Below are 72089 nucleotides of genomic sequence, written 5' to 3' on the forward strand. Positions count from 1 at the left end.
TGTGGGATCAGTATCTCTGCAGGGCCACTGAGAGCCCAGACCAGCAGAACTGCAGGCAAGTGGCTAACAGAAAGATCAACTGATAGCCCAAAAGTGTGCCAGAACCATACATGTCTGCACTGTTTGTGTATTGCAGGGGGGTTGGACTAGAGGACCCCCAGGGTCTCTTCCAACTCTATAGTTCTATGATTCTATGCTTGTGTCCTCACTGTGCTTTGCTAATGTAAGAAGCTTTGGCTTTCTGTTTCCTTACCACAATCCCTGTTGCATTTGGCTTGATGGCCATGGCAATTTGACTTTTGTGCGTCCCTGGCAGTCTGCATGCAAGGTAGCACCAGTGCGGGCTTAGTGTGTTTCTGAGAAACAGACACATACATCTGTAGAAGAGCCTGAGTTATGAAAGATAGCTGGGAAATCTGCAATGAGACCTCCTTAGAGTTAGAACGCCACAAGTTAAGGTACAGATATAGATATGAACAGATGAATCAATCAGGTGCTCAGCAAAATGGAAGCATTTCATTACAAACTGTATCTTTTTATCATTTAGAGCAGTGCTTCCCAAACTTGGGTCTCTAGCTGCTTTTGGACTATAACTCCCATCACCCCTGGCTAGTAAGACTAGTGGCCAGGGGCGATGGGAACTGTAGTCCAAAAAACAGCTGGAGACCCAAGTTTGGGAAACACTGGTTTAGAGATTTAAGAGATCACACATCCATAATAATAATCACCCATTGCCTGAATGTGACAGGATTCCTGATCCCAGTTGGATCTCCTAGAATCCCAGGCTCCTTTTTATCTCCTAATCACTGCAGGATAAACTTATACAAGGAGAAGAGTTTGGATTTGATATCCCGCTTTATCACTACCTGAAGGAGTCTCAAAGCGGCTAACATTCTCCTTTCCCTTCCTCCCCCACAACAAAGACTCTGTGAGGTGAGTGGGGCTGAGAGACTTCAAAGAAGTGTGACTAGCCCAAGGTCAGCCAGCAGCTGCATGTGGAAGAGCGGAGACGCGAACCCGGTTCACCAGATTACGAGTCTACCGCTGTTAACCACTACACCACACTGGCATTTTGAAGTACCCTCAAACGCAGGCAATAGCTTCCTTCTCTTGTGCTATTTGGCTGTGCTGCACATCCACAAACGTCTTAACACCAGACGCCCTCTAGTGTCCTCTTTTTCCAGCCTCTATTTTGACCAAACAGATAGCTAAATCATAGCAACTGAGCATAGACAAATATTCTATTCAACACAACTGCTGGAGGCAGCACCCCTCCTCGCAAAAGTGATACACAACAGCAATACAACATTGTTTTACCTGACAGTAAAACATTCACAATGCAATCTTCAGCCAGTATTCTTATTTACCTGGCTTCTGATATGCATACCCTAATTAAGACACATGTGTATGATCACACACTCATCAAGTCCTTATGTTGTCCCTGTACTTTATAATATTTAGCATTTTTTTCTTCATAATAGGATACCAACAAATACCATTTTGCATAGCATTAACAGGTTGGATTCTTGACGACTGGTCCAATATACAAAGTGTGCAACCAAATCTTAGACAAGAAAATTACGGTATGTCTTCACTGAAGCAGACATGATTTTGACAGAGCTAGGGTTTTATTTTAGTAATACTTTTCATCTTTTTATTTAACTAAACAGTCCATTACAAGGTGTAACATGCTTTCAGGGGCTTAAAGATGCAGGCATGTTTAAATGATGTATTTTGGTAGTAAAATAATTTCAGATAGAGAACATTTGCATACATTTTCATTGCATGGAGAGAACTTGGACTCTGAGTGGGAGATTGTACATGAAATTAAAAAGCAACAAGCAGTTTTGTAATTCTGGAGCTCAGATGTAGAAACCTATCACATGTATAACATCACAGGTAAGACTGTGAATGTAAACCAAGCCATGGAGGATTTCAGTCTCATTTTAACCAATCTGGATTATCTATTTATAGTTGAACTACTACCGCTATGGGAAAAAATAGTGGCAGACGATGTAAAATATGGCCCAGCCACAGTTAAGCACCACTGATTTTAATGCGAGTGAATTAAGCGCCTGATTGCCTCTTTCACTGAAACAAAGATTTAAAATTGCTTCATGTAAACTGGATTGTGTTCTGCATGTATTAGTGTGGCCAAATGTTTACACACACACACACACACACACACACACACACACACACACACACACATGGACTGCTCTGAAAACCCCAAAATGGGAGAGAAGAGGAAGCTTTCACAGAAGCCTGTGCCATTTTCTGTTCTCTGTATGCTGGTCATTGCAACTATTTCATTTTCTTGCCCATTTAGACAACATTCTAGACATACCCTACAGGTGATTTAATATTGCGCCTCCTGCAACCCGTTGATGCTTGAGCAGGGGTCCCCAAACTAAGGCCTGCAGGCCGGATAAGGCCCGGGGGACTTGTATATCCTGCTGCCGCCGCCCGCTCTTACTGGCGCTGTGCTGCCCACTTCTGCGGAGGCCCGTGCACATGCGCACAAGCTATTTCTGGTGCTCCTTCAACCCGGAAGTGCGCTGGAAATAGCGTGTGCGCACGCATATGGACGCGCGCTCCCTCGCCCTCCGCGTGATCGGCGCTGGAGACACCGGCCTGAGACACGATAAGTTTGCTGACCTTTGTGCTTGAGGATTAGAGCACAAGAACACATCTCCTGAATATAAGCAACTACAGAAGAGGAATTATCCAGATGAGCTCATGAACATTTAATGAGTAGCATCTTACTCTCTCCCCAAAGAGGCTAAAAAAAACCAGTGTCCTAGCACAGTATTTCTTCTTCAGACCAATAATGAGGAGGGATCACAGGCAAAGCAAAATGCAGACTGCCTAGCCCTAGGCCAATTGTTCCTATTTTAAGAATCATAGAATCGTAGCGTTGGAAGGAGCCACGAGGGTCGTCTGGCCCAACCCTCTGCATTGCAGGAACCTTTTCCCCAACGCGGAGCTCAAACCCATGACCCTGAGAGTCTCATGCTCTACCGACTGAGCTATCAGCCTGAGGAACAATGTTTCAGAAACCATATACAGAAATGGTTCCTTAATGTAAATTGTGGTTGGAGTCACCTAACGCACTCTAACATTAGCACATATCGGGAGTGCTTCAAATAACAAACCGTCTTCTAAATTCCGAAACTGTCTTTATCCAGGCTTATCATCATTTCCACCAGAGCCTTTGTTATTTATCTCAAATGAACCAATTAAAACAACCGGATTATGAGTATTGGGACAGCTGGGTCATAATTTACAGGGCCTATGAAACGGCCAAAAACCACTGACAGTAAGAATATAGTAGCAAAGCATTTATACCCCCCCCCCACTTCAGTGAGTGGTAACCACTCTCTTGGGAGTTAATCTCACCAGTAAACCAACACAAGGGTGAATGGAAGCCTCTTAGCTGTGCAAACTAATGCTGACAATGCTAATCTCTCATCACCCATGGTATGTAGTTGGCCTTGGGTCACGCCAAGGCTCTCCAAATCCCAGCAGTTGTTTCTATGCTCAGAATAGCGTCATGTAAAAATATTCTACATTATGTTACCATTGTAGCGTTAATACCAACGATGCTCTAACTGCTGTCAAAAATGATCAGAACTATGCAACTCCTTTAACATTTCCCCTAACAAATCTCCCTTCTGTGCTCATCAGTCTCACTCCCTACCATCAGCCCAAAGCAGGTAATATGGCAGACAGGGAATTTCTAAAATGCTACTTGTCAAGTTGGAAGAGAGGCTACGAGAACGCAGACAAGGCACAGATCTCTGTGCCGCTGCTTCATTGTGTGTTTGTGTGTGTGTATCTGTGTGTGGAGTGAGAAGGCAGTGCACGGACCCTGGCAGTGGAAGTGACTAAAGCAGCCTTCACCAACCTGGTGCTCTCCACTTTCGGCTAGGGCTGATACAAGTTGTGGTCCAAAGCTGGAGGAGGGCACCGAGTCGGTGAGGGCTGGACCAAAAGTATATCTGCACCAGTTGTTGTTTTTCTGTACAAAGAGTTGCTGCAATCTGCACCTGATTCTGTTTGCTGTCCCTGATTGCCTAGGATAATTCCCCAATTCTTGCTTCCTCCCCCCTGCTTTCATATGGAAGTCAGTACCACATTTTTTAAAAAAACCACTAACTCCCATACAATTACAATTGTCCTACCCCAGAGCTTCTCCCTCTGACTCATTCTTCAACCCAGAGGTTTTCAACCTGTTTGGGTCCACGGCTCCCTTGACCAACTGCATTCTTTCTGCGGCACCCCCGTGGGGCTCAGGAGCCCAGTTGTGTCACCCCTTGCCTGCAGAGCCGGCAGCCCCTCACCGCTTTTCAAACACCCTCCCTTGTGCAGTGTTCCTCAGCCTCCTCACCACTCCTCTATCCTTGGGAGTCCGCCAGGCAGTTACAGCTGCCCCCCCCCCCAGTCTCTGAGCTGCCCCTCCCACGCCAAAGAGAGGTGCCTCCTCACACTGTCCCACAGGAGTCTGGGAAGCACACCTTGGTCAGCCTTGGACCTTGTATCCAGGTCTGCTGCAACAAACAGTTGTGCAAGCCTTTGGGAGGCAGAGACGTGATAGGGCATCAAAGGAAGGGGGGAAGGGAAGAGGGACAGTGGCCAGTGTTGCCCGTGGCACCCCCGCCATCATTCAAGGCACCCCAGGGTGCCATGGCACACTGGTTGAAAACCACTGCTCCAACCTATCATCTTTCTATTTTTGCATATGTGCCGCTTCTTATTCTACTGTTGTGCATTTGTCATAAGACAACTCACTAAATCCTTCAGCTATCTTCCCTCCCACCCCCCCTTTCCTTTTGTCTGGAGACAGCCGGGCTGAGTTCTCTCAATAGCTCCAACTGCTTTACAATCCCATGGAGATGCCACAAAGCACGGAACCTCTATCCCTAGTTCTTTTGTGTGACAACACATCAAGGTATCTGGGGTTTTCTTTGTTTTTCATTGAGCAGTAGCGGGGTGGAGGGAATGAGCTTTGAGTCCTGGATATAAGAATCGCGCATGTATGGGAACAATGCTAAAAGATTATTCCCGGGACCTTTCCACTGAGCGAAAAGAGAGGAGGAGAAAAAGACACAGTGAAAGAAGCTGGTGCAGATATACCCTAAGAGAGACTGCTTTAACAACATGCTACATTACCACTGAAAACGTACGGTTTAAAAAATAAAATCATATATTTATATAAATGAAAAGCTAGCAGCTAGCAGCATCAGTTCCAGAGATACTTTAGCACCAAGACCAATAGGAAGGGTCAGGAGGAAAATGGAAGGGTGTGTGTGGAGAAAGGGGATATGGAAAAGTTCAGTGTAACTGACGTCATCGCTGTATTTCCAAAACAATGCCGGCTGGCATAAGGTTAGTCCCTCTGGAAACATGCCATCCTAGTAGTTCCGGGCAGAAAAATCATTTCATTCCTGTGATTGTCCATTATTGTTGTGGTGCTGCCCTCTGCAATATTAGCAGGGCAAGGCACAGTCAGCAGTGGAGGTTTTTGTGCTCATTTTGGCTTATTTAACCTGAAGCGTTGGGGTAGTAAAAAATAAAAAATAATCTCCACAGATGTGTTTATTTGAGCTGCAAATATGTTGCCATACCATGCACCCCTTTCAAAGAAGCAGTTCACAGGAATAAGCACAGCATTCCGTTTTTTCTTTTGCCAGATGACTGAACTTCAAACCTTTACTCAACGGAGGATATGTGAACCCCTAAGAGGACCTTGTCATGTGACGACAATCAACGACGGATCTTGCATTGATATCCCCTGCCACGGAAACGTGGCAGGCATTTCTTTCACTTGTTATAAAAAACCCAAACAAAGACACAACCCATTTATGATGATAAAGAACGAGTATAAATAACATAAAATTAGCATACATATTTTAAGCCCTGGAGTCTCTGCCCTGTTACGGGGCTTTGACTCGTTGGCTCTCTAGCTTCCACAGCAGCCCGGGTTTTCAGTAAAGAGTTTTATTTAATTTTTTCTCATTGTCTACTATATAAAAATATAAATGCAAAAAACACCCCGCCCCACCCCAATAGTTCCCCGTCTTCTGCATTATGCTATTTTCATCTGAACATGCTATCAATATTGTAAGATACATGAATCGTTAGTAGAATTTTCACAGGAGTAGCAGAAAAAAGGTTCGCCTTACACTGAAAACGTCCACCGGTGGTTAAGACCAAGGAAGAGGCATCATGGGCCAATTGACAGAAACAACAGAAAATGAACCAGGTCATCAGAAGAAGCTGCAAGAATCCACTCTAGCCTACGTAAAAATTGGGAAGCTGGGAAAGAAATACCAAGATGTAGGCACTGGGCTCAAAAATCCCAAGCATCATTAGTAGAGGACTGAAATGGCTCAGTTGCTAACTAACAAAGAAAAAGAGAGAGGAGAGACAGAGAAAGAGAGAAGACATACATACAGAAGCATAAATGAGAAGTAGGGTGACCTTGGCCTGCCACGTCTAGCTTATAACATCGATTCGGTTTGAAAATATAGACTATGGCCCCAGCACATGATTCTGAAGAATGAAATGTTGCCACCTACATTGCAGCTGCCACGGTTGAAGATGTCAGTAAATGTTAAGTCTTGTCTCATTCATAAAAATTCCTCTTAGCTTCCATCAGATAAGTTTTAAATTTTCAGTGTTGGGCTTTACATACATACATATATATAATATATATATATATATATATATTTCATATACTATATCAAAGCTTAGAGTATTGATTTTTTTTTTCTTTAAAAAAGGGATTCAACAGCTTTCTAAACGAGAGGCATTCCTTGCTAAATATCAGGGTAAAACTCCGACCCATGGTCCATGCTCTGCAGCACTGGCTTCTGATCCAGGGAGGACATCCTGCTCAGCATTTCTGCAGACAGTGCGTAACTATTGCTAGATTTCTCCTCAAACCAACTATCTAGTGCCCTCTTGGCTTCGAAGTTGGCAATAGGTGGTCCATTAACAGCAATTGTCAAAAGGTCACTGAGCTGCTCCAGGGTGAGCCGAGAGCGATTGTTTTTGCGCACCCTTTGCAGGGCATTGCGCCCCTTTTCGCAGCAGGCTGTGGAGGTGGGAAGAACTTTGAGGATCTGGATGATTTTATTTAAAAGAGGAAACCTCTGCCTGTATTTACAAATGTGGCCGATTAAATCTTTGAAACCATTTTTGGTATAATAATCCACCTTGAGTTCCCGCCATTCCATGAGCAAGCTCCCCCTGGGGTCCATGCCTTCTCTGCTCACTTCCGTGGAAAAGGTTGGCACGGCTTCGAGGTGCTCGAAAATCTGCACCATGTCTTCCCTGCCATAGCTCATAAGCTCCTCTGCGCTCCTCGGCCAAGCTGTGAGGTCAAACACTTGGCAGGCTTTCACAAATGCCCGGCTGCGAGGCTCAAACCTTTGAGCTAGAATCACCTGGGTCTTCTGGCATATCTTTTCTCGAATGGACTGGAATTTGGCTTCCGCCACCCGTAGGTTTTTCACAGCGACGCCATTGAAGCTTTCTCGAAAGCTCTCCTCAAACTCCTGGAGATACTCGCCGGGAGAATCGGAGAGCCTGCTGATCTCTTGGATGGCTTCCTCGATTTTGTCATCCACCTGCGACACAAGGAGGTATTCGCCTTGGAAGACAAAGGCAAGGCGCGAAAGCACGGCAATGACGTCCAGCAGGAAGTAAATCAGCTTAATTGACTGGTAGTCCATGAGGAACTGCAGGAGAGCCAAGGCGATGGCAGATGCATCTGCTCTTTGTGTTTGGCCGCTGACATCTTTGAGATGGGCCACCACTTCCAAGTAATCTTTGATCAGAGCGTTGAGGACATTCTGCTCCCCGATGATCCACTTCACTGCTCGGATGTCTCCCAAAAACTCGGTTTCTTCACAGAGAGTAGCAGCAGTGACCCTCAGCTCACACATCAGCCTGGGAGAGTAACGGTAAAAGCTGAGTAACTGCTTCAGATTGTTCTCTAGCTCCTCCAGGCAAGGAAGCTCTTTCCCACTAATCGCATCCAATATCTCCAAGTGCGGCTTGTGTACCATAAGGGGCAGACAGAGCAGCCAAGGCAGAGTCTTCCTGATTGTCATGTACATGTTAGCTCTAAGGCTGGCAGTGATGTTAGCACCATCGACTCCCAAACCAACACTCGGCTTTTCATCCTGCAGCCGGATTCCCAGGGCGGAGAAAGCCCTATCTAAAGCTTGGATGTAACTATCGGTTGCAGAAAAGCCCAGCTCCTGGAGAGAGAGGAATTCAGTGGCCGGAGGCCCATCGCTGCTGATATACTGCACATAAACCGCAACTGTGTCGGCAAGCAAATCGTCGCTCTGCCCGTCCAAAATGATGCTGAGGAAGGGAGACTGCCTGACCCGTTCGACGAGATCTTCCCTAAGAGCTCGCGCAATGTGATGGATCAAGATTTGACAGTCTCCCTCGTTCATATACTGATCCACCACTTTGAGCTCGCACTTTCTCAGTAGTTCCGCAAGAGGCCTGAAGTCACAATAGGGCCGGCCTTCCATCGCTAAATGGTAGGCCGTGTTGAAGAGCAGAGTCATATTTCGGCACATCTCTTCCGTCTTCTCTGGGTGCATCCTGAGCCTGTAAAGTTGCAGGCACTTCTTGTGGAGGTTGCTCTGGCTGTGAAGTTTGATTGTGTGTATCTTGAACTGCTTGGAGCCGATGATGAAAGCCGAAGTCCGAGAGGATTGCACCGTGTACTGGCGGCAGACGTGGCACCACATTTCGTTGAGCGTCGGGGAGTACCTCAGAAACCAAAACTTCTTGAGCCACTCTTGCTTGAAGCGTCGAATCCTCCTGGTGACGGCGGACAATTTTGAAGGCTCGTCTGTGGCTGTTATCATGTCATTGGAGACAGATTCGTCTGCTGAATCCACCTCTTGGTCGTCGTCCTCCATGATGGTGGGAACAGACATGATGCTTTCGGAAGCTGTGAAAGAAAAGAAATGAGGAAAAAATGGAGAAGGTTTAAGGTAGGGTTGTAAGAAACAACACAAAACTGTTAGACAACTATCCCACATGCCCAACCCCCCCTGGCTATTCATGCCATTTGCAGCAAAAAATTCAACATGTTACTAGAGTAAATTTTGGTTTATAAACATTCCGAGACCCCCTCATTATCTAAAATCATAATTTCCAAGAGTCCATGCAAGCCTGGGTAGCAAACGCCACTCTGATATTCTGACTACTTTCATATTCACAAAAGAGCATCAATGACAGAGCATGTTCCGAAATGAAATCAAAAGAGCTTCATAAAGAAATTCACACTTGCATTCAACCAACAAAAGTAGCAAAATCCTTTAGATAAGAGAAAAGGGGAAAATATTAATTACATACTTCACACACATGCCACAAGCCAGTATATTTCATATTCAACATAAGAGAGTCAATTGCAATTTCTAGGTAAGATTCAAAAACAACAATATGCTGTTCTTTCTCCTGCAAGGGAATGCATCAATAATACAGCAAACAAATTCGCTGCAATTTTTTTTTATTGAAGGTGCCTGATTACAGTGAAAAGAAACATCATGTTTCATCATTACAGTCACAATCCCAAGACCACTTGCTCAGAGGACTACGTTCCTGCTTCATGAAACCCACCGAGACCTCAGGTGCTTCTCAGAACACTCAATGCTGGAACATATTTAGTCATGAATGTCAAACAAAATGGCACTCCTTATACAGTGTTTGAGGAACACTTTTCTTGTGTGCAACTTACCTGAGGGGTATGAAAATGCTTGGTACTCAGGTACCTGAGGAGGTAGTAGAGGTGCCTCAGCTAACTTGCCAGATCTTAGCATGTTTAGTTCAGCCTGCAACTCGCGAATCTTCTTCTTCAACCGTACACAGTTGGGACACAATGAAGTTGTTGGGATCTCAAGGGCATCATCCTGAGTCGATGCCAGAGACAGATCGGTGGGGCTGTTCACTTTAAATGACAAGGCCTCTTCCCCTTCGTCTTCCAGCAGGCCAATGTCTTTGGAGCTGCGGGGGACTTTCCACTCACCCTCATTCCTGCCTCTACTGTGATTTGGAGAGCTGTGGTGAATACCAGGCCCACAACCTTCTGAGGCATCTCGCGCTTGAAATCTGGAGGACTTTCTAGTGGAAGGGGCAGAATTCTTTATCACCTTGTGCTCTTCCATCTTTGTTGGCTCTAGAGAAGCCTCTAGAACATCTTTGAAGATGAGATCTATTTTCTTCTTCTTTGTTTGGGGTTGAGACACACCTTCTTCAAAGCTGCGCTTGTAGGAACTCTTCCCTTGCTTTGACGTGGTGAGCTCGAGGGGGTAGCTCATATCGTCTTGGTTTTCTAGATTTCTTTCTGACCTTTCCCTTAGTAATTTCTTATCTCCTGGAAAGAAAAAATCAGGAGTTGGAATTATCAGTGGGAATTCCGCAACATTCCTCACCCCAAAGCAAAAGCAAACTGGAAGCACACAAATCTTCGTTTTTCACATGTTTGCATTACCAATAAGGAAACTTATTGGAATGAAGGTCTCAGGAAACCTAAGACTGGAGATTTGTTTAAAAGGGAAAACAGTCTCTAGGAGGCAGCCATACAGAAGTAGGCCTCAGATGGTTTTAAGAGAAGACAAACTATAGGAAGGTGGTCTAAAATAACAGGCAGCTAACTTGTGCTGGAATGAGACAATAATGTTCAAAGTGCTGGTTTGTTGAAAAGATAACTTTGACTTGGTAAAATGTATCCAGAAAATAATACATGAAGGGTGTGATGCAGAGATTTCCATGTGAAACCTGTAGGCTCGAAGGACCATTTTTCTATTCCAGTGACAGGAAGCGTGAGAACACAAGGAAATCACTATCTCATTTCCCATATCACTTACTAGCAAAAAGAGGTAGGACTTTTTGAGTGGCCTCCAAGGTTGGGGCCTACAAGATTGCTAAATGTATGGCCCCTAGCCAAAGTTCACCAAAATAAAGCGGAGAGATTGTGCATATTAGCAGTATCTTAAAACAAAGGGAGTAGCCATATATCCTTACCTGGAAATTCAGAAGATGATGGGTTTGGTTCAATTTCCATCTTTCTTCTTATCTTGCAAATAACTCCAAGCATCAAGACACATGGTTGCTTCCCAAACAAGGTGCTGTTTTATGCTGCTATGTATATATATTTCATTTTGAAACACGTGTGTGTGCTTTTGTAAGAGCTATATAGGAATTTCAAACGCTGGCATCAAAGTCCTGAACAACTGCAAGTCTAAAGCTGCCATGAAGGTGAGTACAATTCCAGAAAGCGTGATGGTGCAGGGGCACCTCATTATCAGCATTTATCTGTTGACGCCGCAAGTCTTAGGGTCTGGTTATAGAGATGGAGAAGCCAGGCAAGACTGAGCCCATGCCACAGCCTAATTAGTTTTTAAGGGTATGACAACTGGCTGGGGGTCCAGATTAGACACAGCAGATTCCCCCCCCCCTCCAAATTACACTGTATTCTTGGACAAGAGTAGATCACAACTGGGCTTCTATTTCCATCCTACATATGGACAACAGTGCATGTAATCTCTTGATAGTATGTAATTTGGTATTAAGTACAGAATCAATCAACCTGGGGGACCCATCTTCATTGTAAACACAAAACATGTTACTAACACTCATGGGAGGAAAAATTAAATTAAAAATGTGTTTGGGCACTACTTGATGGAATCTCAGAAGGTGGGCCAAGGGTAGGTGGGTGCTGGCAGGCAAAGCTTTGGTGCCAGGCTTAGGGAGGTAGTACAAGGGGGCTATGGTTTGGGTTCAGACCTGCTATTCTGTGAATGGAAGAGCTCCTTTTGCTTACAAAAGTAAGTTGGATCCAGTGCATGCTGCAGCTGTGCACAAACTGGATACTCCAATAGACCAGAGTGGGTGGGTGGGCAGAGAGAGGTAATTTCCACTGGTTTCCTCTTCTCCTGCATTCCCCCTCCTATGATGTTTCAGAGGGTGTCCCAACCATCCAGAGCAGATAGGGGTGGGTGGGTAAGGCACGCAACACTACAAGGGGAAGAGAGAATCAGCAAAATTCACACCCCTCTTCTTCTGCCTAGAGGAGCATCCAGTTTGTGGAGTTTGTGGAATTCTGCTGTGCACAACTCTGGATTCCAACCCCTATGACTAACTACACGAGACAAACGGATTATGGGAAATGACTAAATATGTGCAAATGTGCTTAATTTGCACGCCTTATAGAAAGGTTGCTATTTTAGTCATTTGGTGGTTTGTCAATTAAGTAATTGACTCTGTATACATTTGCATATGAATAAAGCAGTGCTTCTGAAGAAAAGTATCCCCTCTCTGTTTTTAAGTTATGCAAGGACCTTCTGCAGCAACCATCATTACGGTCATTTGCAATAGAGAAGAGGGGATGCCTTTTATACAGCAATGTCTGCATCCATAGATTATTTAAAGGCCTTGAATTAAAGTTACTTAATTTTTTAAAAAGTGCTGCCCAATTAAGTGGGGATACCTTTTTAACCAATGAAGAGTATGTACTAGATTAAATGCAACCAATAAAATGCACCACAATTGCAAGAACTCTTCCATGGTGAAGGATTCCCAACTACCCCAACATGTGCATTGCATCACTATGAGGAATTAAACCCCATATTGGGATTAATCTCCAGTCAGGGTAAGATTTTAGTCACAAGTTGCCTATTTTTGTGAGGAAGGCAGCAAGTTTAGATCCAAATTTAAGAATTCTTGGGTGTCCACCAGCTGGACTTTATCAAAATTTGAAGCCACTTTCTTAAATCAAAATGCCGAGGAACTTTTAAGAAAAGTGCTCATTAGACGGAGATGCATAAATTCTGCATGTTGTTCTAGTGTTAAAATTTTTTTTAAAGCCAAATGCTGAATTTGGCTTCCAGCTATTCTTCCTATGTGTAGAATTACATAATATATTGCGCTGTCATTAACCAAATGAATGTCAACCGTTTCCGGAACACGGGTGTTTGAATGACAGAACACTCAAGAGGTGACTGCATAGGATTTCCTGCTGCGGTTTGTGGTGATGAAACGGACACTGACAAGGTATTCTTTACTTTTTAAAACACACACACACACACACACACACAATTTCTAGCTTGTCTTTGCACATAAAGCCCAACCCGAGTTGTAGACAGAGCTCTGTGCAACAGACACCCTTGTGCCAGACTGCACCTTTCCACCCAGCATCTGTGCCCTGCACTTGCGATTTAGCAGCAGAGTCCGTTCTCATGCAGACATGGCCCATAGGATATACAGAGCTGCCTAATTCTGAGAAACACCATTCGCCTGCCTAGTTCAGTAATGACTTGCTCCCCGAGATTTCAGGCAATTCCCCCCCCCCCCACACACCTGAGATCCTTTTATTGGAATGGTCAGAAAGAACTCTCCTTTACCTTTGCTGTGTTTACTTGTACCCCCCCCCCCAGAACTGGGCATGGCTAAGAACTTGGGAAAGTTCTTTTATTGAAACCAAAGAAGATAGGACTGGAGCTGCGCAAGACCAGGGCAGAGGAGTGTGGGCCCTTCTACTCTGCGGAGTCCTGATCAAGAGACTTCCAACTGAATGATGCCCTCACACATGCTTTCAAACGTCGTCTCATACTGTGGGGCCATGACACCTGTTACACTTTGCACCGATACACACAAAATATTTTACACCCCACGAAGGGCTGCGGAGGCAGCAGGAGGAAAAAGGGACCACCACAACTTAACTTTCTCCCTCCTTCCCAGTCTTCTCTCCCACCCTCTTTCATCAGTCCTGGAGACTGTTGAGAAGCACCTTCATGGAAGCTGGCTCTCACTTTAGGAAGGAACCCACAGTTCCCATCCAGCAAATGCCTGTCAGAACACATGTAAGAAAAGGGGGAGATTCCTCTACTATTGGTAGAAATTACCCCCACAAAGAACCTGTCCTCAAATTACCTTAACAGCTAATGGACACTGCCACCAATCTATCTCCACACCTGGGGCTGTGTCGCAGTTCACTTGTCAACCCCCTGCTGCCATTGCTGTCTCTCCATCCCCAATTTACTCAAACTTCTGCCATTGTTTTAAACCACCACTCTTCCCCTCTCAGTGTCTCTCTCTTCTCACTTCCAATCCATGGTCATTGCTGTTGTGCAACCTGCCTTCACTTTTGCTCCCCCACCCCACCCTGACTTCCAGGATTGTGATGTGGCTCAACAAATCCTCCAACAAGGACTCCATGATGACATCCTTACATTTTTATTATATAAAAAGATGTATCTCTGATGTGTATAAATGCCTGCTGCTTTTTGACACCAGCGTAATATTGTGAAGTGCCCCTAGGTATTTTGCAACGGGAAGAGGACCCTACAAAGTAAACCACAAGCCAGAAAACCTAGTCCAGCAAAGGGCATTTATTTCAACCTAATACTTCTTACTCACAGGCAGGCATAAAATCAGCTGGCACACACACAGAGAGAGCCCCAACAGTGCTATTTGATGGATTTCATTTCAACCCAGGCATTCTGCGCCTTTCAGTCATTTTGTGATATGGAATGTTTTGTTTGCTGGTTTTAACCCCCCCGTCCCCACAAAAGAGATGTTTGTAGCTGCTTCAGGAGCCATCTTTGTCAGAGAAGAATGCTAGAACAAACTCAGAGACAGAAAAGGGAAGGGAAAGGCACCCACCTCTTGTGAGGTTTCTGTTGATGGTCTCCTGAGACATGCTGTGCAATCGCTTCATATAATCCTCGCTGTACCAGACCCTTAGCCTCTCCCCTGGCCGGATGTCTCGACAGGTCCGGAAGTAAATCCTCTCGCTGTGCTGGAACGCCATGAGGTTCTGTTCTCTCTCCTCCCGGGATATGGCCACATACCTGAGGACAAGGACAGGGGCAGTTTTTGACTCACAAGCAGGCTTAGAGAGAAATGAAACATAAGGAAGCCACAGTGCAGCAGGAGTGACCTTCAAAAGGGAGACACAGGCAGAGGAGTAGTGGAAGGCATGAATAATGATATGCAACAAGCTACAAGGAAATAACATGCACACATTGAAGGAATATCAAACAGCTTCTTGAATCTGGTATATACGGTAGTTGTTGACTCTGTCTAGGAAGACCAATGTTGTCAGCACAGGCTTTTAACCCATTTAAAACAGCCCACCTGACGTGGCTGCACTGAAATTCCCTGCGCGGCCAACATGGCCAATGGTCAGGGATAAAGGGAGTTGAATTCCAACATCTGGAGAGCCACGGGTTCCTCTTCAATGTCTGAAAAGCACATGCCTGCTTGTAAAATGTTTACAATGGCCTTAGATGCTGGGCCCTTGGACCTCACTACTTCTCTTTATTCCTCAAGCTTCACTCCCACTCTGGTAGCCAATAGCCAATTCTTGTAATGGGCCTATATACAGAACAAACTGCTGCAAAGAAGCCATTTTGAGCACCCTCCATGTAGCAGCTGCACAGAGAGAAGCATTTCAGCATCTGAAAACTTTGCACCAGCATCACCTCCCCCTGCCAGTTTGTCTCAGCGATTGATTGATATCATTGACAAATTGCTTCCCACAAGGCATTCCAAAGCAATACAACAATAAGAAACATCAACAATAAAAAAGATAGAAAAACAATGTCAAATCCAATTCCGTATCTCTTTCTGTTTGGAAACGAAGGACTTCCAAATGGAAAGGGACAATGGTGGTAGTCAGATTTCTTACTGTCAAGACTTACAAGGGATAAGGCTGCTGTCAGGCAACCACACAATTGCCACTGTCATGAGCGCAAAAAAAAGGGCAAACACCAAAAACTGGCTCTCACGAATGAGAAAACAATTACATCTACCATCACCATGCCACTAAGTTACAGCTCAAGGGTAATACCAAAATCCACGTCAGGGGTTTTATTTGTCAGTGAAAATATTACAAAACAGCATGCAGGCTTTCCAGTACTCTTTATCCGGCAAACGCAGAAAGTTCTTATTATATAGCACTTATATAAGTTGTGTTCCAAAGTTATTGGGTGGAATTCAAAGCACTGCCAATGAGATCATGCCACCGGTGTGATCATCTCTGCTTGGCCTGATGGAACAATTTATCCTTTCCTTTCCCTGCATGCTGTTCCGGGATTTCTCCAGACCCCCCAAAGGCAATTTCATCTAGAGTCAGGCAAAGGGGTAGTTCTTATTAACCCTGTGAAGTTTATCTCACAGTCTTGCTTTCCCATGTTTTAATGAATTTATGGCTTGTATATTCTACAAGGAGCTCAAGAAGGCATACACAGTTCCTTCCTATTTATGCTCACAACTATACTGAGGTTGTTCAGGCGGACAGATAGTGACGGGCCCAGTTTCACTCAGTTAGCTACGTGGTAGAGTAGGGATTTTAACTCAAGCGTCCTCCACCCAAGCCCACCACTTTAACCACTGGATGCCATGTTACAGATGAAGCAGCTGAGAGACAGTGGCTTGCCTAAAGAAACCTTAAGAGCCCATGGGGGAGATGATCTGAATCAAGAACGAACTTGCTTGTATCTCTTAGCCATCTTGACACATTAGCTTTATCAAGTTAGTCACACTAATCCTCGGTGTGCACATTTTGATAATTTGCATGCATAAAAGTAAGCAAGGTGAGGGGCAGAGACAATATGCAAACATACATTACTAAAACCTAGGCTTGGTACCGAGTGAGAGAGAGAGGTTGCTGGAGCAAGAGTATTTTTCCAGCGATTGTATGGGAGCCATGTTTCAAATTTAATTGAGAGTTACTGATGATTGTGCACAAACTCTGCTTAGTGGATTGCATCTATACTGCGGAGCTGGCAATGTTTGAATAAGAGAGAGGGCAGAGGTCATGCCGCATTACTTCTGCTAGCACAAGAGCTACTCCTGGGAATACTCCCTTTTAACAGCAGAAACAGCTTCTGCTCTTCCCCCGCAAGGTGATTTATCACATACCACACCAGCTACTTCCATTGATATCCTTCTAATATGTGTCCAATGACCATACTTGGCTGTCATGCTCATATTGCACTACACTACACTTTTGCGAAATAATTAATCAGTGTCAGAAAAGAGACAGGTGGACACTAGACTCCAAACCTTCGTTTACTGCGTAGCAGATAAGTGACAGAACAAAAGCTGTTTAGAACTTGGCGTATTTAACACTGATCCAGACCCCTCAGATACGAGTGAGCTGCCCTTCCCCTCTCTGCCTCAGTTTTAGATTTCTGCTAGCTGACTGACAACTCAATTTATTACTCACATGCTACCGTATGAGTGTGCAGACAACTTCTTTCGCAATTCAATATACAGAGGGGGCTGCTTCCATCTATATTTTCGAGTGACTGGGGAGAAGACACATGCACAAAGCCAAGGGACCTGGACACCGCAGGGCTGAGATGGGGAAGCTGCAGCCCTCCAACTCTTCTTGGACTACAAATCCCCATCACCTCTGACCATCAGCCAAGGTGGAGGGGGATGATGAGGAGCCCAATGTCATCTGAAGAGCTGCAAATTCCCCATCACTGCTGTAGGGTAAATCAAGAAGAACAGAGCAGCTTCTGACTTTGTAACTAAGCTTCCCCCACCTCAGCCTCATTGCTCAGATTTGCTAAGCCAAGAGGAAGACAGAGAGGGGAAAGATAGGCGCCATTCCAGCTAAGCAGCAACTCTCAAGATTCACTCCTTTCCCCAGTTGCACTAAGTTTTCATGGGTTTTCTGAAATCAGATACACTCCTCAGACATTTGGAGACAGGAGTTGCTCTGACCAGGGTTTTTTCTTTTTCTTTCCTGGTGGTGGTTGCTATTTTCTTTTTAAAGAAAGAAAAGCTCAGAATCAGTCCTAAATTAAACAATTCCATTCAGTTAAATGAACATCTACTTCTTTTCCAGATGCACTGGGAAAGCTAAAAAGCACTGGCCAAGGGTCTCCCTGTCCCAAAGCAATTGTGGGAGTAGTCTGTTTGAAAGAACGAGTCACCTTTTTATGTATGCATATGTGCTTTTATACAGGCTGTGACAAGCAATCCCAAAACCTAATTAGAGATTCAGAAGATGTCTCTGAAAAAGCTGTAAGAAACCTTCATGCATGGATGCTCAACTCTTAGATATACCTAAATGGACAGCTCAGATCTCCAACCTATCTTTGCGAGATCCTCATGGAATCCTTAATGCTGTTTCAGGTAAGCTGTATGGTGCTAGAAGTTGTAGTAATCTCATCAGTTTTGTAAACCACTTTTGAGGTTTTCTACAAATCAAGCAGTATATAATTTTTTATGAAATAACTAAAATAATAAACGAGGCAGATGAAATCTGGAACATTACTATTTGTGAGGTCCCTTTTTTATAACAATGCAAATGGGCGGATTTGTAGCTTTTTCTGTATATTTTTAGGTACATGAACAAACTTTCACACTAGGAACATTTCCAAACCATTCACCTTTCTTTTGCTCCATCTTGATGAGCAAATGCTTTTTGTCCTCAAATTGTCCGTAAAATACAGCAAACAAAAAAAGCAAAAAACCCACCCAATCTGACAAATGTGTCCTGATAGAAAAGTGCTATTTGTGCACCATGCAGAGATATGTAAGCTGTAAACTATCCTTGAAATGTCCTAGAAATGGAACACAGGCTCCAGAACACAACTTGAAAGCACCCCTGTAGAGAAGGAAAGACGCTACCCAACAAAGAGTTTGAGTTTTAAGTATTATATATTTATTGTTAACAAAAATACTCATAAATTTCCATCATATATAAGAAATATTAGGGCAAGCACAGCATTTCAGTCAAACAAGGGGCACTTTAAAACATGCCAGGTATACACAATCACATACAACATCCCCTTGTGGGGATGATCACAAAGAAAGCATTTCAGAGAATGAAGAATTCATCCCTTGTTGCTAATTCCCCATGGAAAATAAATAAATCATGGGGCATACCTTCATTTGCCCAGATATGTTTCTCTATATATTAACATCCCATATTCCTCAAGCTTAGCTTTACGGCTTCTTATCCTGTTCTAAAAGAAAGCATGTGGCGTGTACATTTCTCCCAGGTGCCAGAAATCCAGAGGCCACAAGCACCTGAGCTTCTCAGGAAAGGTCAGTGGCAGCTGAGAATGCCAATTTGTTTTTTGTCTCTAAGAACTGACAGCTGAATTAACAACACATCACAAAAGTTTGAAACAGGAAAGCAAAGCAACCTTATTCATCCTAATGGCTTGGAGACAAGCACATGAGACACCAGGAGTTTTGTAACAGACGGCATTCCTATTATTAAGAGAGCCATCAATGGACATGTTACAGGTAGGTAGCCATGTTGGTCTGCCATAGTCAAAACAAAATAAAAAATAAAAAAATCCTTCCAGTAGCACCTTAGAGACCAACTAAGTTTGTTCTTGGCATGAGCTTTCGTGTGCATGTATCTGAGGAAGTGTGCATGCACACGAAAGCTCATACCAAGAACAAACTTAGTTGGTCTCTAAGGTGCTACTGGAAGGATTTTTTTTATTTTTTATTTTGTTTTATCAATGGACATGGTCCTTTATAGGGTTAAGAGGAGCAAAAGAAAGAGGTCTCTACTCCAAGGAGCTTACAATCTAGACTTGCTTTGGAGGAGAGCAAAACCCATCCACGTTGGTGGTGGAAAGCTCTGAGGACCAGGCACTGCCAGACCCTGCACCATTATTTCATTCACATTAACTTGCAACAAACTGGTGCTATGCCTGCCTCAAAAGTATACAAATGCTGAACTTTGTTAATTCACGAAAAAAAGTGATCCACATTTAATGCCAAATGGATTTTAAATTCCCTGCAAATAGGTGGCAACACTGCAGATGAGTGACGTTTCATCTGAAATAGGCTTTCAAAAACCAGTCTGATCATATTTTCATCATTTTTATTTATTGAATTTATATGAAGCCTTTCTATCAAGGCATCCAAGGAGGTTTGTGGGTTAAGATATTAATACAAAGCAAAATAATCTCAGGTCTACTTCAGGAGCTGGTGGAATTAACACCCTGGCCTGGCCTTCTCCTCTTCTGCCTCCTCTCAGGGAACACTGGTCTTAAGTAGCCTCAGGAAAAGTAGAGGTGGGGTTGCCCCAACACACTTTAACCTTCACAGCACAATCCTATGTGTGTTTACACAGAAGGAAGTCTTCTTGAGTTCATTAGGGTTCCCTTCCCCGGTAAGTGTGCACCCTAAATTTACCCTCACTGCCAGAAGGGCCTTGTGGAAGGTAGCCTACTGCAGCTATAACTGTAAGGTGATTGTGTCTCAACTCTTGACATCCGTAGGGTGCAGAAGAGCAGTTGCAGGTATGAAAAGTGTACAGTGCACATGCAATTTTAGCTTATGTACTATAAGCAGGTGTGAGAATACGATCAAAACATCCAGTTCCAGAACCATAGCAGAGTTCTAACAGGCCAGGCTAGACTACATTTAGAACTAAGTAGACAGTAATCTTGATTCAAATAGGCAGTAGCTTACATCTCCTATTTTCCCTATTCCTGGATTCAAAAGAATTATATGAAAGTTTAAACTGGGCAAGCAACTATGCACATGCCATTCGCACCCATCCTGTGCGTACCAGGCGCATCTCCTTCTGCATCTTTCCTGTGTTTGGTAGGAAGACTTGGGAGCATTTGGCTGGACACACTTGCATACCTCCTTAAGATCGGAAACCATTCGATGTGGGAAGTCTGGGGGACGGGTGGGAGTGGGTAACACCTGCTGCACCAGTTTAAGCCCTTACATGTTCTTTTGAATGCATGCACAGCGCTCCTGTTAAGCAGTAAGCTGGTATAAAGAGAACACGCACCAGCAAGCCTGTGATAAGACACGGAGGTTAAAAAGACGGCATTGTGTTTGCAAACAAAAGAGCAATTCTGAAGATGTCAGGAGAATTACATTGGTGTCAAAGCCAGCATTTGAGCATGTGCCAGTTAGTTGCTTCTGAAAAAGCCATCCCTCAACTCAAATTGTTAAATTTGTGAGCTTGTTTTTTTTTTAAGGTACAGCTTGGTATACAGTAAGTCCACAACTTGCGCACATTTAACTTGTGTCCGTTCAGCTTTGACATATATGGGTGGAAAGCAGGATGGGCATCCAGGAGAAAAAAGCTTTGGCAATTCTACCCATCATTGCACCCAGTGTTTTGCCTATATGCAATTTTAGCTTTAGGTGCGATCCCCATTTAAGATGAGGGATTACTGCACTACTCTTATTAATATCCTAAAGAACTGAAGATGTAGTCTGACATGACCAAGTAGAAAAAATTAGCACGCTGGCCAGTGGTTTACCTTATCCAAAACATGCTTCTAGCAGGTTTAGCAAACTGATTTCAGTGCAACTTACTTTCAAAAGAATGCACTTATTTTTATGGACTGCAATATTACCAAATTCTGCTAGTTAACCCCTCTTAAAGGGCTGAAGTGGCTGACACCTGCCATAACTGCTTTTGCTACCCAACAGAAAAAGTTGATAAGTCCAGTGTTCTGGGTGGTGGTTTGCAAGCTTCAGAAGCAGGCATTGTTTTTTCCTATTTTTCCAGGTCCCTCCTTTTGTCAGTATCTACCCAGCTTTAGTACTCAGACCCCAAACCACAATAGCTAACTATGGCAAAGAATGTGGTCCGTTTACGGCTCTTAGATCCACATAGTGCATTTGCAGAAGTAAAGGGGGGGGGGAGAGAATATATTTGTAGATTGTTTTACCTTAAGTGCAATTATTTAAATGCAAAGCCTAAGTAACGTTTCCTGAGCATAAAAGGTTAAGGAAACAAATCTATGTGCACCTTGACTCCATCGAGCAAGACAGCCATTAAATTTCACCTGTGTGTATTTAAGGTGTTCACAGCTTCCAATACAGGGCGGGCAAGCAAGGTGCTGCGCTTCCAAGTGCACAGAGCAAAGCCTACTGCTAAACTGTCCTAATTTATATTCATCTTAATAGGGAACTCTCACCGATCTTCCCCAATAGTCATGCTAATGATTTTTTTTTTCTCTTTTCCTGTTTAATATGAAGGGAGCTAGAAGTGGTGTTTTCTCTTCCGTGACCTAGTCGTCCGAGGAAGAGGCGTCTGTTTGGGACGGCTTTGGCTATTCCCTGCCTTGGGTTCAGAAGGGTTCATTGGTGCTGCCACCTGGCTAGTGCTGGGAACCTGAACCTTGTTCAAAGTCTGAAGCTCGTCCTTGATTTTGGTCAAGGTCTGGCACATCTGGCTGACCTGCCCAGTCAGATCAGACATCCTCTGGCTGATCACATGCATGTTATTTGCCATGTCTCTGTGGATTGTTACCAGCTCTTGGCAGAACTGCCTGAAGAGCTCCGTCTGTTCAACGTGGGTGTCAAAGAGCTGGCGGTCAAAGCCAGAGATGGGTGGGCTTTGGGCATAGGGCCGAGGGGGCCTAAAGGAGGACTGGGAACATGGGTTTGGCTGCCTCGTTTCCTGCCTTTGGTTAATAACATCCGAGTGATCTGACAGAGAAGAAGAATGAAGGTACGATGAAGGTATGGGGAGAAGGTCAGCTTCTTCTGCGTGCCTCTGCAGTGATGAAAAGTGGTGTTGCCGCGAGGGGCCGGGCACCTCCACATCTTCGTCAGCTTGAAACAGAAACAGAAAACGCTAGATTATTTGCATGAATGTTTTCTTCTGACAATCTCTATTTCAATAAGTTGAGGAGAAGCAAGCATTCAACTTGGAATTTTGGTAAAATGCAGAAAGAGATTTTTTTAAAGAATAGACTATGGGGTTGATTCTTTTAATTTCTTGTGTAATGTAAACGTCCACTCACAAAATGCATTTTGCTTAGCATCCCTCTAAGATGACTGCTTTGAAGTCACTAGGTGCAAGATAAGCTATAGATTTTTCTTTGGGGCACAAAAATGCCAACAAAAAAAAACCTGAAATTATGCACTTCCTGAGATAAGAGGAGAGTTAATGGTAGACTTTCAAGTGTACACAACCACCACCATGACTGTCGCTTTATCAATTTAATCACATACTGATTTTATATTAAGAGCTTCCAAAGTCATTTCATTCAGCAGCAGCAATTGCAGAGAATCATTTCCTGCGAGGAGTCATCCACCATTAAGTAATCTTTGTCAATTTGTAAGGGACTAGTAATCCCAAAGCAGTCCATAGCTCAGTGGTGGGGCTCTAGCTTGCAAAAAGGTCCCAGGTACCATCCAATAAAGGATCTCAGTAGCAAGGCAAGGGGAGACCCCTGTCAGAATATTGGAAAGCCAATGGCAGCAGAAGAAGAGAACACTGGAAAGATGCCACTAGGCAGCTTCATGCAATGGCACAAGCCACTGTGGGTGTGCAGTAGGGATAGCCAGTATGGTGCCCCTCCAGATATTGCCCAAGCCAACGTGGCCAATCTTAAGGGATGCTGGGAGTTGGAGTCTAGCAACATCTAGAAGGCATCACACTGACATCCTCCACCCATTCCCTTGGTTTACAGGAAGCAGCTCTCAAGTGGTAACACCTACATTTCCAGTTTCTGCGCACACCAAAGCTCTTCCTTTTCAGGGACAAGAGGCGTCACCACTGTAAAAGGTGATTTAGTGCAGTATTTTGCATGCTTTTCCTTTTTATCAAATATAACCCAGAAGAGGAAGTTTAACACTAATGCAGAATAATAAAGCCAACAAACAGGAGATTGGCCATATCTCAGTGGATGTTTTATGGCAAAAATTTCTGTTGGAGTGGCCCAGTCCGGTCTAAGACTAAGCATGAGGCAATGGGTCATAGACCTCTCCCACTGCTTAAATATATTTGCCGTGTGGCTAGCTGAGCCTTATAAGCCTAGACCATAGTGCTGCCTGTTGAACAGGGAAAACTACAGAAGACCTTGCTGGTAAGTGCAGCCTATGCACTTACGGAACTTTCTTCAGGTTTAGTCTACTAGATTAAAGGCTGCAAGCCAGAAGCACAGTGCCAATCACTCGTTTCCACAAGAGCAATGAAAAATAGTTCTTACCCTACAATTGTAAAGGCTGTCCTGAATATCACAAATACCTGGTAAGATGTTAAAATGGACAAAACCCAAGCACCATTTTGCATATACAAGTGCCAGGGCTAGATCACATAATCACAAATGTGGAAATTCTTGATAGGAGATGAAGTACTGTATGACTCAAGTACACAAATTTGCCATAAAATTGGTGTTGGCAATCCCTTGAACATGGTACATGGGTGGAAAGATCAATGCCATTGCCCATACGAATTGCCCATGGATATGCCAACTCCACATGCTACTACCTTTGCGCAGTGTAGAAATATCCACATTTATGAGCCTGTGAACTCATCTAGTGACCCATATATTGGATTTATTAAGGATGAAGATTTGCTTCAAACGTTTGGTCTTCCCTTTCCCTCCGTCAATGTGTGCACACAACCTTCCAAGCATCTTCACATTTGCCATTCCACAGACCATGGGCACTGACAATACCTATCCCTCATTTGCTAACTTGACCGAAGTAGCACAGCTCATGCTAGTTCATTCAAGGTGCAGCTCCATACAATCTATTCCTAACCCAAGGCTGAGGGAGGAAACAGGGTGGAGAGAACCAAAGCGCAACAGGAAACGTCAACCAGAGATAACCGCTTCGCTAGCAGGGCAGGGCTGACCTTTTGTGCAATACATACAGTTCTTTGGTCAGAACTGATCTGTTCAGCAGGGGACCAGGGGGGAGGTAATACTTACAGCTGGTTGATGGGCTGTCAACCACGTCCAGATCCGCTCTCCGGAAGCCGTGCATCTGGCGTGACGAATGCAGCGTCGACTCGATGGCTCTCTCGTGGGCGGTCAGGACAATGGCCGAGGGCCTCCCCGGGCTGCTGGGACTGGAGAGGGACCTCTGCATGTATGCCAGTTTGTCTTTGGTCCTTCTCTTCATGTCGTCCCACCTGTGCTTAATATCTTTCACAGACCTGGGGACCTGGCTCACCGATGTGATTTTCCTGGCTATACTTTCCCAGATCTTGTCCCTGTCTGCGTGGGATAGACGTATCGTCTCCCTTCCAAACAGCCTGGCTTCGTTCCGAGTCACTTCCGTGACCAGAATGTCCAGCTCCTCCCTGGAGAACTTGGGCTTCCTCTTTCGTTCTGTCATGTTCCTTGAGTTCAATATCCCACAAAGCACAAATGGGTAAAAGGAAATCAATGTGAAGCACCAAAACCATTCCAAGCAAGATACACGACCAATTGTGCATTCGCTCCCAGCTTGCCGAGGTTTATCTCCTCTATTCACATAAAGCTTTCCACTTTTCCCCACTAAATGTAGAAAGTGCCAGATAATTTGTTTCTAAACTAGCAACCAATGGAGGCTTTTTTTGGGGGGGGGGATTAATAAACAGGTACATGTTCTTTTTTTTAAAAAAATGTAATCTTTCCACTTAAAACAGGTATTTGGAGGCTCTGTTCAATCATTCTTTCAAAAGAAAAAAAATTACAGCACATATTATTTGATACTGAATAAATTACATGGATTTACTTCTTTAAAAGATAGGTCATTGAGTTCCGCAATCCGATTGTGACTCAAGAACCTTTAAAATGGGTATTACCAACAGTTTCTCTCAGTTAATTCCTCCCTTTTTTGTATTTGCTGAAGATATCACCAGTGGATTTTAATAAGTAAAAGGGACTGAGACAAAGCAGAAACAAATGAAGAGTGGGATACTAAGAGGAACCAAACCTACAACTTGGCTTGGGAGAAGGGACTGGGAAAACAGTAGACAACTTTGCGAGAGCTCCTGCAGAAAGCATTCCTACTATACACACACACGCACCCTAAAATATTTTGCAATTTTTTTGTTGCAGGCTGACACCAGAACTTCCATCAGCTATCTCAGGACCATCTCACACTACAAATTTACCAGGTACCCATGATATTTCTGCTACATCCTATTACCTTGCATGCTACATATGTACCTTTTCCCCCTCCATGGATCCAACTGAGACTTCCCATCCATGCATACATGGCAAATACTCAGCAAAACAAACAAGCAAAACCTCCTCTTATGCACACAAAAGTGAAAAGAATAGGATAAACGCACATGAATTATTCATATAATCCATATGTTTTAATTCTAGTGGCCTTGGGTAACCTGCTGTGCTCTATTTGGTCTAAAGGACAACTTTTATGCATGTTGTTGAATCTAAATCTCAGCTATAACCATTAGTTTTAAAGGAAACTGCAACCACACTGCACTCCTAAACCTCGTTATTCAGAAGCACATTGTGCAGAGTTCAATGGGGATTACTCCCTAGTGCTTAGGACTGCAGCCTCAGTGTGGTTATTAATTTTTTTCTTGAGCTATATATTTCTTTAAAATCTGAACTGCAACAGAAATCATGGGGAGGGCAGGGGGCACCCAGCCCTGTTAGCTACTGTTTTTAACAGGGCTCTGTATGTTATGTCAGAGCTATCTTTTCCACTTATTTTATGGTTTCAGCACTCTGGATCACCCTTGCAAGCCATAAAATAACTGTTCTATTTATTTAAAAAATTCTGTATACCCTTTCCCCCACTTCCTGCAAAAGGAGTTGCTTAAAGCAGCTTACAAACAAAAGCAGCAACGATCCAATACAAATTACCAAGCTAAAACACAGCAGCAAAAATCAAGAACAGAAACATCCATGATGACCCATTAACCATCTCGTATCTGAGTAATTCTTAGGAAGAGAACCATCTCAAATGGTGTAGCTGTGTGCAGTGATCACTGAAATACTGCAACCTGGTCTGATGCTGAAAGGCAGTGGATGGCCTTCTTGTTCGCCTTTGCTAGTGCAAAAGAAGCACATTGCACTTCTCCACCCTCATCAGAGCTGCTCAGCTGCGGAGAATATGAGCGCCCTCTCTCCCATCTCAGTGGAGATTTCACTTTATGTATGTCCAATCTATCCTTCCATGGCTTTGGTGGTAGAAGCATCCCCAAAAGGAAAGATAGGAAAGTACAGCCAGCTACAACAGGAGAACATCTGAGAGCACGAAAGTGACAGGGCAGCAAGCTAAGAAGGGGGGTCAAAGTGCCTTCACACTCTGCAGCGAAGTTCAGACAACACCAATGCTTATGCCACTTAAATAAGTTTGTACATAGCCTACAAATGGATTTAAAAATACCAGACTGGTTTTTGAAGCAAGGTGCAGGTGGCGCCCTGACTTCTCCTGTCTTCTAGAGCAGTGTTCCCCAACCTTGGGCCTCCAGCTGTTTTTGGACTACAGCTCCCATCATCCCTAGCTAGCAAGGCCAGTGGTAAGGGATGATGGGAGTTGTAGGCCAAAAACAGCTGGAGGCCCAAGGTTGGGAAACACTGTTCTAGAGGACATGGTCACCTCAATGGTCCAACACCTCGACCTGCCATCTGAAGCTGCCTAAGGGTATTAGTGTTATGACATCTTTTTCAGCTGAAAAATAAACTAATAAACACTCTTCAGTTCTCTGCTTCGTCAATACACTCTACTATCCTTGAGTGTTTTGCAGCTTTCCTTTCTGTGTCGTCTGCAAATTGAATGAGCAGAACACTAGATAAAGGAATTCCCTTAGAAAACGTACAAGACAGCTTCTTGTACATTTCTTGTGTCAGCTTAACTGCCCTATTTAGAGTTTCATCCATCCATCCATCCATCCATCCGTTCTTTTCTTTTCTTTTTAAGTTCAAGAGCAAGAGATCCGCCAGCAGCAAATTACAGGACAATCAAAACAGGACACAACACCTAATTAGCTGATAGTATTCATGGCCAGGAGCCATTAGTGTAAATGGTTGTTGGGTAGGCCTTTTAAAAATAATAGAAATTTTTAAAAGCTTTCAAGGAGAACAGGGAACAAGTTTAACAGCAGCAGCGCATAAAACCCGCAATGTATAGAAATAATCTTTGGAATGGGGAAGAGTAATAGCTCATTGGTAGAGCAAGGACCAAGGGACGCGGGTGGCGCTGTGGTCTAAACCACTGAGCCTAGGGCTTGCTGATCAGAAGGTTGGCGGTTCGAATCACCGCGATGGGGTGAGCTCCCATTGCTCGGTCCCAGCTCCTGTCCACCTAGCAGTTCGAAAGCACGTCAAAAGTGCAAGTCGATAAATAGGTACCGCTCCGGCAGGAAGGTAAACGGCGTTTCCGTGTGCTGCTCTGGTTTCGCCAGAAGCGGCTTTGTCATGCTGGCCACATGACCTGGAAGCTGTACGCCGGCTCCCTCAGCCAGTAATGCGAGATGAGCGCCGCAACCCCAGAGTCGGACATGACTGGACCTAATGGTCAGGGGTCCCTTTACCTTTACCTTTAGAGCAAGGACCACGGTTCAATCTCCAGGTAGGGCTGGAACAGCTGCTGACTAGAGAGCTGCTGCTATAGATTATGAATTCTGCAAGCGATTCAGCACCTATAGCAGGGGTGGGGAACCTGATGTGGTCAACAAGCCAAATCCTTATCACCCCTACCCCTTGCAGGTCACATTTGACATGTGAGTAGGGCTGCCCACCTATCCAAGTTCTTTTATACTGTAATTTTATGTTCTGAACCACCCTGAGATCTACAGGGCATTATACTTCTGTTATTACTACTGCTAATTTTATTTGATGCATTGCAGGGAGTTGGACTAGACGTCCCTTCCAACTCTGCAGTTCTATGATCCCTGGATGTCACGGTGATGCACTATAAGCACCCAATAATAATCACATGGCACTTGATGTTGGCAGACTGGGTGTGGGGATAAATGAGGGCGTAAGATCAACAAAGACCCATCTAGTCTAGTGGCCAACCAGCCGCCCAAGATGCAGCACAATGAGGACAGAATATGATCATTGACGAGAGTGTATATTTTGGGGGGAGGGGTGTAGGAAAGTAGGGGGAAATGGAATGGAGTTACCCAGAAAAAGGTAAGGCTGGGTAGGGCAAAAGCACTCCACACTGCAGCACTGTGTTATGGCTACTGTTTGTAATGCTCATATAACATCTAGATGGCTTGCCCTTTTCTTTTCCGCAAGTATATAATCAACTTGTTAAATTCCCAGCTGGATTGCTTTGCACAGCTAGATTAATAATACTTTGGCCTCATTTAGATTCACCTATAACACAATTAAGTCACAAACTAAGCAATGTATAGAAGGGGGAAACACAATATATGTGCATGGATTTAAAAAGGAAGGAAAATTCAACACCATTATTAGTGTCTTCAAACTGTTTTAAGTTCTGTTGCTATAGAGCCAAGTTTGTAAGTAGCACACACAAACATAAACACACACACACACACACACACACACACCTGTCTCTCTCAAAAGCTGTCCTTTAGGGAATGAGAAAGCAGGAACACCTTAAAATAGGTTAACATGTTCTGTATCCATGAGCAGAGTGGAAAAGGAATTTAAAATGAAATAGGAACAAACAGATCACAACGGTCAGTGACAGGCAATAAGAAAAAAATTATTGTGGGTGTTCCTAGCTTTGCAGATGCACCAAACACACTAATGAATTCTATTTTTCCAGTTGTGCCTTTATAACCAACGAAGAAGACAACAAATTTCAATAAACAAGCAAGTCCAAACAAAGTGGCTTAGGGAGAATTTTTCCTTTTTCTTGATTTGCCAATGGCAACCCCCCCCCCCCACACAAGCCAACAAATTTTGTTAAAAACACAGAAAAGCAAATAATAAAGAAGCAATGAACCACTTTGGGAGGAGTCAATGTTGATCCAAGTTCTTCTCTTTGCTGCAAATGTAGCCTGACTACTCAAATGCCAAAGCATATCAGAAAACGGAAGTGTGTGTCTCTTGTGAGAATGCAGAGTGATAAAATCAGAAAGCAAAAGCTTCAGGCAGGCGGCAGTTATTTCCAAAGCATTAACCACAAAGAATGTAAGTAACATGCACCGTTCCTCCCCTGGGCCTTAAATCCCACGGGAGGAAGTGGGAGGTGAAACAGACAAGACCTAGACTCACCTCATCCAGTTTGACGTAGTCTCATCGGTCCCATCTATGGATTTGTAGCGGTTGTTCTTATCAACAATCTGGAGAGAGAGGAAAGGTGAGGGAGGAGGCTACACAAGCACAAGAAAGATACGTAGCAATTTACTTTCAATTCTAGGCATCACTTCTAAGTTATCTCTTGGGCAGTACAGTCACACCTCAGGTTGTGTTCACTGCGGGTTGCGTTCGGCACGGGTTACGAACGCGCCGAACCCGGAAGTACTGGAACAGGTTACTTCCAGGTTCGGCGCTTTGCGCATGCGCAGAAGCGCCAAATCGCGCCGCGCGTGTGCGCAGATTCGGCGCTTCAGGTTGCAGACCTTTCAGGTGGCGAACGGGGCTCCGGAACGGATCCCGATCGCAACCAGAGGTACCACTGTATTACCATTTAGCTTGGGAGAGAACTGGGAGACAGCCTACAGAAGAACTAAATAAAAAAAGTTCTTTCCAGTAGCACCTTAGAGACCAACTGAGTTTGTTCTTGGTATGAGCTTTCGTGTGCATGCACACTTCTTCAGATACACTGAAATATACACTGAAATATACACTTCTTCAGATATACTTCTTCAGATACACTTCAGATACAGAAGAACTGTTTGCTTCCAAGGGACTCATTAAAGTCTGCTTCAATAGTAAAAAAAAAAACTTGCTCTAGACTTCTAGTACAGTCGTAACTTGGAAGTCGAACGGAATCCGCTCCGGAAGTCCGTTCAACTTCCAAAACCAAATTGCAGCTTCTGATTGGCTGCAGGAAGCTCCTGTAGCCAATCAGAAGCCCCGCTGGACGTTCGGCTTCCAAAAATAGTTCACAAACTGGAACAGTCACTTCTGGGTTTGTGACATTCGGGAACCAAAACATTCGGGAACTAAGCTGTTCGAAAAGCAAGGTACAAACTGTATTCCATTGTAGTCTGCACTTTAAGCCTGGCTGCAAGCAGGAAGTGCTCCTTTTGTAACTGAGCCACGAAGACACATTTTCTTAGCTCAAGTTTTGAAGAACTGAACTCAATGGTTCCTCCACAGCCACACCACTGAGATACTTACCAGCCAAGAGAAGAATCCTGCAGACTTGTCCTGACTGGAGAGCTTCCCTTCATATGGTCCAAAAATACGACCTTTTGGGATAACTTCGTTCACGCAGCGCACATCCCGCTCTCCACTGGGCTCTTTCACCACTTCCATGCCAGGTGGAACAGTCATAGCAGCTCGGTCAGGGATGCCAATGGGGACTGGAGCATCCGACACAAAGACGGGCGGGCCATGGTTTGGACATTCATCCACAAAATACTCCTGGCAGGACTCACAGACTGTAGGACAAAAGGAAAGAAGAATTTATTCTGGGGCAAAGAATACCATCAAAGGGATGCAACTATTTTTCGTAGGTTCTGATTGTCACATCAAACTTGCTGGCAAGGTAGAACTTCTCATCAAAATTCTAAGCTTTGGCAAGTTTCGCAGACTGCTTTGTGAAAGCAGTTTCCAGCCCTGAAAAACCTATGCTGCCCAGAGACTTGGGAAGAGGCGAGTGTGCAGTCCCTGACTGTCCCTGTCCCTGAAGACAGCTGGCAAAGTAACTTTAGCTAAGCCCTGATGTTTACCTTGGAAGCCAAACGCCTTGGCTCCCGAACAAATCAGCTCCAGAACGATCAAAACCCGTGAGTGTTCTGGTTTTCGAACGATTTTTGGAAGCTGAATGACCAGCGTGGCTTCTGTGGCTACCGATTGGCTGCAGGACGCTCCTGCAGCCAATCGGAAGCTGCGCTTCGGTTTTTGAACTGTTCCGGGAATCTGTTCGAAAACCAAGGTACCACTTTAAAGGTTTTCCTAGAAGGTATATTTCACAGAATCATACAGGGGGAAATAATAAAGCATCTTCTAATCCACCCACTGTCGCAAAGCAGCATTTATAATTTTTGCCCACAAATTGACCTCTGTAATCCAGACCAAATTCATCTGCTTGGCCCTCCAGCTGTAGCGAACACCGGAGAGACATCGCTGTGAGGATGAGCTGCATCAGCTCTCCTTACCAAGAGTTGGGGCAGAGAGAGGGGAGCACACCTTCATCTGTGGCTGCCTGCAGGGGCCCTTGGCACCAGAAGATTTTGTAAAACGTGGCACTTGCTGCTTGCTGGATGAGGTAAGGCATTCCCCATAGCCTTTCCTTTCCAGGAGCGGATACACTTAACCACTTCCTAGGTAACATGTCCTTTAAAACTTCCTGCATTGCAGTTCATCGTAGTGTAGAGGCCCACAGCCAACTTAACACAATCCTGCAACTGCTCAGAAATCCATGCCAGTGAGCAGGGGAGATGGCAGGAGGGCATGGCAACCCTTTGCCCCAGGTCACTGGCTTTCAATACCGTTAGAATTTCCCTGGGAGAATTTTTTTTAATGGTTGCCACAACTAGAGAGACGGAATCTAGGGTGAAATGGACGTCTTCTGTTAAAGGGGGGATTTATTTCCCTTTAAGAGGATTCGTTATGATTCTCCTCCCAGATGTAGGTGGGCAAAATATAGTCCGCCAAACTGACCAGCAACCAAGCCAATGTCACCTCACTTCCTCTAAGCATAAAAGTCAAGAGTACAAATGATGAGCAGGGAGGGAGAGGCATAATTTCAGAGAAGTGTGGCTTAAGTGAAGGGGGTGGTGATTTCTTAATAGTAAGAGCAGTTTAACAATGGAACCAATTGCCTGGGAGAGGGGTGGGCTCTGCCTTGCTGGATTTGCACCCATTTGCTCTGGATTTCCTGAGTCAAGCAGGGAGCTGGACCCCAATAAGATCCCCTCCAAATGTATGAGTCTGTGAAAGTGAGACTAGTATATAATTATCTGGCAGGATGAATGTACCCTCTTGCTTTTCATTATTCAGCCAGTATGGACTACAGATTTCAGGCACTGGAAATGTACACATTTAAGCAAAAACAACAAGTAACCAAAGTTTTGCAGCATCCCTTGCCAAGGATCCACCATGACATCCCCCGAGAAACTGTGATGTTGGGAACAGCACCAAGAATAGAGCGCTTCTGCAAATTAAAATAAAAGCTAGCTACATTATTGAGTTATGTCCCTCCTGATAAAGTATATTTAGCTCCTTCATGGTTGGGCTCTGCTGTTCCCTAGAAAGATTAAGAGCATATTTCTATTCATGTCGGCTAGTGTTACATGTAGGAGAGGACAGGAGGCATTTCTCCGCTGTGCAACACAAATCTTGTATACAAAACAAAACTGTATTGTTCTGCTGCCCGGTTGTTGGCCATCCTACACCTCTTTGGGAGGAAAGGTGGGATAGAAATTTAATTTGAAATAAATAAATAAGACCTGAGGATTAAAAGGCAAATATGCCTGACAAACTGGGGCACAAAGGAGGCAGGATTCTTTTCTTTGGTATCTGAATCTATGCCAGTGTGTCTGCCTATCAATGGTTCTGCTCAATCTCCATTCTGGAACCCCTGACCGCTAGCCTTATTTACATGTCAGCTGATGCCAAGAACCAGTCTGAATCACGGCACCTGCCTTCATATGCTTAAAACTGTCTCCAGTACACAAGGAGCACTCCAGTACCTGAAAAAGAGGGGCTCCCTTAGCTCTTCCGACTCATCAAGTGGGGTTGCAACAGACAACTTTCTCCCCCTTCTGAAGGCTTAAGGGTGGAAATGATACACCAATTCATTTTGTTCACCAGTGAGATACTTACACCAGAAATCTACTTGCTGAAAACTCTTGGACATGATCAAATCTTGCTTTCCTTTCAGTTTTTTATGCTCTACGTTCACAGACTGGGAGTCAACCTTTCCAGAACTTGATGAGAAAGCAAGAGAACACAAGTGTGAGATACATTGTGGGAGGGGGTCAAGAAAAAAATGTTTAAGAGAGCAAGTGTATTTCTTATCAACATCCAGACAAAAAATAAACATCGGCTTTCTTGGACTCTTCATAATTAATACCTCTCTGTTGTTTTCTGTATTACTTTACTCAACAGATGTAGTTCTTCTGAAATATTTCAGAATACTGGCCTTCCCAGGCTTCTACTGAGGACACCACCAAATTATGTATTAGCAACCATCACTACAGCAAGCACTTTTGCTGGGGGTGGGGGTAAACACAGTGAGTAAACACTGGGTTTAATGGCAAAGAGAAAACATTGTGGGTGATAAACTACAAGCATTAAAACACTTTCATGGTGATATTAAAAATGGAAGTTTCAATTTGTAAGCATATGCTTATTGTGAATTACAGCACTACACCATGCTCCTATAGTCTTAAGCAGAGCGATAAGGATGTGACTCCTTAAATGAGTGATCCAGAACGCTGTGTTACCCTGGGATCCACTGGTTGCACAGTCCTAGATCACAGAAGCATAGAACTGTGGAGTTGGAAATGGACCACAGGGGTCATCTAGTCCAACCCCCTGCAATGCAGGAATTTAGCTGTGCTGTCAATTCAAACATATTAAAACGCTCTTACTTATAGGTGAAACATGAATCACATAGGCGTAGTGTTTTTAAAACCTTGTTCCTAGGAAGCTTGACATTTCTCCTGGGGCAAAAACATGATGCACTGGTACAAGGGACTTTTGTGTTTTGGGGTGATGGCCCATTTAATTATTTATTTTATAAAATCTATGCACCTCTTGATAATAAAAAACAACAACAACCCCAAACCACCTCAAAGCATTCTATATTCTTTTTATTTAAAAAAATCAACAATAAATAAATAAATAACAATTCAAAAAACGAAAAACAGATTAAAACATGCATCAACATTCTAAATATCTGAGTAGGCTTTGTCCAAACAAAAATGTTTTTAGCAGGCACACAGCCCACGGAAGATGCAGAGGTGCTCCTTAGCAGACATTATCAATATGGAAAGGGGTTCCAAGAGGGTTGGTTTGAAATCTCCTTACCAAAGTTGCCCATATTCGTCTTCCTGGCATGGAGAGCAGGGTTCTGTCTTGATAGTTACCATTTCCCCCAAACAATCGTTCAGTTTCTCACTCATGTTCTGTAAGAAATTCAAAGATGGACAGAAGGGTAAATAGTTCTGTTCACTTTCCAGATTTCTAGGTCCCCTTTCAGGGTTGCCCTTCTCAAGATGGCACTGGATATTTCAACTGAGTTCCCAAACAGTTTCCCAAGCACTCCTGTTCCATGGCCTGAGGACAGCCAGCTCCCATATGAACCTCCCATAAGATCTTCCTCCAAGGCCTGACTCCAGGTGTCATCAGCTTCAGAGGGGAGGCAGTGGTGACCAGAGATAGTGTGATATCCAATGTTAATCCTACTTGCGGCAGACCTAAGACCATTGATTTCAATGGGCCTACTTCAAGTGGATTGATTGTCACCTGGGATTTTTCAGTGGCATCACCCTCACAGTGAAATATTTTCCCCAACTCAACTTGCACCTAATCTCAGTTTTTAGCCACATGGCAAAGGCAGGAACACCCTCCCATCTGATGTCAAGGAGATAAATAACTATACAACTTTTAGAAGACATCTGAAGGCAGCCCTGTCTCTGGAGGTTTTTAATGTTTGATGTTTTATGCTGGTTGGGGCAATCCATCCAGGTGGGCAGGGTATAAATAATATAACTATTATCATTATTATCATCATCATTATCTTTGGTCATAATGGGTGATTCAACCTCTGCCTTGGCTTCAATGGACATTTTAATTTAATTCTGCTGTCATCTTGTGAGTTTCAACTGAGGTTTTTCAATTGTCATCTATTTGTAAATATTGCAGTTGCCTGCATAGCTTTATGCTGAGACAGGATAAAAATCCTTTGAAAACAGCAAATAAATGTATAAAAAAAACCTGTCCCTCATGTATGAGCGACTCGGCAGGAAGGGAAGAAACACAACTTTTGATAACATGCAAGCATCACTTGAAGAGTTGAACACATATGCTTGCTTCACTTCTGAACAAGCAACTTAGCAGAAAGACAGGGACTTACTACAATATGCACATTAAATATGTGATGCTGGAAACAGCTATGAACTCTGCCTTGATGGTCTGCCCTTAAAAGATATAGAATAACTGCCAATTCAGCTTGTTCTTACATATCATGGTACTTCCAATTTGAAGTTTTACCTTCAATACAACGACATCAGGATGGGAATGGAGTAAGCACAATGCACTAACATATTGGCATCAGTTTCATCTTTTGTTCAGGTCTTTCTGAGGTTACCTTGAGCAGCATGGATGATACAGGAGTATGGCCCTTTCCTGTGCCGCTAGGTAACACTGGAAGATCACGGTCATTGGAAGTTACGGTTGTAGCTCTATCCTGGGCACCTGCTTCTATGAATGCAGACACCAGCATGAAAAGGTGCAGCAATGTGGATTTGTCCCATGCAACTGCAGCCTTCAGGTTCTAACACTACTGAGTTGCCTTCTCAAAGCAACCACAGTGCGGCAGCTCTTGCCTGCTAATGGCAAAAAAGGGCCTCACATGCTTAATAATACTGGATTTCCAACACCATTGCAGTTTAGAAACATCACCTATTTTTAAAATGAAGGAAGCCAAAAACTCTTTTCCATAAAACAGCAAAGGTAAAATATTTGCCTTCCTGCCCTCCATTGTGCTTTTTTGGTTAAGTCATTAGTAGATAAAAATCTCTTAGTATAACTGATGTTTTTTTTTTTTTTTAGAGCTGGTAAATCTACATGGTTGGAACTCCTTTTGGACAGCTTGCACCAGCACAGGGTCATTTTGACCCACATTCCCCAGTCTAAATTCCTCCTAGCATCCAATAGGCCAAAAATAAAATTAAGTACCGGTAAGTCAGATCCTGATGCTGAATTCTTGAGTGCTATTTTTCTTCTTGCTTGTTCCTTTCCATACAGCAAGAACTTAACTGAAGTGCACACATATGAAGACAAAGCAGCTCTGAAAATTATACCTATTATTCCTTTGTTTTCACAAAAAAGCGAAAAAGGGTACTGTTTAACAAAACTCTCAGCAACTCCTTCATGTCACAGGCACTTGGGAAACCCAAGTTCAAAACCCCACTAAGACATGTAGCTTACTGGGTGACCTTGAAGATGGTCCACAGGTCAGCAGTAAGAACACAGTTTTGTGTGCAAAAGATTCAAGGTTCAGTCTCTGCCTTCTTACAGCATTCAGGAACACAAAGACCAAATTTGATTTTGAAATCGCAAGGTACATGCTTATTCAGCACACCAGAAAGGACAATTGCCACCAGCTACCCATGGCTCACTCTGGGACAACCTGTTCAAAGATGGAGAGTAGGAGACCTTAACTGCTATAAGCAACTCTAAATGTCTGGCTGTATCCTTTACTTTGTATATGCAATGGGTGTTTCTTGGGGGGGGGGGTGTTATATATGCATTGTGTGCTATAAGTAGTTTTTGAAACTGAAAAATAAAGAAACTAAAATAAACAAATAAGTAGGGCTGGAAAAGACATTTCTCGGAAATCTTGGGACAGCTTCTGGAGCAAGAGTGGGAAGAAAATGCAGTAAATAGTAAATATACAAAAAGGAGCTCGTACAGATTCTCCAAGAAACGGGCAGATCCTGGGAAAGTCAGCCATCACACACACACACACACACACACACACACCTCTTTTTGTAAAGCAACTGGGTCCCCCCCTCCTATGACACTCAGCAACTTGAATCAATCTTGGAATGATTTCCAGTAGCAGCCAGGAATACATCAATAGTTTGCAGAAACACATACGGTACTAGCCATGCTGCCTTTCTAGCCCAGTGTACCCTCCTGGCCTCCAGGACTCTCACGCACACTGAAAAGATGATAAATATTGCTGGTGCAGGGAGATCACAAAGGCTTTTCTCTTTCCACCCTACCACCAAAAGCACTTCTGTCTTCATGTTATGGTTAATTACTTCAGACAACCATATTTGCCTGTCTGGAGTGTCCAGCACCTATTATTCACGGGGCTCGGGATTTGTTGCAGATGGGTATGAAGTCCAACCCACGAGAACTACCCCCAAGCCCTGTGGACAGCAGTTTATTTGAATGCTCCGAGGCAACCCAATATCAAAACATGCAAATATGTATTCACTTGCCACCTGAAATAATAAAATTCACCGTTGGCAGCTCAGTTGTTAAGAGTGTGGCACTGATAATACCAAGGTTGAAGGTTTGATCTCTATATGGAACAGCAGCATATTACTGCATTGCAGCGGGTTGGACTAGATGATCCTCAGGGTCCCTTCCAAATCCAGAATGCTATGATTCTATGAAACATTTTTAAAGAAAAATAACTAAGGAATTCATGCTAGATGCTTCTCTTGAAATGCAATGTGGCAGCAGTGGAAGGAAACAGTGATACAGTATAAAGAAAAAGAAGCATTCCATGCATGCAATAGCTTCTGGAGGGAGAGGTCTCCTCTGGCATCTTCTATTCAAAACAGCAACGCTTGTTGCGGATACAAGCTTTGGCACAAACAATTCAAGGTAGAAAAGGCTCTTGAAACTCTTCCAACGGACATTTCAAAACTAGTGAGAACACTGAATACAGCCACACACAAGGTTTCCATTTTAAAAAGCCAAGCCCTCCACCTTGCTCCCCAGTGCCTCCGCTGCCAATTCTGGTCTTATCAGAAAACCCTGAATCTGGTGTCATTTTTTAGAGGAGAGATTGCTTGAAATATATGCAAAACAAACCTTCACTGAACTGAACCAAAGGTAAACTTATATTCCAAAAATAGCTATGCAGAGAAAAACCATCTTTTAAAAAGGTAAGCCATACATTTAGTTTACTGAGAACTCAACAGAATAGTTTATGTAACACTGAAGGTATGGTCTAATACAGGAACAAAGTCTTTCCCGTTCCAGTATCTATAAATGTATCTTTTTCGGAAAGGCCTGCCAAACAGTTATATCCTCCCCTCTCAAGCTCATTTAAACCACTGATTATCTCCATTCCTACAACTTGTCGAACTTTTGTTAATTATTCTTTTTGGTATCATATTCCTGTTTGGGCTGTCATAAATAAATTTATTATGAACAATACATACCTCAATACCTACCGGTAAATATTACTCAACAAAAAAGGGTAAATTGCTACTGGAACCTAAAGGGTGTTGAATAATTTTTGCTCACCACCTTCAAGGAGAAATTATTGCTAGGCCTTGCAGGTGTCAGAGAGAGGTAAACCGGGTGAGGTTAGCCGATGATTCTCAAACCCTTGGTGTAGTTTTCCACCAGTGTGTCATGGCACCCTGGGGTGCCTTGAATGATGGTCAGGGGTGCCGTGGGCAACACTGGCCTCCATCCCTCTTTCCTTCCCTCCCTCGCTTTCTCTGATGCCCTCTCACGTTTCTGCCTCTCAAAGGCTTGCACAGCTGTTTGCTGCAGCAGCCCTGGCTACAAGCTCCCCGGGTGAATGGTGCCTCTAGGGCTGGCCAGGGCGTGCTGGTTGCCAGGAGCTGAGGCAGCCTCGGAGTAAGCAAGCAAGAGGGCAAAGGAGCCCAGCCCTTGCTGTTGGGAATGGATGGGAAAGTGGGAGGCTGGGCAGGCAGGCAAGCAGGCACTACGGTGGTCTTTCTTGTGTTTGCTGTGTGCAAGGCCTGCCTGGGAGCTGAGTGCCCGGTGCTGAAGGGGAGCCTTTCAGTCATGCAGGTCCAGCAGCACCCACTGCTGCCAATTCTGCCTCCTAAGGCGAGTAAGGTGCTGGCCTCACGTTCACCAGTAAGGATGGGGCATCCTCTTTCCTGTGTGTGAGGAGGCACCTCTCTTTGGGGAGTGAGGTGCTCCCCAGCATAAGAACCCCCAATTTCATCAAGTTTTCCAGCTACTATAGAAAAAGGCTTAAAGGTCAGTAAGTCTCCAATGAGGAACCAACCTGCAATGGCGGTGGGGGAGCCTGGTGGAAATAAACAGCTTGATGCCCAACCCAGATTCCTATATGGCACTTAAAGTGAATGAACAAACGTTGTTTTCTTTTCTGCTTTTCTCTTAAGCCTTTGCCAGTGCCAATAACTTGAGAGTGATCTACACCAAACCCAAAAGTATTTATACCAGGCTTGTAAAAATAACATTGGTAGACATGAGCAAGTGAGTCAATAAAAAGGTGTGTGTGTGTGTGTGGGAGGGGGGGTAATTTTGCAGACTAAGTTACGCAAGTTTATTAATCCCAGCTCATGGTTCATATTTCTGTTATCACAGACCACAGCAATCAACTGATGAACTAAACTGCACAAACAGTTGCTTATACTTGTTTGTATGTTGCTGGTAGCTAGCAAGGACACCATGTGGGCAGACTGTGATGGGCTGTAACAAAGAGACACAGAGCACGGCTGATTTCTCTGCTTTTAAAGCCAAGCCTGCCATGTGTGTCTATATGAAGAGCAAGGGAGTCCCTCTGTAATGGGGGAATGCTAGGATTCTCCTCTATCTAGGCTTCAGGTTGTATATATGTGTAAATAAAACGTATTTCATAAAGACATCATAGTCTCCGCTGTGCCTCATTTTCCCAAAAGGAAACAGAGACCCTGGTAAGTGTGCCTGGTACTCCTGGAATCTTTTGGGGTGGCGTGTAGCACTAACAGAACGTTGGTGTCTTCAGAAAGCTTTGTCGGTCTTCTTCTTGCAGCATTCCTCTGCCTGGCTCATCTGACCGAGATGGGCAGCTTTTGCAGCTACAGGTGTTAATCCAGTTGCAAGTGTTTTATCTAAGCTTCTTGCTTGCTTAACTGGGCACCCTGCCTAAAGTCTTGCCATGCACTCAACAGGGAATCAGTGCCGATCATAAATTTCTAGGTTTAACTGAAGCTGCTGGTTTTAAACTTACAGAAGTCCCATCTTACACAGGTCCTGGGTATCTGAGAATCCAAGCTATTTATAGCTGTTCAATAAGCTGAGAAAGTGGAGACAGCGGGATAAAGAAGACTAGGTTCATTCTGCAACCATGATTACACGGGCCTTGAGGCTTGGTGCAAAGTTCCCAATCAAAATAATATTGATGCCTTTTTGCAGTATTTGGTTTAGATCTTATATGGATATACTGTTCTTCAGAATATCCCTCAATATTTTTCTGTGTACAGTATAAGACTAGGTTCCCCCCCCCCCTAAAAATAATGTCAAAAGTTAGGGGGCATCTTCTACATGGATACATCTCCCCCCATTTTCTTAAATTGGAGTCCCCCAAAATTGGGGGCGTCTTATAGATGGAAAAATATGGTAATACTGTACTGCAAATATTGGGTTGTATCCATGGCTTGCAAACTTAAAATTGTAATATTGCATAGAGCCAGACACCACTGGTGCAGGACACACACGCAACACCCACCTTCAGGCAATTCTCCCCTCACACTGCAGTTCTGTGCAACACAAGGGATGCTGTTCAGGAGCCCCCTCCCAGAACTGTGTCGTCCTGGAGAGGTAGGCAGATTGGCTGCACAAGCGGCCTTCTACCACTGGACTTTACCCATTGTGTCTAAGTGCCTATAGAACTGTTGGTCACACCTTAAGAATGAAGAAAACATTGCTGGGTCACAAGATTGTCTGTAACTTCCCAGGTGAAGTTAGCTGTAGAATAGCCACATGATGCTTCTAATGGAGTTAAGTGCATTGAAACAGAAGTCACCCTTTTAAGAATCACTAAGGATTGATATTGCACAGCAGAGCACAGTAGGGCAAGAAGAAAAGTTGGTTGCAAATAAGCACAATGCACCGTGCCAAACCCCTTCCCCGTGCCTTAGTATCATATTTATTGAAGCTCCATCATGCTACAAATGCACTGTAGAGTACATTAGCAATATGGTAACTGATGGGAATGCTCCCTGCTCTCAAAACAGTTAAAACACAGCCTGGAGCAGGGTGGAAAAACAAGGATCTAAGTCTCCTACTATACTCCCCCAAATACTTTTGAAGCATTCTACATCTTGCTGTGTTCTCATTTATATCCCACATGGAACTCAAACGGCAGTGCACACAGAGTTCCCTTGCTAGCAATCTACCATGCAGATTGCTGGGACTGGTCAGTCCCAAACCATCAAGAAACCCCAGGGCTGCCTTTGATGCAAAAGCATCAAACACAAATACAAGTGATTAAATCAATCAGTTAAACCAGCAGCATGGCAGTACTAAAAAGTATGGGTGACTTTACGAAAACATATTCCAAATAGAGAGGGTCACATGGCTATTCATGCATGCATTCGCAGGCAACTTTGATCCTGACAGTTGGCTTCCACACAGGGACCACCATCAAGCCCCTTTAGACCACGCCCCGAGGCTTTCCCATACTGAGCACTTTCAAAGGCCCTTCTTACACATCATGTTTTTTTATTGCTTGGGAAAAACATTTTAAAAAATGCTTTTCCCCCCTCTGGAATTGGAAAAACCTTGCCACCAGATTTTTCTCATTGCACTTCCATATTTCAACGTAAGTTTTCCACAAGTTCTGAGGTCCCAAATGCATTTTAAATGTCACTGGATTTTATTTTTTAAAAAATGGATTACATGTGAGAATTCAAGTTTAAATTACCGTATATACATGAGTATAAACCAACTTTCTCAGCACATTCTTGGTGCTGAAAATGCCCCCCTCGGCTTATACTTGAGTGAGGCAGGCGGCGGCGGAGGGACGAGCAGCTAGAAAGGGCTCCTTTCTCGCCGCTCGTCCCTCCGCCGCCCGCCTCTCGCTAGGGCAGGCACAGGAGCTGCGGTTGGGAGAGGTGCTGCGCTGTGCCTCTCCCAACTGCGGCTCCTGTGCCTGCTCCTGTGAGCAGCAGAAGCGGCGGCGGAGGGACAAGTGGCTGCTTTTGGGCTGCTCCTTCCTCCTCCGCTGGTTTGTGGTGTCGTGAACCGGCTTATACTCGAGTCAATAAGTTTTCCCAGTTTTGGGGGGTAAAATTAGGTGCCTCGGCTTATATTCGGGTCGGCTTATACTCGAGTATATACAGTGGTTCTAACAACTACACACACCACTTTGAGCTCCTTGGAGGAATAGTGGGATATAGCTGTAATAGCAATCACTGGATGCATTATAGTAGCAAGTTTTCCACACTTTTCATTACAATACAGGACTCTGCACCAGAAACTGCATGCTATCTCTGGTATACAGAGTTGTGTGTATATTCCCCTACTACTAGCAAAATGATTTATGCTTAACACCAGCAAGTTGTTATAACCCTGTTCAAAGAAAGGTGTCACATCTGAAGCTAAAGGAGATGGTCAAATTTACTGTTTTGTCTGTCAATTTCATAAAAATGCTTAAAAACAGCCAATGCAGTTATTTATAATTATCAGATCTTTCCACAATTCTCTTCTCTTATAATAGTGGGGGAAAGTGTCTCTTAAGCATACGTTTAAAATGCCAAGAAAAGCTGTCAGGCTGGTTTAAAACTGGCCAGATGGCAGCTCTCATATATATATATATATATACCGGTATATATATATCTATATACACACACACACACACTGCATGTTGAGTGTGGTACATTAAAGCTATCACTATGCTAGTGTTTTCTAGCTCAGACCTGCTCTACATCTTTTCAGAAGTTGCCTGCACTGCCTTCTTACCTCATGCCTATCTCAGACTTGCAGTTTAGCAAACAAGTACACTTGCCTCGCTCAGTCAGTTTCTTTTTCTGTTCTGGTGAATAGGTCTGGGCATCCAAAACAGTTTTGAAGTCTGTATCGTTGTATTGATTTGACCTGACAATATATCGCAAATCATGAAGTGTGTTAGGGCTGGGTAATATATGGTCCACAACTGGTTTGAAGTCCCTATTGTGATAACAGTTGCATAATTTTTGACCTGGCAATATATTGAGAATCATGAAAAAAATCACAATGTGGGGGAAACTGTGAAACTAGACAATGCCTCTAACATAGCTCCATCCTTTTTTCAGACATCGTGATATATTGTGGTGTTTAGCTGGTGGTATATCACAATGTTGAAAACCAGGTATCGCCCAGCCCTAAGTTAAAGACACAGCTGGAGACACTATGTGATTGTTACTGAATTAAGTGGAAAAAGTAAAGTAAGCAATAGCAAAATGTGTATTTATGTCTAGGATTTAAATAGCCAACACTCCCTCTTCTCTGCTACTTTGAAACGCACAGGTAAAGGTATAGGACCCCTGGATGGTCAAGTCCAGTCAAAGGCGACTATTGGGTTGTGCCGCTCTTCTCACTTCAGGCCAAGGGAGCCAGCATTTGTCCACAGACAGTTTTCTGGGTCATGTGGCCAGCATGACTAAACCGCAACGGAACACCGTGACGGAAACAAGAGCGCACAGAAACACCATTTACCTTCCCACCACAATGGTACCTATTTATCCACTCACACTGGTTAGCTCTTGAAGTGCTAGGTTGGCAGAAGCTGGGACAGAGCAATGGGAGCTCACCTGTCGCAGGGATTTGAACCGCCAACCTTCCGATCGGCAAGCCCAAGAGGCTCGGTAGTCTATTGACAAAGCCTCAGCAGAGACACGAGACTCTGCACAATCTGTCGCACTTGGCTTAGTGAAACTGGAGGACACATTCATGACTTACCAGAAGCAGACCAATGGCAACTTTCCACATTTGAAGACTGCATTCTGCAACAGACGCTAAGGTATATATCCAACCTAGTGCTATATGAATGTTCTGTCAGTGCACAGATTCCTGCTTGCACAATGCAATCGGCTCGTCTCCTCACCTACCTGCCCCCTAAATCTGTTCATGGTTCCCCCAATCCTCTGGAGCAGATTTGGAGAGGGTACGGGGCTTGAATGAGAGAAAGAGAACTCCAGATGCAAAAGTATAAATCCTTGCTGTGACAGAACACAGTAGCTGGCTACTGCCCCATCAGCTGGTCAGAATTGCTCATTTCGAGTTTTGCACCATACACCAAGGGCTTTTATCATCCACAAACTGTAACAATGTCCCACAGTCCATTTACTAACATACCATGATCAACACTATCAAACACCATAGAAAGATTAACAAGATTGATTGGGTACAATTCTCTTTATTAATCTCTAATCTGATTGAGATTATGGCAGTCTCAATGTCAGGCAAATAAGGCTGGCCACGATGGCTATGTTCTACCTACAATTTCAGAGGCAGTGTGCCTCTGAATAGCAACTGCTGCGAATCGCAAGTGGGAAGAGCGCTGTTGCACTCAGGTCTCTTAGGCAGCTGGTCAGCCACTGTGAGAACAGAATATTGGTGATCCAGCAGTGTCATGTTCAGTTTAGAAGACAGATCCTCAGTGCAGAGAACTGGTGTCCAGGTGTGGATTAAGCTGTCAAGAGAGACCACTCACTCAACCACCTTCCCACCCACAGAGATTATATATAGATGGAGAAGTGAGTGGGGTGGAAAATACACAACTAGGATAGAACTGCCCACCCATCCACCCCAGCTAGGAGCAAAAAAGCTCCCACTACTCCAACGCTTTATTTGGGATTTGTTCTGGGAGGGTAAACTGCACAGGACCACAACCTTATTAAACAATGAATAAAAATCAATCTCCCGAGTATTTATCACTGCAACATGAAACATGCAGATCTTGTTTCTTCTGCAACAGCCTTAATACAAAACCCCTCCAAAATCATCTAATAAAAAAGCATTCCATGCCAAATAGCAATTCACTTCATATGCCATTGCATGTATTTCCATACTACACTACAGATGGCAAATGGTAGCATATTTAACTATTATTTTTACTTCAAACAGGAACCAACAAGCTATCAACTTAATTCTAGAATTCAACCAGAAAGTGTCAAAAACATAGTAAATATTTGTTTAGTGTTAGGATGATTTACATTTACTTGACAAATGTAATCTAAAAAATGGTGGAGAGTATGTTCGAGCAAGCACAGAAGAACAAAAAAATTCAATTCTGGTTGCCACATTTTCTCTGCAAATCTGAATAAATCAAATTCCTTGACCACCAATACAGAATTAATTCTAACAACTTAAGCATGTATATCCCCTTTCCATATAGCTGGTAATGCCAATTCATTCACACACACATCATAGTCAGACAAGTTCATCCAACTACTTAGGGCTACATGTTTACTTCATTTTGGGGTATGTCCTTTATACAGCATTTCAACTCCTTCAGGGGCTACAGTTCTATGCATGCCCTTTTCCAGTGTGGCTTATACTCAAGTAGTCAGTCTGATGAAGATTTGTTTAAACTACAGTATAGGTCATAAAGGAAAAATCACTTCAGCAGCATAAAATTGACCTGGACCAATACAGTGGTACCCCGCTAGACGAATGCCTCGCTAGACGAAAAACTCGCTAGACGAAAGGCATTCGCTAGCGGAAGGCTGTCTCGCAAGACGAATTTTTCAATGGGCTTGCCTCGCAAGACGAAAAAATTTCCGATTTTTTTTTTTCTTTTTTTCGTCAAACCGCTATTCTCTCGTTGGTGCTTCGCAAGACGAAAAATTCGCTATACGACAGCACTCGCAGAACGAATTATTTTCGTCTAGCGAGGCACCACTGTATGGATATTCTTATTATAACCAATGAAAAGGAATCAAGCAAAGAGCCCTGCTGGATCAAACCAAATGCTTATCTGGTCCAGTGTTCTGTTCTCAGGGGAGCAAACCAGATGCATTTTGAGGCCCCATCTGCAGTATACATTTAAAGCACTTTAAACAGTCATGTTTCTCTCCCTTCCCCCCCCCCCAAGATCCCAGGAACTGAAGCTACAATTCACAGAAGGCTTTAAGAATCAATCACTCTTCCCAGGGAACTCGGAAAATTGTAGCTCTGAGGGTAAACAGAGGTCTCCCAACAACACTGAGCACTCTCAACAAACTACAGTTCCCAGGATTCTTTGAGAGAAGGCTGAATTGCTTAAAGTCCTATGCAAGTGTTTTAGATTTACAATGCAGGTGAAGCCTAATTTACATGTTGTGTGAAGAAATTATTTCCGTTGTATGCCCTGAATCTGCAATCATTCAGCTTCCCTGGATGACCCCAGGTTTTGAGACGCTTCTCTCTACTCATTTTCACCACACAATGCATCATTTTTTTCTAACTTAGTTTTATTCATTTTCATCTTTAAACACGGTTGCATTGAGATGTATTTTTGTTTACATTAGAGCATACATGCAACAATTATAGTTAAAAACAAAAACAAGACAGCAATCAACACAGAGATAAACGTTTCTGAATAGATTAACAAAGTTGTGTCAAAGCGTACACTCCAAAATTATTAAGTTATTACAGATATGAAATGATGTCTAGTAATCATCATTGCTTAAGACTGGGGACCACAAGTAATTAAGCAAAAGGTATTTTGTATCAACAATTAGAATTTATAGGAATTTACAGGAACCAAGCATCACTTTATCCACCTTTCATGTTCCCCTCACCCACTTGCTTTTTTTCACTAAGCTAAAAAACCTCTGGACTTGCCCCCCCGTTTCTGATCATTTGTGTTGGGGAAAGAGAGAAAGAGAGATCAGTTTCTGATCATTTGTGTTGGGGAGAGATATGTATAGTTGAAGAATAGGTTTGCAACATCCACCTCACCCTTTTCTAGGGGAGCAGGAAAGCACGTAAAAACGAGGACCCACGCAGTGCCGGCTCTTGGTTACTTCCTGCCCGGAAAGGCATCGTGGATGCGTTCTGCAAACCAAACGTCCATATACCGACGCAAACCTCCCTGTCGTCCACGTACCCGCACCAACCGCTCATAGGGCATAGGCACAAATCGCGCAGCCACCCTCCCTCGGAGCCTATTCCAGTCCCACGCGTCCGCCCAGCCCCATCCCAAAGACAGGCCTCCTCCCGGTGCAACGCCCTCGTGACCTCTGCGCCGCTTTTTTCCCCTCCCGTGCATGCTGTTGCACGGCAAGCTTAAGCTGCAACCGGCTGCGGACCGCGCGGCCTCTCCCTCCGTTCCCTTGGACAGGGCGAAAAGAACGGAAGGCGAGAAGACACAAGACGCGAGCCTCCCGCCTGCCTGCCTGCCTGGCCATCCCTCCTCCTTCCCCGCGACGGCGCTTCCAAAGTCACTCCGTTCTTTCGCGGCCCGCCCCTACGTTCCATCCCCGAACGCTCGCCGTCCTCTGCGACCGCCCATTGGGCCGCGGCCGCGTCACTCACAGGATTTAATGAAACGGGGAGGGGTGGAGGGAAAGAAAAAAGAGCGAGCGGGCAGGCAGGCAGGGAAGAGAAGGAGGCGCTGGAAGGGGAGGGAGGAAGGGGCCGAGCTCAGCGCTCGCCCCAGCAGAGAAGAAGGGGGGGGGAGAGGGAAGCGAGGAGGCTACTTACTTACCTGCCCGCCCAGCCGCGCCCTCGGGCGAGCGTTGTGCAAAGAGTCGCCCCCCCCCCGCTTCCACAGTCGCCCCCTTCCTCGGTAAGGGCTCCGTCCGCGGCTCCCCAGGCCGCCGCCCGCCCGCCCGCTGCCCTCCCCTCGCTCGCTGCGCAGCCATTTTCCGTGGCCACCTTGGCTACCGAAGGGCTGACTCACCTCGTCGCTGCGGGGCCCTGGCTCGTCGTCTGGGGGCAGCCCGGCTCTGCCCGCGGCGGCGGCGGCCCTCCGCGGCGCCCGCTCCCTCGTCGCCGTCCCCCTCCTTCGGCGCCGGCCCGGCCAGCCCAGCCTGGCGCGCTAGTCCCAGGCGAGGACGGGTCCCCCGGGCGGGCCGGGCTTGGCGGCGGAGAAGGAGGCGGCGGCGGCGGCGGCGGCTCCCTCCCTCCCGGCCGTGACCACCATCTTATTAGCACAGGAAATGACATGGCGAACGGAAGAGAGGGGCGTTCGGGGGCCGAGCCCGGGGACCCCCCGAACCGGGAGGAGGAGGAGGGAAAGCGACGCGGGCTGGCTGGCGTCGAGGCCCGGCCTCCTCGGCGCTGTTGGGGGAGCCCTGTACACAGGCACGCACGCCCCGAAATGCCTCCTTGCTCGCCCGCCCGCCTGCCCCCCTCGCTTCTCTCCTTCGCTCGCCAGCCCGCCTGGCAGCCAAACACCCCCGCCATGCTCCTCCGATGCCTGCAGCAGCCGCAGCCTTGCGAGTCCTCCCCCGAAGCAGAGCAGCGTCCGCGGCAAACGCAACGCGAGCCGAGCAGCAACCTGCGCTCGCATTTTGCACGGGCTTTTCTTTCCCCTCTCTTCTTCTGCAGCGTTGCGCGCTCGCACTTTGCAGCCCACCCCCCCCCCCCCCAGCAGAGAAAAGTTGACGGCCGCCTGACCAGAGTTGCCTATCTTTTGACATTGCAACAGCCCGATCCTTTTTACGTGTTTCTTCAGAAGTCGCGCTCCTGGTTTTCGGAAGGGACTTACTCTCCTGTAAATGCGGATAGCGTCCCATGCATGTTTACTGGGAAGTATCTCCCCGTACCCAAATCTCCACCCACTATCCAAAAACGATTTCCTAAAGAATCGTGACCCGAGCCAATGCATGTTTACTCGGGAGTAGGAGTAATTGAGATTAACGGGAGTCTCTCTCCTGAAATACAAGGTCGCAGTTTATTCTTTCCCCATTACTGGTGGGTGAGTTTTTGCTTTTTTCCTTTTAACCAGCCGACCTTACAATCGCAACTGTTTTGTTTGGCCTGTCCCGTTTTGATTTTGATCCTATGATGACCTTTCTGAAGAGGAAAGCAAAGGAGACTGTGGAAGCTCCGTTATATTAGTCATAATGCTATGCGTAACGTGCAGCGATTTAAACACTGACGTCTCTATTCTAATTAAGCAGGTCCAGTCCAACTGGCTTTGAAGTGCATGTAAGCCTGCTATCCTATACGTGCGGGAAATCCCAGTGAACCTAATAGGATTTCCAAATAAAATCCTGGAGAGCTGCTGCTAGTTAGTATATTGTAGGCAATACTAAACCACATGGACCAGCGTTATAAGGTAGCCTGCTATGTACAAGATCTTGGCTTGTTTTTAAACCAGCCTGCAGAGTTTGAACCCTCAGTCTGCAGTGAAGGATCTGCAAAGAACTCACCATTCTTAGCATTTTAAGCATTTGCAGGGAGACTCCTGTTTAGTAATAAGGTTTATTTAATAGCATTTATCATAGAAAGCAAAAACATATCACTTGTGGGACTTGCAGGTGTGCCATGCCTCTTGTGCTGGAATGATCAATAGTAATTAGTAAGAGCATATTGATGCCACATAGTAGTGATTTATCTGAATTATCTGTTCAGTGGATTAGAAGTCATACAGGGGAAAGGGGCTAGGGAAAATAAAATAAAACTTGAGTTTTAAAATGACTTACCTTGGGAAGATTTACTGGGAGCATATGCATTGCACAGCTGAACCAGGCCACAATTCATTTAATTCTATTGGCACAACCTGCCATTAACCTCTGGATGCTCAGAAGCATCAGGTGAACACAGTGGACATTATATGTTTGGCAACAATGTATCAGGTACTCAGAGGTGTATATATAACCTATGAACGTATTGGACATAGAGGTTTGATTTGGGTACAGCGGCTAATCGTTATTGAAAGTTCTATTCATGGATTTGTCATTAGAAACCCATCTAGGCAAATGGCTTGTGGCAGTGAATTTCACAATTTGTAACTATGCACCAGTCCATTTCCTTTTGTGTTTTGTCAATTTGCATCCCAGGGACATAGGGAGCTGCCTTCTACCAAGTCAGACAATTGGTCCATCTAGCTCAGTGTCTACACTGACTGCCAGCAGCTCTCTGGAGTTTCACATAGGGGACATACCCAAATTGAAGGTGCCAGGGATTAAACCTGGCACCTTCTGTACGGAAAGCAGATGCTTGACCACTGATCTACAACCCTTCATGATCCTATGCATGTTTACGAGCCGGTAAGAGCTATTCTGCATATTGTGCAGATAGAAATACAGTAGTAGAAACCTGGACTGTGCCACTTCAGAATGCATCCCAGGTGGGTAGGCATTGTAATTTTGAATGCTACCCCCATGGGGGGAAAGTAGCATATTGGGGAGAAAGCTATGGTAAATTTCTCTCTTATAAATTAATTTACAATGAGAGAGAATGATATTTTGGTGTGTTTATTTTAACAAAGGGTTAGATTTTCTTAAAAGGACCTTTCAGTGTCCAAGGTGGTAAAGTCCAGCATTCTACAATTTTTGGCTGCAATACCAACCCCACATATTTAGGAGTAAGTCCCATTTAATTCAATAGGTCTTACTTCTGATTATACTATGGTTGGGATTATGCTGTAAGACTGCCACCACAACGTGTAGAGTAGATTTTAGTTTGCCGAGTTCAGTAGCACATTCCATGCTTTCCAAAGTTATAAAATCTGGGATTCTTGTTACGTTGACTTTTCCAAAGCTCGAACATTTTGTTGCCACAAGTTCACTGTGTCTGCTTCTGTAATGGCTCGCTGTGGCCTACGAAATGATGCCAAGGTAGAAATGTCCCTTCCCCATGGGGGAAGAAAAGTCTCGTTCAATAATGTGAAGAGTTGTATTTATATACCAATAGATTGGATGAATTCTATAAAAGAATATTGCCCAAACTTTGCTTGGGGAATGCTTCAGTGTGTGACTGGCACTTTCCCCGTGTAACCCCAATAATTTGTGTTCATACATTGGCAGGATTACTGTAATAACCTGCAGTTTCATAAGAGTATATATTTAAAGAAAATGAATAAATGAGCAAATTAGGTTAATTTGGATATGCAGAAGATTAATTTAAGGAACCGCAGAAAGGAAGTCAAATTTTGAAATGTCAAAATGATTGTAAAATTAATGAAATGTATGAACTTGAAAAGTAGAAATAAAAATTAAATAATAATAATAATAAATAATAATAATAATAATAATAATAATAATAATAATAATAATAATAATAATAATAATAAATTTGTGTTCATAATGTGCCATTCCTAGAAATGCCACAGTGCATTTTTTTCCCTTGGTGCTCATAGGCTCTTGCCAATCATAGGCTGTCAATTACCAATTAGCTTTTACTGGTGAAATATATTATTGATTTATGGCAATTATGGCCCTAAAATAAGACTTGATTGTGCTTTCTGCTTCATCTTCTCTCTCTCTCTCTCTCTCTCTCTCTCTCTCTCTCTCTCTCTCTCTCTCTTGGTCCATTTAAGCCTAAGGTCCATTTTGTCAATAATTAGATGCTTTAAAATGTTCAATATTTGACCCAGCTTAAAAGTCCCAGTAGGTCTCTTGCAGACAGGCATAGAGATTAGATCACTGACGGGGAAGCCCTGCCTCTCCAGGTAGACTCCCATCAACTCCAGCTATGATAGTCAGTGATCAGGGCAAACAAGTTCCCCATCCCTGTACTAGGAAGCTCTCCTGCTTAAGTTCCATTGATATGAATGGTGTCTTTGCAAGGGCAAAGTGTCTATAGTTGACTTCATAACTTTGGGTGACATCCAATTAATACTTGCATTAGACCCTTTGGGCGTGATTCACCTATCAAGCAGATCACAGCTACATCCAACAATACTTGCAATGGGACTTCCCCCCACCCTCTCTTTTCTCTGTGGGCTCCCTCCAAACACAAATGCATTCCCTGCGTCATCGTCCCCCCCAGAAAAAAGCACTGCTGAATAGCATCCTGTGTCTATCACTTTCCTGATATACTTTTAGAAAAGCTAGACCCTCTTTAATACTTTTTTCCTTACTATGACCCCAGTTTGTTTTATAAATAATTTCTGATCATCTTTAGTTCTTGATCCCATCCCCATGCAGTTACATAAGTCTGGGTTTGCTTTAATAATCTCAGCAAGCAATAAATAAATGATTAAAAACAACATCAAATAAATTAGCCATGCCTTGTTGAGGATCCAATTTTTAAATATATACTTTAATTGATGCAGTGTGTGCTGAACTGCACTGAATTTCGCCAGCAGTTCCCCCCGTGTGACTGTGTGCCATCACTTGAGCCATTTGTGATTTTGCTGCAGCACAAACAAAACAAATTATTCAAAGTCATTCTTCATTTGCTGTACGCTCCCCTCGGAACACAGATCTAAACTAGTAAAGGGAAACACATTAGCAAAACAAGACAGACTTGGTAAGGAGAAAACAGTAAAAAAAATGCTTTCCATAGTAATAAGTGTCAACACAATTAGATGCTTATATCACATTCCTCTTTAGAGGAACTTGGCAGGGTGTTTTCTTTAATGACACACTCTTCTGGCTAATAAAATAGACTGGGAAACTGTATTGCTGCAACCTAACCCACGCGGGTGGCGCTGTGGGTTAAACCACAGAGCCTAGGGCTTGCTGATCAGTAGGTCGGCGGTTTGAATCCCTGCGACGGGGTGAGCTCCCAATGCTCGGTCCCAGCTCCTGCCCACCTAGCAGTTCGAAAGCACATCAAAGTGCAAGTAGATAAATAGGTACCGCTCCGGCAGGAAGGTAAACAGCGTTTCCATGCGCTGCTCTGGTTCGCCAGAAGCGGCTTTGTCTTGCTGGCCACATGACCCGGAAGCTGTATGCCAGCTCCCTCGGCCAGTAACGTGAGATGAGCGCCGCAACCCCAGAGTTGGATACGACTTGGTCAGGGGTCCCTTTACCTTTACCTTTACCCATGCATTGTTCGCACTTAAGACAGGGTGTGAAGCCTCATGTGTGAATATTGGGTGTGGTTAGTTATTGAAGGCTGCAATCTTATACATGGTAGTAAGTGCAAAGGAACTGAATGAGGCTTCTGTGAAAAGGTTATGGGATTTTAGTGCAAATTAATTTGGGACCAAGTTACCTGAAATACTGCTTTCTTCCATACGTACCTACCCAACTTTTAGGATCCACTTTGCAGGCCCTGCTCTAGGTGTTCCTGCCAAATGAAGTGACGTGGGTAAGCACCAGGGGCAGGGCCTTTTGGGCAGTGGCACCTGATTATTAAACAGGCTTTCCAGGGAAGCACCACCTTTGTGCTCTTTTTGGCACCCATTGAAGACCTTTCTCACCAGCCAAACCTTTTAAGTAACCTATCTAGCCCGAGCTTCTCAGTTCCTAAATCTTTATTTTAACTTTGGGAGTGCAGCAAATGTATTTTTGGAGCTTTGAATTTTATGGTATTATGTCTTTGTAATTCAATTGTTTTCTACTTATTTATCGTAAGCTGCCCAGAAAACTGATAAGTGGCAAGCAAATGCTATAAAATGTAAAATAAAATGCACTAGTAGAGAATAGGAGATGTTGAGAATAGCTTTTAAGAAGATTTGTTGTTTTTGTAAATTTACTCTGCTTCATAGCATCGGTGGAATAAATTATTGGTGTATCAGCCATTCATGCATCCTCTGTATGTTTATTTGAAAGGAAATCCCATTGAGTTAAGTAAAATGCCCAAGTTAGTGTGTAAGAGATTGCAACCTTAGATGCACTGCTGTGCACATTATGGCAGTTTGTCACATAGGCAGTATCCCCGAGCTTGATAAAACAGCCAAGCATACAGGAGATATCAACCACATGCCTAGCTTTGCACACCAAAATGTGTTCATTTGATTTTCAACCTGATTTCTTTAAAAAGAAGAAGAAGCTGTATTTACTAGAGTGTGTCACGGATTATTTTCACGAACCATACTTTCACGCGTGTGTGCTAAGAGTCACAGTCTCAAACAAGAGGATGAAACCATCTTCGTCAGATTATATCCTGAACTGCTGGCTGCCAAGCTTGACACACACAAATTCACACACAAATCTAGTCATAGACACCCAGCAGCCCACACTGCTCACAGCCCTCAGCCACACATGGCTTTCACATGCAGTGTGTCTGTGCTCTCCCTAGCGGGAATCTTAAACCGATGGTGCCAGGCTGTTTTCATTTCCCAAGGATAACGGAATGGGGAGGAGCAAGGACCAATATGTATGGGTTTTCTTTTCTCTGGCTGCTGTCTTGTTTATATATGTATGTCTTGTTTTAAAGACGTATCTAATTGGACTGGTCTTCCGAAAGTTGCATAGGGATTGGGATGGATCAAGAAATTTTGCAGGAGGAGGCAAAAGTCTGCTCTGCTGCCTCCTGCTCCCTGATTGAAAACTCCAAGTGACAAACATAATGCAGGAAATTCCATTTCGCAGTTCACAGGCATTTATTTTATGTGAAAGAATGATTTATCCAATTTGTAACAAAAATAGTTTCAATGTTTGCGTACACTTGGGATACTTCGTTTTTTGGTGTCCTGTGTAAACATTGATGTAAACTTTGGGATTAATGTTTCATAAATAAACATTATAATTTAACTTTTTTGGCCTTTCTTTCTGCAAAACTATGACATCATCATTGTTGATTTTATTGGCAACATCATTCACATTAAATAAGTTTGCCAGGCTTGTTAGTCGTTGTTGACTGATCTTAAATAGTTGTTTTTTTGTTTTTTTTAAATTAACTTCATTTTACTGAAGCTTCTTTCACAGGTTGCCGAAGTCGTTGAAAGGGTTGTGTAAATTCTCAGAGCAATGCAGAAATTGGGAAATGTATCCTGTAAACAGTTTCTGTTAATTAGGTGCAACAATTCCAGTGACTTTGTGCAGTATTTCCACATTAAAATTGAGCTTGTTTTTAAATACCTAAAGCTCCAAAGTAAATTTTACAAAGTCCAAGTCCTCAGAATACTTAAGAGCCAAATTGGCAGAATTACTCATTTGCATTATCTGTTGGCCATTTAAAAAAAGACAAAATATTCATTTAGGATTCTAGTACTCTCAATTTTGGCAATGATCTGAGTTGATAATCTATCAAAGATTATATTAATTGTTTGCTTGGAACAGAATCATCTTTGAAAAAGCAGCATTGGGTTTGGTGTGTTAGTATTCCTTGACGAGTTTAGTGGCAACCAGGCAGTGATTTGGGTCATAGGCAGTGGCACAAATGTAACATGTCTCCTATTATTATTTCATTTCATTTCTATACCGCTTTATATATTTTTTAAAAATCTCAAACATTTCTGAAGTCAAATACCTGTATAGTGTATACAGTCTAAGCAGCATAATTAACAGAAAACTAAAATATTATCTTAAAGATTTCAAAATAAAACATTACAAAGGAGGTCAACTACAGAATACATATTTAACACAAACAAAGTTTAAAAAAGTATCTTAAACATTTTAAAAAACCCAAAACCATTACTAAGTGAAGTCAAATATAAAATGCACATTTAAAACAGCATAAATAACAGGAGAATAAAATATTATCATAAGTATGACACGGCTGTTTGGCAGGCACAAAAAGATGGGGCAAAAGAATCCAATAGTTAGGGTGATGCCTCTCTGGTCTCACCAGGCACCTCCTTAGTAGACCTGGTGAGTGTGGGACCCGCACCCTAGGCCAGGTGAAAAGCACCTTGCAGGGAGCAGCCTTTTATGTGCTATAAATAAATAAATCATGATCATAATGATGGCCAACCCTGTGGGTGCATATTAGTTATATAAAAAATTAATAAGGGTGAATTGAATTAAATTAACATTAAATTAATATCATGGGGCATGGGCTATAAGAAATTTTGATTTTTTTTGTGTGTGGACATAAATATAAAACAGAATTCAGTTTAAGGTACGTCAGCTAGTAAATTTAGTAAGTAAAATGAGTCTTTCAATTTTTAGCAAGCCAGTTGGGCATAGCTAGCTGCTCCGGCACGGCAAGCCACTGACGGGGGCGCCACACAGGGGGTGCCCAGGGGGGCGGTGTGGTGATCCACCCAGGGGGGCCGCGTGGTGAGCTGCCCACAGAGTCCGCCTGGTGGATGCAAGCCCCACTCTGTTGTTTTGGGCAGCGTGGGGCCCTGAGCCACCGCATCACTCCCAGTAGAGACCCGTGTCTCGGGCACGCTGCAGGCCAGGCCCCACGGTAAGTGCCGACCCCCGCAGTGTGCCATTTGGTCACCCCCCTCAAGGATGACACTCGGGGCAGACCGCACCCCCCCTCCTATGCCCCTGAAGCCAGTGAACTTGCTGCTCACCCTCAACATGCCACCTGGGTGCATCTGCTTTCTCCCCTGCCAGATCTGGAATCACATATGAAAAACAAAGGAAATAAATCCTGGTTCTGGGAATATTTGTTTTTATGTTTCTTATGTTAATGATCATAGAGTTTTTGGGTGTTTCAATGGAATTGGGATGTTTTGTTGCAGGAGAACTTGTGTCTTCTCTTTTTTGTGGTGGTAGAAAACTTGGTGTGTGTGTATATAATTTATATTTATACATCACACAAGCATTGAATAAAACGAACAAAAAATACAAAGCAGAAGAAAATGCAAAAACAAAATTACAAGGATGTAAACATAATAACCTAATCTGCAATCAAAAATACAAAACATATTCTCCCAAAAAAGGAAAAAGAAGAATGAAAAACAACACCAGAAGGAGAAGGAGAAGAACTTGTACAGCATCTTCTCAGGGTCACATGGTTACCAAAGAAATTATGTCCTAGATTTTAAACCAATATGTGACTTTCTTGTCACCATCTTCTTTGCATCTATACAAAAACATACAAATGATAATTAGTTTCGCCATCTTGGCAGCCAAATGGAAAGGAATGTTCACTTGTAAGAACTTAGAGAAATCTCCATCTGTATTGCAATTAAGTTGTGTTTGTTGTTTTATTGCTTCTTGTTTCCTCCTTTGGGAGGAAGGGCAGGATATGCACTTGATAAATAAAATAAATAGTCCAGCCCTCTGTTTATATGGCACCCAACTGTACTTTTCTATAACATAAGAATCAGAAGAGGCTCTGTGGGCCTTGGGCTGATGCCTAGGTGCAGTGGTGGGTTGGATGAGGTATAATACCGGTAAGCTAAGCTTGAATCCCAGCAAGACATGGGCTTTGTGAGCAGTCCTCATGTCTGAGAAGTCAGTTGATTTATCTGCCCTGGGTGGGGTTGCACTCCCTCTGAAGGAGCAGGTATGCAGCCTTGGGGTGCTCCTCAATCCAGCTTTGTCACTGTGAGCTTCAGCTGATTGGACAACTGGGGCTGTACCTAGACTAGCTCAGCTTGACCACAGTGATTCGGGCACTGGTAACTTCGAGACTGGACTACTGCAATGCACTCTACATAGGGCTTCTCTCTTACTGACGATCAGCTGGAGCCCACCTCATTGGGTTATTTAAACCTTCCACTCAGATATGCAGAAGCTGTTAGTGGAAAAGTAGCCCCCCTCCCCCATGTAAAGGGCAAAGGAGGTATGAAATTCAAAAATGGGCAGCTGCTGTCCAATCAACTGTCAGGGACTGGACTGAGGATGAACGGTGGAGACTGCCTCCCCATCCTCTTTCCCCTTCCAGAGAAGAGGAAGATAGTATAGATTCACAAGAGTGGTTTGCTGGAGGTCACGACTCAGAGATAGAAGAGGGGCAAAACTGGGAGATAATGGGAGAAGAGGAGGGGGAAGAAGCAGAGCTGGAGCAGCTGGCTGACATGTTATCACTAGAAAGCATTCTATAAGCCCCTTCTCCCAGAAACCGGTGAGCAGTGAAAGTAGGAGAGCAAAGGGGACAAGCTTTGAATAAATCTAACAGCCAATGTCTTAATATGTTTTAAATTAGTGATTAAGGTTTCAACATATATTTTAGCTGTTCTATGTCTGAATTATTTTTTGTGCATTAGTTTATAGACCTTAATTTCAATCTATTTATGTTTGTATGCTCTCTGCTGTTGTATATGTTGTACTCTCAGTGACCGAAATAAATCGATTCATTGGAGTCCTTTCCAACCCTGTAATCTGAAGTTAGCATGCCACTACTATTTCGGCAAATTATTTTGATTTTTGTTATATGGTGCACGGTTGCATGTCTTTATTATTAAGGTTAATTGCCTAAGATTGAAGAAGCTGCCACACTCTGATAGCATTGACAGAGGCATCCCAGCAGTGCAGTTCTCTGCTTAAATGAGCACTTCACTTGGCTGCAACTCAGCACTTGAAATTCTATCCTGTCAACGGAATCCGAAGGCAACACTTGGATGTTTTAATATTTCTCCACCAGGGGGCATAGAAGGTCTTTGGCTTAGAAGCAGGATTCCCACCCCTGCTTCCAAACTCACTGTTTCATCAGATAATTTTCCTGTTCTTAGCAATACTGGAATGCGGATCGCTTTAAAGGATATAACAATATTTCTGAAACAAGAAGTATTAAAACAAATTCGATGTACACATACATGAAATAGTAAACAGCATCTTAGCTCTTTATCTGAGAAAATGGACAAGTTCTCCTTTAAGAGGGTGCTCTTTTCAAAGAAAATGATTTGGGGGGGGGGGGTGTTGTCCAGAAAGGGGCCACCAGCTGAAGATTATGGAGGCAACTCTGTGCCACTGAGGTTACCTGAGCCTCAAGCAAAGGATCCAGGAGTATGACCAAGCTGTGTACCCACTCCCCTTCCATCCAATCTGGGGAACTGCTCACTAACATATGGTTACCAGATTTTTTTCAATGAATCTGGGAACACTTTTTCTTTTCTTTTGAAGCTGAGTAGCAACAGGGAGTCAGTAGTGGGGATGGAGAGGCAAAAGACCCTGGGCCCAAGCACACATGCATATCCCGAGCCTTCCCTGATGATCTGCCCTCTTCCCCCTTTGTTTTGACAGATCAGGGGAGGCTCGGGAGTCGCGGGCAGGTGGCCATTGCCCAGGAGGGGTGCAAGGAGCATGGTTTCTCTGCCAGGCAAGATCCAAAGCCCTTTTTTTGCACCCTGTGAAACATAAATGTACAGAGTTTTTTTAAAACTGGGCAACGGCCGGCTGGCCATGACTCCCAAGCCTCCCCCGATCAGTCAAAACAAAGGGGGGAAGGGGGCAGGAGATCTGTACCACCGGACGTCCTCGGTCCCCCTTTGGTAGTGGTGGCGGCAGCAGCAATCAGCAGCCCGGAGCCAGCCTGGTAGCGCAGTTGGCTCTGGCTGGCATCAGGAGCTGCTCGCTGCCCGCTGCCGTGGCGCCCTCCATTTTTCCTCACCAGAAGTCCCCATATGATGTGTTGCGCACAAGGCACATCATATGGGGACTTTCAATGAGGAAAAATGGCGGGCACCATGGCAGCGAGCAGCCCCTGAAGCCAGCCAGAGCTAACTGTGCTACCAGGCTGGCTCCAGGCTGCTGAGGCTGCTGCTGTCACATTTCCCGGGCACAGATTTGCAAATCTGGGGACATTCTGGGGATGGTATTTGTCCAGGGACAGATTTGCAAAACCGGGGACGTCTGGTAACCCTACACTAACAGTGCCTCATTAACTGAATTGAGTCTCAGTTTACTGGCCGTCATATAGCCCACTTCCCTGCTAGAGCTGTGTGTAATCAGCATTTTGCTGACAACGTACTCCAAACCTCCGGATAATGCCACTCAGCGGATTCAGCGAATATGCAAGCAACATGATGACCATGTACATACGCAATAAACAATCTTTATAGAATTACTTCAAACCATAACAAATGCAAACTGAAATCTTAGTTTCAAAGTCTCTAAAAGCCTTTAAATGAAGAGAGGTACCAAACTATATGATGAAAAACTAGCTGTGAAGCTTTGAGTACTCAGCAAATATGATGTCCAACACTGTGAAGCTTTGTATACTGAGCAAATATAATGTCCAACACAGAACAGAGATTCCGGATATTGACTGCTGTTTCGTAGAATTCTTCGTCAGTGTGGTGGGAAGATATAGAATAGCTTCATAAGCCTATCTTGTTTTGATTGAATATATATGAATGAAAATATCAAATGCTGTGGAACAGTGCTCATGTAATAATGTAGTCACTGCAGATGCTAAATAGCATAGGGGATAAAATTGAACCCTGAGGAACCCCACACAGAAGGTTCCACAGGGCCAAATAGCTATCCTCAAGCATCACCCTCTGGAAATGACCATCCAAGTAGGACCGGAACCACTGCAAAGTGGTGCCAACTATCCCTAACCTGGACAGCCGCTCCAGAAGGATACCATGGTGCACTGAGTGTCCAGGTGGGAACAGCTGTGTGAGACCAACACCACCCTGCTATCTACCCAGGTCTCAGTGATACAGTCTTGATCAGCCTCCTCATCCTTACTCAGATCATGAATGAGGGCTGTCTTATTCAGAGCTGATCTGGCATTCAGCAACAGCAGCCCTAGACTTGTGGCTAGGTAATCCCCCAGATTTGAGGAGGGGCTGGCACATGGCATGCCCCTTACCCAGCCTGCTCCACCTCCCACACCATACCTCCCCCTACCCTGAACCATGGCAATTCTCCCCTCCCCCCCCCCCAGTTCCTCTCTTCCCAGGCATACTCTTCACCACTTTATTTTTTAAAAAACACAACAACACCAAAATTTTAAACCCACGGGTTAAATGGTATGATACTGCTTCAAATGCATAGTGCAGCTGGGGCCCATTTCTACTCAGAAGTAAGTCCTATTGAATTTGGCAGCTCTGGAAAATACAGCCTAAAACCAGATTTTCTCAAGTCTGTTTTCCCTTGCTTGTTCACTTGGCTAATAGCTATATAAATATTCTCCTAAGGACTGTTTATGGGTTTATCAACAATACTGCCCAGTCAGCACCCATAACATTTCTGGCAGTCCCCTGCAATTGCCTGCAAAGGCTGAGGGCTTATGCGAATATTCACCAATACCAGGCATAAGGAAGAGGAAAAGGTCTCATCTTTTGAGGCTAGAGAACAAAAGGCAGTGCTGTATCAGCTACAGCTATTTTCTCGAAGTGGATAGAAATTACCCAAACTGCCCAGTGGAGGGTAGTAAAGCTAGTTTAGTTGCAAATCAAATGTTATGGGATACAGTGTTCACCATTTCCTATCTCCAAATAGCAAATGAATTTTTATCAGAAGCATTAAAGGAAGATTGATTCCATGTTCCCCAAAAATTGACTGTCCCCATTGTTCAGGTGGGAATTTGCGTCACACAGCAGTTGAGTTTGAGGCATTTATACAGCAATGAGCATTCATCCTGATTTGCTTTTGGGGTGTTAACACACCTCCCCTTTAATCATGCATTCATCCCATACTTTTCAGTGCATTTTCCTGTCACTCTCCTAACTGCAAAAGTATATTATTATTATTATTATTATTATTATTATTATTATTATTATTGATTTGTTGTGACAGAGGGCTTTAATCAACTTTAAGTGAACACACCTACATTTCTGGAATCCACTTGAATCGCTCCCATGACATGGTGACAATCTGGAGGCACTCTGAGTCTGTTAAAAAAAATAACAGACACTAAAACCTACATTTTCGTGTTTTGCCCTAAACAACTTAGTCTCAGGATACTTTAATCACCTCCTTCCCCCATATGTCCTAGGCCAATCACTGAGATTTGCCTAGAGATGTACACCTATTGAAACATTGTAAATCATAGAAACATATATTCAGTAGGGTACAGAATGTCCTGAAAATTGTGCTAAACCAGCATGTTTTCTGAATTTTGAACCGTTCACAAAACTATTCCACAGTGTTCAAAGGCCAGCTTTCATAATATCTGAGCATACAAAATGGTTTTGTCCATCAGCCTTGACTTTCTATCCCAAGGCCTCATATCAAAGGCATTCAATCAACATAGACACTTGTCTAGGAAACCACCCATGGACAGTGCCTCTGTCTTATCTAGCTGGAGCCTCGGTTTGTTGGCTCTCATCCCGTCCATTACTGAGGCAAGACGATGGACCTGCAGATGGAAAGTAGAGCAGTGTGTCATCAGCATGTACTCCAAAGCTCCAGACGACCCCACTCAGCGGTTTCATGTAGATGTTAAACAGCAAGAGGGATAAAATCAAACAGCGAGGAACCCCACAATGAAGGCTCCAAAGGGCTGAATAGCACTCCCCAAGCATCACCCTGAGAAATGACCAAGTAGCACTGAAACCACAGCAAAAGCAGTTCCCCTCACCCTCAACTCATACAGCCGTTCCTGAAGGATACCATGGTTGATAGTATCAAAAGCCAAGGAGAATTAACAGGGACACATTTCCCTTGCCTCTCCCCTGACAGAGGTCATCATACAGGGTGACCAAAGCAGTTTCTGTGCCAACATTGAGCATAGACTTCAAATGAGATGCATCTAGAAAACCAGTTTCCACCAAGAGTGCCTGGATCTGGCTTAATATAGAATGAAACAGGATAGAACTCCGTTATCTATCATATTTTCAAGGACACAAAAATACACGAATTCAATCACTGGAAGAATAAGAATGATATTTATGTCTGTTTAGTTGCAGTATGTTATTAGTTTCTGAAATCTTGTGTGATTATCACAGTGCTAGATCTATTTCCCCAAGTAATTAGCCTCCCATTCTCTGAAAGCAAAACACAAGTCTGACCTTCAGAGTAAAACTAGCATTATCAAATTACAGCAACATCCTGGTCTTTCAACTGAAGATAAGATCACTGTTAGGCAGCACATAGACTGAAACTAAAAAACTGAGGAAAAGCAGCCAAGAGAAAGTGATGTGATAGGCAGAAAAGGAAGGCTGCCTGGACAAATTTAGAGTAGGAGATGGAGAAAACCAGACAACAGGAATGGAAGAAAGTGATGAATATGAAGTTGGAAGATATTATCAGTAGACTTTGATATAATCATAATTTTTAATCAATAATTTGAGTCAATGGTATGAGTTTCTCATGGCAACATAATATTAAAAGAACTGGATAATGCAAAAAATGAAACAAGAGTAGTATTTCCAATTTGGATATTTGGTTTCTATTGGCTTGAGCACAGAACCAGGACACCTTTCAGCCATGAAAATTACTGAGTGACCTTGGGCCAGTCACTAACCCTCAGCCTCACTTACCTCACAACGTTTTTGTGTGAATAAAATGGGTAGAAAGTCATGGTATGCCACCCTGACTTCCTTGGAGGAAGGCTGGCATAAAAAGGCAATAAATACAATTTGTAGGGATAGATATTTATTAATGAAGGAAAACACAGTGACATTGTGAGGAGCTGAGAGACTATATTGTAGCCCCCAGCATTCATACTGAAGGAACAGAGCTGTCAGAACTACAGTTGGAGATTGCATTCATTGAGATTGACCTTGTACTGTAAATAACTACAATGGGATGTATGTGTGGTGAAATTTTAACCATAGATGTCACTTGTGTAGCTCTTTCTGCTTGAGAAGAAAAGGGCTGAGAAGAGTTGGTGTGCTGTCCATGGTTCTAAAAGGAAAAGAAAAAGAAGACAAAAACCCATGCTGGATAACCAGCAGGTGTCTAATAAGAAAAGTCATACCAGGAGCAATAATGTTTAATATGCTGTGATCCAAACCAACTCATTCCCCACCACTGTTGGAAGTGTCTGCACTGATTTTGTTTCACAGTGGTGGTTGGTGGGAGAAACAGGCAGTACAGTACATTTATTATTAGCCAAACCGGCTGCACTATGGTTTATCACAGGGGTGGTGGACTCCAGCTGTCATCATCCCTGACTATTTGCCAGGCACACTGGGGCTGATGGGAGTTGGAGTCCAACCAAGGTAAGCTATCTTTCGTTTATGGCAGGAACAGTGTCCAACCTGAATCTTGGATGTGGGGAGTTCTCACTCCCTTACCAAGAACCTCAGATTGCAGTGGGGACTATTTGTATGCAGAAATCTGCTTCTGCACCTGGTTTGCCCTTTGACAGAGTGGCAGCATGGTATCATTGGAGTCCTTTCCTCCCACTGAATGAATCTTAGGACTCAGCTACATTAGTAAAAAATGTGTTGTAAAAATTCAACACCAGATGGTGCTGTAGAGCAAAAAAGTTTTCTATGCGAATTTACATAGTGTTTTTTCTTTTGTTATAACTATTTAATTTATGACTTATTTATAGCATCCCCCACCCCCCACCCCCGTGTGTAGATCCACCCTTAGTATGCTTGGGTATCAATTAATCTGGATATATGCATTTGAAGTCCAAGGCAGTTGTGCCTTTTCTGCAGCCATGTAAATTTAAAGGGGTATACCCTTGCACCTCTGATCCCACACCAATCTCTCTTGAGGACGCTGTCAAATTAATGATGCCCAAGAAATTTTGGAGCTCATCTTTGGGGCTGGAGACTCAACCCAGGGATAGTGACTCTTCTCATCATGAGACTATGGATGGTAAGAAGGCAATTCACCTTCAGCAGAGAGGGCTTCATTTTAACCTTCACATGCATCTATTTCCCAGGACTCTGTGAGTCCTTTCCACATCACATCAAGGCAATACAAGTATATAATCAATCTAACTACATTTGTTCAACATTGCAAGCCATGCAACAAATAAAAACCTTCCATAGATTGAGAAATTGGGGGTGTAATTCCATGGGTTGGATTTCAAACAATACACTTGTTGGGATTTGTTTTTTTTAAGAAGAAAACAAGTCCAGTATCTATTTGATGAATGAATGAAGAAGGTCTTGCTAGGGATTTTCCAAGTGCTGCTGGAGATTTTACCATGCATCCTCCTTTAAGCCTGCTGCAAATGGGTCATTATGATTCTCAGCTCTTCTTTTTTTACAAGACATCTGTAAGAGGAGACATCACACAGCAGAGCACCCTGCAGCGTTTGAGTTCAGTAGAAAGAAAAGGTTACTTACAATATTACTGACACTTTTTTCTCTGCTGCAACTAATTGCTGGGAGAGTCACCATCCAGGACAGATTCTGGTCCATTGCAAAGTCTGCCAGACCCAGTATAACACAAGTGTAACTGGCTGAAGTTATTAACCATCGGTTTTAACCAACCACTGACAAATACTGTCTGAGGCTGACAACTGGAAGAAAGAAATCATATACACATGGAGATGGCAGGTGCACTTGTCTTTTCTTAAGAGAGAGGCAGCGGGTGACACATTCTTGCAATAGGCTTGGTCTTTTTTTCCATCAGAGTGGAGTGGCAGATCGGAGGAGATTGGTTCTGTTGAAATGGAAATTAATCCAGATGGGATGCGCTTCTTTCCCATGTTAATCAGAATAGTCATGTATGCGGCTCTGAGATGCTAATGAGCAAGAGAGGCTGGCTGAGATGTAGGTCTCGACAGAGAGGTAAGGCCCTTCAGACCATCAATCCCTCCCACGCTTATCAACATACGGCATTTTGATGCTGTTTGATTGTCATGAATGTATTTCTGGTTGCTTAGAAGAACCAGTAGGTTTTTATACAGTGACGGACACATCCCAGCCATAGATCAGTCTCACCTTCAAAAAGCACGTTGTATTATGACTCAATCATAGCCAAGAATTGCACAGGCTTCCATCTGACACTAGTCATCTTTGTGAGAAGGAAACACAGCTGTATCAGTAAATGATCCACAAAGCATGGCTCCAATCTTTCACTCCTGGCCTCTTCTGCATCAATGCCTGATTTCCCCCATAATTCTACCCTTTGCTTGATTCTTTTACACCATGACCCCTCATTTCAAAGAGAATAGTTGTTTCTTCCAGGAATACCAGAGTTTTCTCTCATTCCATCAGCCTTTTAGGGTTGACCATCATTTTGGACTTTAGGTGACAAGAAGATGTTACATGATTAAGGACAAGCCTTCTTGAAGAAGAGTCAAAATGGCTTCTACAAAAGAGCTCAGGTCACACTGACCATTTAAAGTTCTTTGAGACATTGTGTACTTGGACTTTTAAAAATGCTTTAGGTGAAGATGCTCTTTAAAGCTCCTTACCAAACCTAGCAGCTATGGGATAAGAGGACAAGAAGCGAAGAGCAGGAATAACTGGGCAGGTCCGTTGTGAAATATGTAAGAAGTAGCTTTCCCCAATGATTCTTTTTCGGGACTGCTGCTTTTATATAAATGATCTGGAGCTAAGGCTAAGCAGAGAAATGACCAACTTTGCAAGAGGATACCAAATTATTCAAAGTGATAAAAACAAAAAGGGATTAAGAAAAACTTGCAAAAGGATCTCTCCAAATTCAATGGATGGGCAATAAAATGGTACACGTAAGTATGCATGAAGTGATAAAATGTGGGGCAACCTTCCCCCTCAGTTTCACATATAGATTGAGCTGCTGGTGACTGAGCAGGACAGAGATCTTGCCTTTGCTGTGGATAACTTAATAACAATAATTAACTAATTAAAAATGTGGCAGCTGTGAAAAGGGGAAAATCCAAAGCAGCCCACAGCGGAGGAGGGGAGAGATTGTTCCACCTGGCAAGCAGAAATGCTTACACTGAAGGAACAATTGTGTTAGTGTGGTGTTCAATTCCACCTGCAGTTTAGGGGGGGAAGCAAATGAGGGGGGGAACCCAATAAATGTTTATAATATTATGTGGGATGGAGAGAAAGTGGATAGAGCGTGGGGCCCCTCTGCAGAATACTATAACCTGATGTGATCTAGTGAAGCTGGATGGTGGAGAATTCAGGCAGGGGGGAAAACTTCTTAATACAGTGCATAGTTAAATTATGGGGTTTGGTCAGTAGTGGTGGTCATTAGTTTAAAAGGAGATTAGACAAATTTGTGCAGGAGAAGGCTTTCAGTGCCTCCTAGTCTTGATGGATGTATGCTACATTTGTCTCTGAGTGCCATTTGTTCTGGAGCACAAGTAGGTAGCGCACTATTGCTCTCAGGTCCTGCCATGGACCTGATCCAGCAGGGCTGCTCTTACATTATGTTTTGCTGGCCTTACCCATTTCTGTTCTCCCCAGAATGAATACCATTTCTTCTTGCACTAGCTGAATTAATCTCAAGCCATTTGCTGGCGGAAGGTTTACATTCCTGAATGCTGATCAGCCTCATGAATACACACAGCTGTGGGGTTTATTTGAGTCATTAAGCAAAAGTAATTAAGGAGAGTCACCCCAAAAGGAGTACCATAATATGCTTCCTCTTAATGCAGCAAAAAGCTCTCATTCAAAGCATTTATTTCTATTGTCCAAAACTTATCAGCTGTACAATTATGCACGAATTAATTAAATTAATGAATAAATATATTTTTACCTTGCTTTTCTTCCACCATGGAACACAATATAGCATATATATGCTTCCTAGGTGGTCACCCATCCATAGATTGATCAGATCCATACCTGCTTTGCTTCAGCAAGGAGGTGGCATCATGTGCCTTCAATTTCAGGATTTTATAGCACGACATAGGGTTATTCCTGCATCTAGGTTTAATACTGTAGTTCTGCTCATTTGGAACACTGTCCTGAAAATGTAGGAAGCCTTACACTAGGAGTGGGGTACCATTTTGGGTCAGATCTTTATCTCTCCCCACTCACGTTGGCCAACTTTGGCAAGTGGGTGGGACTACCACCCAACTGTCAAACATCTCATGTTATTTGCCACCTGTCAAAATGCACTGTTTTGTGCAGCACTTCCAAGACACCTGACAACCAGCTGGTTATCGGGTGCTTGGGAAACGTTGCTCAAGGTGCTTTGCAAGCCCTATGCTTGACACTTGGGAAGCACTGAGCACAGGGCCTGAAAAGCCTTTTGTGCAGTGCTTCTGAAGCACCAGCTGGTTGTTGGATGCTTGGGAGGCCTGGGAGGGGCTTTGGGTGCACTGGCTATCTGCAATGCCTGCAAAGCCCTCCCTTACCTGTCTCACATCTGACATCCTATATGACATCAGGTGTAGAAAAGCTGGGCGTGGCTTGGCTGAAATGGCCTAGCAGGGCAATTGGCCCATGGGGTGGAGGAGAAGTCACTTTTAGTGACTTCAGTCCCACAGTAACAAGCACCCTCTGTTATTGAACTAAATGTTCATTCCTGTGGTATTTTAAACCTTTTGCACCAAGCTACTCAATACAACCATATTATGTTGCCTTGTGTACTAAGAAGATGCATTTAATTTACCCCACAGTTCACTTATTTTTCATCCCAACTGAGAAGGACATGTTCTTTAAGTATCCAAAATTAGAGTGACCTTGAGCAAGATACACTGTTGTCATGAGCAGGGGGATTTGTAGACCAGTGTTTTTCAACCACTGTTCCGCGGCACACTAGTGTGCCGCGAGATGTTGCCTGGTGTGCCGTGGGAAATTACTTTATATATAGTCAATATAGGCACAGAGTTAAATTTTTTAACATTTTCTAATGGTGGTGTGCCTCGTGATTTTTTTCATGAAACAAGTGTGCTTTTGCCCAAAAAAGGTTGAAAAACACTGTTGTAGACAGCTTCAGTCTAAGACAGCCAATAGTACAGTGCAATCACAAACAGAAACGAACAGCCCAACTTTCAGAATATAAATGAAACTGAATAAATGAGAAAAGAATAAAAAATTCAAACATAGAACTAGATGAGTTTTGAATTCCCAGTAATACTTTGGAGTTGGTTATGGAAAATCCAGTGTTTGTGGGCTTGAAAATTAAGGGTGGTAGACCTATTAAAACAAATGAGCATGAGTTAAGTTAGGTTCATTAATTTCACTGCATCTACTCTCAGTAAAACTTAATTAAACATCACCCTAAATCTATTACACATTCTTACTATGTCACCCGTGCACTAACAGAAAGTAATCTGCAATATTTCTATAGCTAACTATCACTGCTCAGCTCAGCTCATGCTGAGGAACAGCCACAAGACTGCTTTTGAGTTAGAAATAATAATAATAATAATAATAATAATAATAATAATAATAATAATAATAATAATTTATTTATACCCTGCCCATCTAGCTGGGTTTCCCCAGCCACTCTGGGTGGCTTCCAACAGGAGATTAAAAATAAATTAAAACATCAGTCATTAAAAACTTCCCTAAACAGGGCTGCCTTCAGTTGTCTTCTAAATGTCATATAGTTGTTTATTTCTCTGACATCTGATGGGAGGGTGTTCCACAGGGCGGGCGCCACTACCAAGAAGGTCCTCTGCCTGGTTCCCTGTAACTTGGCTTCTTGCAGTGAGGGAACCGCCAGAATGCCCTCGGTGCTGGACCTCAGTGTCCGGGCAGGTGGAGATGCTCCTTCAGGAATACTGGGCCAAGGCCGGTGGCTGGGATTCACTTAAAGAGTCCCATTAGTGCAAGCCCCACATGAGGGCTTCCACTTGTTCAATGAGGCCCGTTCTCACTCCCCCTCCAGCAACCCCAAGATGGACTCTGAAGGACTTGGAGTACCCTCAAAACACCATGAGGGGAGTAGAGGAGGGATCATTCTGGCAAGCTACACTGCTTTTGCTGACACGGCATTCACTACAGCACAACACTGCATTCCACCCATAGTTTTCCAGTTTTCTCTCTTATAAACTGTAAAATCAAAGGGTAATTTATTTGTTATCTACAAATTGGACTATGCAGCTGACAGTAGCTCTGTGATATTTCCCCCATCAGTCTGCGAATGATTACCCAGCTCTGAAATATCTGATATGTCTCTTACGTTAACTTGCAGTACTGGTTCAGCTGATAGGAATATGTCTACTGATGTTAGTGGAATTGAAAGGATGCCATCTGAGAAGTGGATTGTTGTTTATTTTTTGAGTTTCCTGTTACCATAAAATATTCTCAAATAAATTAGCAAATTATTCTGAGGGACAGGGAAAGAATTAAGCCTACACAGTGTTGTCTAAATGATAACTTAGCAGATAACAGAAGGGATGAGATCATTTGAGGAAATTGAATCTAGCTATCAATAATTATGAACTTATCATGCCTTTGTGAGGTAATTATTTAGAAGAAGTACTTTCCTGTTGATCCAAATTTCTTTCTTTCTTTCCTTCACTGTGGCCAGAGTCCTTACAAGCCTACAGCAACCTGGCCTGATGGTGGAGAATAAAGGCAGGAGACACGTGTTTCATGATGTGTAGCCCCAACTTTAATTCCCCATGACCCCTTCAGTTAGTCTAAACCACCCTTGTCTGTTTTCCCCATTCGTTTTTCTTCAACTTATATTGAACTGCCCTGAACAATCAATGGTACCAGGAAGGTGAGGGGCATATTCTTGTGAAGACATTTCCCCCTTTGTTATTTATTTATTTATTTATTTATTTAACTTACATGCATCAATTAACTTGCATATGTTGTGCATACAAATATAAGGCAGCAACATGGTCATGAGTTCTTGTCTTCGATGCTCAGCAGGAAACTCAAAAATCCCATCTCCAGACAATGCAGTGAGTTACTCTGAAATCTTCTTATTTCTTTGTTCTCATCACTTTGTTCTGGAGATTTTAGGGCTGTTCAACACACACACAAGCAAAAAAGCATTTTTCTTCAAAATTACATAGTTATATACTTATACATACCTAGGAAGCTCTCAAAAATGTAGACACCCCCACCTTACTTTTCTGTGGCCACTTCTTCTTCTTCTCCTTTTTTTTTTTTTTTTTTTACAAACAAGCAGACCACCCAAGCTTGCTATTAGATGAAGACATACACTAAAACTTCAATATGTGTGAGTTGCACACTCATAGCCCATTATGTAATCTGTGGAATGACTCCAGGGAGATCAGGAGGCCACTGAGGCTGGGGTGGACAGACAGGAGCCTACAGAGCAAACTTTCATACCATGAGGGACTGTAGGGCAGTGATGGAGCTTCATGCTCCGGCACCGGGGGGGGGGGCGAGAGCAGGCAGGGGCAGGGCTGGCTCATGTCCCGGGGGCGTGGTGCGCCACCTGCAGGGGCATGCCGCATGTCCTGGGGGTATGGCGCCCAGCACAGGAGTGGGGCAGCTGCGATGGCACTCCACCAGGATGGCACTGCCGGGAGCGGTGCGCTCCCCCCGCACTCCTCTTCCTCCGCCAGTGCTGTAGGGCCAGAGCCTTGAGCACTTTTCCCTGAGCCTGAGGAGTCCAGTGCTTCCTACTGTACCTTATTGGTCCAGCAGCACAGCAAAAACACCAGGAGGGAGGCTATACAACAGAGGAAGAGAGTCCCCTTTTCAGGTCAGAGAAGACTCTGTCCACAAGAGTCTGTCCATCTGAGGGTAAATACTTCAAAAGGCTCTTTGTCAAACAAATTACTCACTTGGCATGATCACAGAATCATAGAGCTGGAAGGGATCCCAAGCGTCATCTAGTCAAACCCTCTGCAATGCAGGGATCTGAATTAAAACAGCCATTGGCAGATGGCCATCTAACCTCTGCTTAAAAACCTCCAATGAAGATATCCTCCCAAGAGAGCCTTGCTGCCTTCAGACCCGGGATCTCACATCCCAGTATGACTTCACTTCAATCACTTCACTCCCATTGTCAAAAGTTCGATGAGGCAAAAAACCCAAAACAAACCCCCAACCCTAGCCACAATAACCTTTCCCATCAGTACCTGATGGTTGACATCCTTAAAGGAATGCCAAGACAACTTGTGATGCTTTTGCTTCTCAAGGGACACGTATATCTCCTGAAAGATAGTCCAAAGGCT

The 72089-nt window shown here is 43.8% G+C and overlaps 2 protein-coding genes across 3 annotated transcripts; both read right to left on the minus strand.

The window, feature by feature from the left end:
• Window positions 1-5677: 5677 nt before the first annotated feature.
• Window positions 5678-48489, minus strand: PRDM11 (PR/SET domain 11). 2 transcript variants are annotated; one of them, XM_033149379.1, is made up of 8 exons: window positions 48391-48489; window positions 34878-34975; window positions 33669-33772; window positions 31017-31279; window positions 29946-30013; window positions 14698-14885; window positions 9773-10408; window positions 5678-8983 (listed from the first exon to the last, which is right to left on the minus strand). In XM_033149379.1, exons 2-8 carry the CDS (start codon window positions 34970-34972, stop codon window positions 6822-6824), a joined length of 3516 nt encoding a protein of 1171 aa, XP_033005270.1. In that variant the 5' UTR covers window positions 34973-34975; window positions 48391-48489; the 3' UTR covers window positions 5678-6821. The 2 variants fall into 2 exon arrangements, with proteins under 2 accessions (XP_033005270.1, XP_033005281.1); XM_033149390.1 differs by lacking the exon at window positions 9773-10408 and having other exon boundaries at window positions 48391-48488.
• Window positions 19530-25240, minus strand: LOC117046880 (myb-related transcription factor, partner of profilin-like). The gene is given in 3 exon segments (XM_033149404.1): window positions 19530-22608; window positions 24717-25161; window positions 25163-25240. Coding segments are annotated over 3 exon segments (1083 nt in total). The 5' UTR covers window positions 25226-25240; the 3' UTR covers window positions 19530-22033.
• Window positions 48490-72089: the final 23600 nt, after the last annotated feature.

Source organism: Lacerta agilis, chromosome 1, assembly GCF_009819535.1.
Source record: "Lacerta agilis isolate rLacAgi1 chromosome 1, rLacAgi1.pri, whole genome shotgun sequence".
NCBI classification, from domain to species: Eukaryota; Metazoa; Chordata; class Lepidosauria; order Squamata; family Lacertidae; genus Lacerta; species Lacerta agilis.

Excerpts from the sequence above, each read along its gene's own strand:
- PRDM11 (XM_033149379.1), bottom strand. The coding sequence starts at position 34,972 with ATGAGTGAGAAACTGAACGATTGTTTGGGGGAAATGGTAACTATCAAG. Across the intron at positions 10,409-14,697 it reads CAACAGAAACCTCACAAGAG|GAGATAAGAAATTACTAAGG; the intron begins GTGGGTGCCTTT and ends TTTTCTTTCCAG. Across the intron at positions 8,984-9,772 it reads AGCATTTTCATACCCCTCAG|CTTCCGAAAGCATCATGTCT; the intron begins GTAAGTTGCACA and ends TTTCTTTCACAG.